The 72,089-nt window shown below is 40.6% G+C and overlaps 1 protein-coding gene across 1 annotated transcript; it reads left to right on the top strand.

Moving 5' to 3' along the window:
- Positions 1-40,491: 40,491 nt before the first annotated feature.
- Positions 40,492-70,277, top strand: Rab18 (RAB18, member RAS oncogene family). The gene is made up of 7 exons (XM_027405479.2): positions 40,492-40,648; positions 46,793-46,848; positions 54,974-55,035; positions 61,186-61,258; positions 62,618-62,736; positions 65,207-65,273; positions 68,517-70,277. Exons 1-7 carry the CDS (start codon positions 40,581-40,583, stop codon positions 68,690-68,692), a joined length of 621 nt encoding a protein of 206 aa, XP_027261280.1. The 5' UTR covers positions 40,492-40,580; the 3' UTR covers positions 68,693-70,277.
- The last annotated feature ends 1,812 nt before the right edge of the window (positions 70,278-72,089 follow it).

The following is a 72,089-nucleotide window of genomic DNA, read 5'->3' as shown; positions in this document are numbered from 1 at the left end:
CTAGGGTGACCCTTGGTACAGTTAACTGCTAGACACCACCCTTGCTTCACATATGCTAAGACTTGTACAAAGAGCTTTGTTATAGGATCCTGCTGCCACATACAAAACCTTATGCATATTAGTGTTGGACCCCAGGCTTCCCAATCCTATATATTCCTTATACTCTGGAATAAAGTTGAGCTGATTCAATGACATCATCTCCTAGAGGGCTTCCTCCTGCATACCCACAGCTGTCCTAACCCTGATCCCTGCTTCTGCTCCCTCCACCCTTGTGGACCAATGCACCAACAATCCCAAGGAAGAAGAACTCCAGTGTTCCAGAGGCGTTGAACTCATTGCAAGTGAACATTTGTGGGTGGGGCTGGTTGGACAAAAGGCTGTCCCGCATGACATACTGCAGCCCCAAAGCCACTAGGACCAGTGAAGAAGTGTTGGAGAGATGGAGAAATAAGGTGGCTTTTTTGTTTATTTTGTTTTTAAAAATGAATTTGAGAGGATTTCTTTTGAGGAGGATGCTGCAGGGATGAGGGAATGATCTGGAGGGACTGGGGGGGGGGTGAGAGGGATTGGGGTACATGATTTAAAATTCCAAAGAATCAATAATTACAATATAAAAAGATATTTTCATAATGACATCATGCGTTTTGACCATATCCATCTCCATCACCCTCTCATGTCCTCCGCCCATTCCTCCAATTCTCTCCCCCCCGCCAAGTAGTCTCCTTTCTACTCTCATATTTTTTTTGAGTGATCTAGTAAGTCCAATTAGGGATGTTTACAGGAACAAGACAGAGGTTATTTACAGGAATGCAAGCTCCTTACCAGTGGCTACACTGCTGAAGAAAATGTCTCTCCCATCCCCAGAAATCGCTACGTTCCTATGATAAAATGTTGATGGGTTCAACAAAATGTTGGGTGGGTAATCACAGCTGCCATGGAGAGTTCTAGAGGGCGATGGGTAGTCTTCCACTCCTTCCTCTGACTATGTTCCTCCTGTCACCTCTTCCATAACGCTCCCTGAGCCGCAAAGGGGGTTGAAACAGAAGTACTATTTAGGGCAGAGCACTCCTCAACAGTCCCTCACTCTTGGCATTTTGATGCATTGTGGGTTTTTACAGTAGACATAGTCCACTGCAGATGGAGCTTCTCTGACCAATGTTGAAGGCAGCATTTACTTGTGAGAATAATCACACATTTTTAGAAGGGAATTTGACAGGCACATCATCTCCATGTAGCAAGACAACAGCAGTAGCTTCCCCACTAGGGCTTTTGAGCGTCTTAGTCACGGGCTTTTGGTGATGTCTGCAGCTGCTCTTTGAATTCACACCTGGGTGTCAAGCATCACTTCTCTAAGGCTTTGGGGCCATGAGTAAGTAAGATGATAAAGGAAACCTGGACACAGCTCTGTAACACAATCTGATAATTGAGGCGGCTGCTCAGGGAACAAGGGCAGCAAACACAGCAAGGATACCTGGACAGAGGCATGGTTCGCTCCCAGAGCAGGACGGAGTGCTACCATCAGCTTGTCTGGTCTTGGTTAAATTTCTTTAGCCACCACTTAATTGATAACCAGTTCTCAGAACTACACATACCCTGTAAGGAGCCGTTACAAGCTGGTGCGCATGCGCACTAGGTAACTTTGCAACTTTCCAGCCCTTGGTCTCCGCCCCTCCCGTGACGTCATATGGTCCGATCAGCTGACGTCATATGGTCCGACGAGCTTCAGCCCGTCAGAGAGTAACACTTCTGAGGCAGCGGTTGCCAGCCTATATAAGGGAGGGGTTTTTGGGTGTTCGGTGTCTCCGCTCTGTAAGCTTATGCTCTCTCTCTCAAGACGCATTAAAGCTTTACTGCAGAAGGATCCTGAGCAGTGTGCCGTGTGGTTTTTGCTGGCGAGACGGTTAGCGCGGGACATCATACCCTTTGTCACTTTTCCCGTGATTGGCAGCCACACAGCGTCAGTGCTTTAGTGGTAATCATGTTTTCATGTGGGTAGATGTAGGATGTCCATGAAGTCTACACATTGTCAGAACAGCGAGACTAAGCATCTAGGGAAATACATTTAAGGGACATTAAAGATATTTATCCAAACAGAGGTTGTCAATTCGCCTCAAGGTGGCAGCAGCGTTCTACCTTTAATGTGATTAAACCAGCAAGCTGATTCTCTATGGCTCCAGTCCTGGCTGCTACTCCCCAGTTCATAGTTCCTGGTCCACTGGGCTTTGAAGTCTGAGGAAGGAGCTGTCGACCTGAGGACTCCATTTGCTGAACCGTTGGGATTTGCAGCAAAAAGTCAGGGCTGAGGGTCCAAATCACAGAACAGCAAATCCGACAGCGCCGGCACATGGGTTAATTGTTGCAATGCCAGTTCCTCCTCAAAACACAGCTGTGAAATAATGTACAACTGCTCACAACTCAGTGGTTGTAGAAAAAATGTGTGTTTCTTGATCTGGCTTTAGCTGGTCTCTTGATTCTAGACCAGTGGTTCTCAACCTTCCTAATGCTGTGTCCCTTTAATACAGTTCCTCATGTTCTGGTGACCCCAACCATAAAATTATTTTTGTTCCTATTTCATTACTTTAATTTTGCAACTGTTATGAATCATAATGCAAAATCTGTGTTTTCTGATGGTCTTAGGCAACCCCAAAGGGGTTGAGTCCCACAGGTTAAGAACTGTTGTTCTAGATGATATGACCTAGATCTTTTCATTTTAGCAATCTACACATACAAGGCTGGAGAGTTGGCTCAGCAGTTAAGAGTACTTGCTACTCTTGAAGAAGACCAGAGTGCAGTTCCCAGCACCCACTCTAGGTGGCTCACAATCACCTATAATCCAGCTTTAGGTGATCCAATGATCCCTGGTCCCCTCAGGCATCCCCAAGAACATGTGCATTTACACAGAAATACATAGTGTGTATACATCTACTCAGAAACATGTACACACATAGATACTTTTGAAAAGATAACTATCTTACTAATGCTGAGTGGCTCTTGGGTGTGAATAAAATTTTTTCCCCATTAATTGCTATCCTTGTGGCATTTTAAATCAGAATTTGTCTTTCTTACAATGTCTAGGAAATCGAATGAGGCCAAATGCTCCATGCTTCCCTTATTATGTTGGAGCTGTGAGAATCTCTCTCTCATGCTGGTTTCAGGGCTGAGACCCTACTGGATTAAATGCAATTATAACAAAACAGAAGTGATTTCCAATTAAGCCTCTCTTGGGGATTTTTCTTTCAGCTTTAGCCAATTCTTCTGGCTTTTAAACCAGAAAAAGCCACTTTTCAGAAGGGATCAGTTCCTAACACTTGACCATGAGCTACTCAGAAGCAGGAAATCTATTCATCTGAGCATCCCGAGCTCAGTAGGAGGGAAATCCTGCCTAGGAGGGAAACTCTACCTACCACTGTTAAGTACAGCTAATTACGCATTGCTGGTGAGGTCATGGAATCTACAGGAGACTCAAGTACAGCCACTTTCCTAAACCAGTATAATCTCTAACTGCATTCCAAATACTTATCCCTGTATCCCCACACAGAAGCCTAGCTCTCACCACCCATCACGGAAGCTTCTTATTGCAGTAGATAGAAACTGTTACAACAAACTACAGCTGGTCAAAATGCAGAGGATAACTGACCTGGTAATGCTCAACCCCAACTGATACATCTACAATGCAGCCCCCCCCCCCACCTAAGGCTCAGGAAGCATTGCAGAAGGGGTGGAGGTGGGGGCACCGCTGTAAAGAATCTGCTCCAAGGTGTGTCTGCTACACAGGGCACGGAAGTTGCACTCAAGAAATCTCAACAATATAGCTGCCTAAACAAGACTTGAGCAATGACACTACCAGTTGACATGCTAATATTGATGGAGGAAAGCTCACAAGACTCAGCTCTAGATGAAGACCTCTGGGCAATTAATGACTGCTGAGGGAGGGAGAGTCAGTCTTCCCAGGGTTATCCAATTCCAAGTGATTGGCCCTAACTACCTAGACCATGAGCAACACTAAATAGACCCAGTGTGTTGTATCTATATAACTGTATACAATGTAACAATAATAATTAAAGAAAAAAGAAAACAATAGAGGTAATGCATGAAAGTAGAAGGAAGGGCTTGTGGGCAAAGGAAGGAGAAACAGTGAGAGAAGAGAGCCAAATATGATAAAGGATTGAAGATGATCAAAGGATATTATATGAATGTCTAGAGGTCGTAACAAAACCCATTAGTTTTGTTTGTATAATTAGTCTGTATAATTAATAAACACTAATAAGAATGAGGAAAAGAATACTCCAGTGTAATTCAAAACAGGGAGAAAGCAAAGACCCAACATTTTCAGCCATGCATTTGTGTGTTCCTATATTCAAGTGCTCCTTCCTGTCTGCCCTACTTCTTAATTCATGTAATTAAGATATGGAGACATTGGGCTATATTGATGTGAGTGGCCTGTGCTGCCACCCGAGGCCATGTTGATGTCCAGTGCTGCTGCCAAGGGCCATGTCTGGGTCTGAGGTCCTACTGCAGCTGGGTCTGTGTTGATGTCTGTGGTCCATATTACCACAGCTTTGAAGTCCATGATGATGTCTGGTCTGTGCTGCAGACCAAAGCCATGTTGATGCCCTTAGTCTGTGCTGCTGCCAAGCTCTATGGTGGTGTCCTTGGTCCGTGCACTGGCAGAGGGTTGATGTCTATGGTCTATACTGCCACCGGGCTGAGGTCCATGGCACCTTTTGGCACTGAAAACCATGTGGGTATCTGTGGTCTGTGCTGTCGCCAAACACCATGTGTAAATTCATGATCCATACTACTGCTGACTGTGAAGGACAAGGAAGCTACTTTTACTATGGTATTGGTGACTGCAGACTCCCAGTTGAGAAAGGGGGACATAGAAGGCCTTGTGACAACCTCTATTCCCACTCCATTCTCAAAATAGCAGCCTAGAAGAAAGCCATTGAAGAGAACTCTTCACGATTATGATAAAGATGCTGAAATGTAACTCTCTACCTTTAATGGCTTCTGACAGGGTGTGGGTTGGGGAAGGATTTAGCTTTCTTTAAGGAGCTGGCCACCAAGAGTTTGACCATGCTCCAGTGTGTATATAGGCAACACAAATTGGACTTGTTTTTGTTGTGGCTGTTACTTGTTTTTCCTTTTTTCCTTTTTTCTTCTTTTTTGGGGTGGGATGGGGTGGACCTGGGAGGACTGGGAAGAGAGTATGCTTAGGGTTCATGATTGTGAATCCTGTGCTGAACTCAAACATGGAAGCTAAACAAGATGGTCTCCATGACCTTGTGAAGGGACCAAACCCTCACCCAGTCCCCTGCCTTAGCAGCCAGGACAGGCTGCAGAAAAGACACAGCAAAGACAAAGGCCCTTGACTCAGCACATGTGCTTCTGACCTTCTAGGAGCTACCCTAGGTCAGATACCCTTCACGTGGTAAGGAACCAATCAGAAGTTATCTGGTATGCTTTATGGTAAAAGTGGCATAACAGTGCCTAGCAGAGCATAGCAACTGCCCTGGGAGGAGCTATAGGCCATAACAACCAGTTGCCCAATCAACACAGGACAGGCTACCCAAGTCCAGAAGCACACCAATCCTGAGGCACTCCCCTTGCTCCTCCCCATAAGTTCCCTGCCTCTTGGTTTTTCAGCATCCTTCTTATGCCATGCACCGTGATGAATGGACAAAGCACCCCAGTTAAAGACAGTTAATAATAAGACTCTTTGCTTTTACATCGGAATGGGTCTCTTGGTGATTCTGGGGTTCAGAATTTGGGCAAAACACTTGGTTAAGGGATGTGAGCCTCAGGAAGTAGGTGTTACACAGGACTTAGACAATTTGCTTTTTCTCTTAGGGAATAAAGGAAGGAATGATTTGTCAGGGTTTCTAGCATGTGTAGCACTAACAATTAATTTTGCATCAATTTAATGTGGTTGTGTATTGCAAACATTGCCCCCCACAATCCCCCGAGTTTGCTTTTGAACTAGTTACAATGGTGGTGTGTTACGATAAATCTTTCCCTCCAAAAGCCATCTGAGCCCTACCGCACGTGGGTGCTTTCTGCCAGCCGCCTGAGTTCTGCCCACCGAGTTAGGGCCCCAAATAATACACAGAGACTTCCATTAGGTACAAATGCTGCTTGGCCAATGACTAGGATTCTCATCTGATTGCTCAGTTTTAATTATCATGAATCTACATATTTTATAAGACTTATCTTAGCGGACACCTTCCATTGGTGTCCTCATCTCGGGATCACATGGTGACTCTGGAGGAAGGGTCACTTCCACTTCCTTCTTCCCTTGTTTATGTATGAGTCTCCCTGCTATGTCATTTCCTGCCTGGATCATCACTTCTTTACTACATTTCCCAAAATCCTCCTTGACTCCTAGTCCTGCCTAACTTGCTGCTTCATTGGCCAAACAGTACTTTGTTCAGCAATCAATAAGATGAACATACACAGAAGTACATTCCCCATCAGTGGTGTATTACTTTACTTTAAGAAGTAATATAAGTAGAAATGGACTAATGTTCATCCCATATTAGAACTACATGCAAAAGCTCAGATTTTATATTTAAAAAAATTTTAATGTGGTGATTCTTCATGTTTGGATATGTAAGTATTTGATAAGAGCTACATGACTGCTCCTCAGGCAAATATCTCTGTGTCCCCCTGTTCAGTGTTTCACCAGTTGTCAGTACTACATGGACTGCTGGCCATATTTGTAGTAATAAACTTAGCTGTTTACACTTTGTCATTTAGAAAGTGGCATTGTAGGGCTGGAGAGATGGCTCAGTGGATGAGAGCATTTGCTATTATATGGATGGTCAGTTCTGATTGTTGCCTTGACAGTCTGGAATCACTTGGAGGATGGGACTCTGGGTGTGTTTATGCAGGATTGTTTTGATTATGTGAATTAATGCAAGAAGCTCCATCTTAATTAAGGGATTCCTTGGACACGGCACCCAGGACTGTAGAAAGTGGGGAGCAAGCTGACCTCTGCAGGCATGCATTCGTTTACTTCTGACTGTTCACTGAAAAATATTCTTCTGTCTTAAATTGGTTTTGTCAGAGTATTTAATCATAGCATCAGGAGAAGAAACTAAGGAGGGACACCATGACCCTGGCAGCTCTCATGGTGGGAAGCATGCAGCAGACACGGTGCTGGAGAAGTAGTTGAGAGTTATATACTGATCCATAGGCAGATAGATAGATAGATGGATGGATGGATGGATGGATGGATGGATGGAGGGAGGGAGGGAGGGAGGCGAGGTGGGGAGTGAGCCTGGCATGGGTTTTTGAAACCTCAAAGCCCACTCTCAGTGACACATTCCCTCCAACAAGGCCACACATTCTAATCCTTCTAACCCTATCAAAGAGTTCCACTCCCTGGTAACTAAGCAGTCAAATATACAAGCCTGGGAGTTTGGGGGTGGGGGGTGGTGGCATTCTTATTTAAAACACCACACATGAGGCAGAAGTTCTAATCCCAATACTCAGTGAAAAGCCAGGACGTCCCAGGTGTGCCTGTAGTACTGGAGCTGTCTCTGAGGAGGAGACAGGAAGACCGCTGGAGCTTGCTGGCTGCCAGTGCAGCCCCAGGTACAGCGGGGGACTAAGAGAATGAAGCTGAGAGTGATAGAGCAGGACACCTGTCACTGTCCTCCGCCTCGGTGTGTACATATCCCACAAACACGCACACATCTAAAATATTTTTTAAAAAGTAAAAGAACTGGTTTTGTGTGCTGGACAGAGCACAGGTTGTCTAGCCAGGTGCTGCGTTCGAATCTCACATCACCAGCATCTTTGGCAAATACGCCTGCGCACACTGACCAGGAGAGTTGAAGGCCCATCTCAGGACACTGATGGCACACTGTAAAAACTCCAAACACGACTCCTTGTTTTCTAAACTGTAAATCATGTCAGCATTTTTAACATGCAGAATAGTGGCTCCAGCTGTGGGAACCCTTTCTGATCTACACCCTCGTGCCCAGCTGGTCGCGCAGATTCATCTAGAGGAAGTTTCAGGGCTTCTCTGTTTTGTCCTGTTCCTCTAGTATTTTGGGGGGAAGAACAAAGAAGGGTGGGGACACAGGGAGCCATTCATACAGTAGGAACAGCTTTCAGCTCAGAGACAGTCTACGGTGCACTCACGATGTCCCCGATCCCACATTTCTTCTGCAGTGTGTGGTCTGCCTTTGTGGTCATTAGACACCTTCCTTGGTTTGGATAAGAGAACTTGTCTAGAAAGCAAAACGTTTCACAGAAGCTCCATTAAAACTAATTAAAGATGGAGACTTCAGAACTCCTAGCTTAATCTTAGAAATTAGATATTTAGAAGGATGCATTTAGCTGAGGCAGTAGTTTCAATTTCCCCGATGACAGTATGTTATGTATAAATAAATTAAAATAATTGCAGGCTTTGAAAAAACTTTCCAGAGTGAAACTTTGGAAGTGACACCACGCAGGCACTAATTGTGATAATGGACAGTGTGGACACATATGGTAGCTTTTACAGAGATGTATAAGCAAAGGGTCCAGATGAACTCGTTAGACATTCGCATTTCTGCCATGTTCATGAGGAGTTAGTTGCTGCCTTAGTCTGAGGAGCCAATGGTTCTTTTGGGGACAGACCATGTCACAGATGGAAAACATTATCCGTTATTTTCTGTTCTTGTTGAAAATGTTTTGCAATCATACCCATATACATTATGAAACCATAGCAAGGGAAATATTCATAATAAGACTAACTCTTGGTATGAAATGAGGTTGACATTAAAACAAAAATAAATAACTGCTGGATCTTGACCCGAATAGCAATTTTAAATTTAAAACTCTTCAGAAATAACTGATAGATTCCATCTGCCTTCTTGGATATTTACTAGATAATTCTATGTTCTTTTAGTCTCTAACAAGGAGAGGCTCTCTCTCATTCTAAGAAATCACCCTCGAGTGCTGGTAAGACATTTTTACAACACAGACTGGTTAACTAACCAACAATGAATATTCTGACCTGCTTGGTCTGGTTATGTTATGTTTTGTCAGTCCTAAGACCTCCATTTTTTTATTGTTTGAGAATTTCATATGTGCATGTAATGTATTTTAATCAAGTTCACCCCATCTTTTCCCCTTCAATCTCTCCCTTACCCTCCACTTTTCCCTCCTAACTGAAGTCATGTTTTGGGTTTTTGTTTTTGTTTTTTGTTTTAACCCACAGCACTTTGGGCTGCCTGAATGTGCATGAATGTGGGACCATCTGCCAAGCATGGGGAACCTCTCACAAGAGGCATTCCTGAAGAAAGTAGGTTCTCCACCTCCCCGCAGACATCCACTGCCAATAGCTCCTCAGCTAGAGATGGAGCTTCTTGACTCCTTCTCAACCCCGTGGGAATCTGGGCTGCTTGATCTCCTGCAGGTTAAGACTTCAGTTTCAGAAGTTAAATTCAATATGAAAATAACCTTTGTCTTACAGTTTTAGCATGTTACAAAATGTGAATTACAGTTTTTTGTTTTTCAGGAGGTTGTTTATTCCTGGCTTTGAGAACAAAGGTTAGGTATCCTTAAAGTGACAGGTTAAGTGTCCTTAAATGTTTTAAAATCACATTATTTATTTATTTATTTACTTTTATATGGATATATGTTTATGAACACTACAGAGAATATGTGGAGATCAGAGGACTTTCAGGGCAGTTGGTTCTCTCCTTCCACCACACCAGTTCCAGAGCTTGAACTTGGGTCATTAGGCTTGGTGGAAAGCACCTTGGCCTGCTGAGCCATCTCGCCAGTCCTAGATTAGGTATCTCGATGAACTATTGCAGGCTGAGTGATAGCAGCAGCTTTGATTCCTTCTTGTGCATCGAATCAACAGTGGAGCACTAACAAGCTGGACTCTGGACTCCCTTCTCTTTCGATGCTGAATATAGTTCCCTAATTTAGAAACCTATCTAAAAGGAGAAAAATCACCACACACCATACATTTTACAGCACATAGTATTTTATTTTCTGCAATCATACTTTAAAAATTCCAAAATAAAGTTTCCACATTTTATTTCTTGGCAAGGACTGTCCTGTGTTCCTTGGAGATCATAAACTTTCTGTTTAGGCAAAAGAAATGTCCTTCCTTCTTCTTAGGAAATTAGTTGAGAATGTTGTAAAATTTTGCAAAGAATTGTTATCTGTCTTAACAAGTTAAAATAGAGAGTTTCTAAATGCAGGGCAAATTCTAGAGAACAAAGGACAAATATGCTATCCAACACCACTAATAATAAATGCTGTGAAGAGGTGTGAATGAAGCTCAAAGGCCATGGGGCCCAGCCCCAATCTCATCATTTATTTATTTGGTATTCAACATTGCATCTACCTGGAACATACTGTGTACTAGGTGCCACCTGGGAAAATTCTGTGTTCCTGGAGGTGGAATAAAGTTTGGGATCTGTAATTTTAAGCATTTGGGGTGTGTCCAATAACCACTAGAGCTCAGAACCACTGGGTTAAAGAAATACTGGGAGCTATTTTGGTAGGCTGTGAGAGAAACCTTTTTTGAATAGGTAACACAGAGAGAAGCCTGGATGAAGAGAACTAGGCGAGAGCTTATGCAAATCACTTTCTAGGTAGATGGACAGTATAGGTGAGGTCCTGGGTTCACCCAAGGCCTGATTTGCTCTGGGAAAGGAATGGAAGGTAAGTTGGGGAGAGCACAGGAAGGAGGTAAGTTTTGGTGGAGAAGAATAAGTGCAAGGACAAAAAACAGCACCATGTTGGAAAGGTGATAAGCACAGGACAACTGAAAGGCATGGCAGGAAAGTGGGCTTTTCTACTGTACAAAATAACTGTGTTTTAAAATTGTTCTGCAGAAGTAAGAACTGTAGATTAGTAAGTACAGCTGCAGGAGCAAAAGTGGATGTCAGGTAGGAACTTGCTGCTGTCAATCCCGCTAGAAGGAATGGAGGTCTAAGATGCTGGCAATGCAGGTGATGAGGAGGGTTGCCTTGGAGATTGCTGGAGAAGGCAGAGCTAAAGATTAAATGTTAGATGTGAGAGAAAGAAATAAAGGGCTCAGATGTAATCCCCAAAACCCTGGCTTCAGTATGAGCTTTTGGGTGACTGGTCAGCCCATCTGTTAAGTTGATACCAGGCTTACACTGGCAGAAAGGGAGTGGGGACTGTTTTGGGGGCATGTTAAAATTTGGGGTGAAATTATGTTGAATAGTAAACAATATGTTTTTGGATTTTTGAATAGTCTCGTTTGAAAAAGTAGCATTGGTCTCTTGATTCACCTTGTTTATTTGGTGTTGTGGATGAACAAAGGATGTCATACATCCTACATTCACAGGCTAACCCTAAAAAGGTTGCTGTTATTGGTGGCCTTTTGTGATATTGGGGGTTGAATGCAGGGTTTTTTTACATGTTAGCCCAATACTTCACCCCATTGCCCTGTCAGCCTAGTTATTTTAATTTTCTTAAGATTTCCTGCTATTATTTATGTGTTTCTGTGTGGGTGCAGGTGCCCATGGGAGTCAGAAGCTGAAGTGACAGGCTTTTGTGAGCCATTCAGTGTGGATGCTGGCATTCAAACCCTGGTTCTCGGATACTGCAGCGAGTGCTCTTAACCACCGAGTCATCTTTCTCAAGCACCCCCACCCACCTACTTTGCTTCATTTATTTGTTTGTCTATTATAGTCCGAGGTAGAATACGTTGTCGGCGGGGCTGAACTAGAATTCACTCTGTCGCTCAGGGAAGTTTAAATGTGTACTCTTTTTCTTAGGCTCCTTGGTGTCTGGGATCAATGGCCTCCTCTACCAGGCTGGCCTCTTAGAGCTTTTGTTATGAACCCAGCCTGCTGTGCCTGCCATGCAGGCTGTCAATCACACAAAGAATGTTTTAAGGGGGAAAGTTCCAGAACTCTTTTAAGATGGTGACTTTGTGCTTTACAGTGTGGTTGGGAATGAGTTAGTGTATGTAAATGTCTTCTGGTAAAACATCTACAATAACTTGGAATACTGACAGCTTCAAGAAATCAATGGTTAGAGCCAGGAAATGCCATACAAGCCTGAGGCTCTGAGTTCAACCCTCCAGCCCATGTAAAAGATGGGTGTGGTGGTGATCCCAATGCTGGGGAAATGGAGACAACAGGGACCTAAGGGCTTGTTGTCCAGCCATCTTACCAAACCAGTGAGCTCTAGCTTCAGTGAGAGATCTTAGGTGCAGGGTGATATAGAGACACCAAATATCAACCACTGATCTCCACAGGGACTCACTTGCACATCAACACACACACACACACACACACACACACACACACACACACACACACACACACACACACACACACACACACACACAGACACACACACACGGAATAGCCACCTATATGCCAGCCTGGATCCTCAAGGCCTGGGCTGGCAGGAAGACATCCATGGACTCACAGGGTGCTGGGCAGGTGGCTCCCATTATGTTGAACAAATATGTGGTGGAGAAATGGGAGAGAAAGAGAAGCAGAATCGTCTATTTGCTGTGGAAAGAGGCAGAAAGGAAGAAATGAAATGAGATGAGGAATGGGTTGATGTGGGAGGCCCCACTGGCCATGGTAATGACCAGGCCCAGGCTGCTGTCAAGAGTCATGTCTGGGTCCGTGGACCTACAGCAGCCAGGGTCAGTGTTAACATGCATCGCCCATGTTGCCATCAAAGGCCACACAGAAGCCCGGGGTCTGGGCTGCAGCTTGTGGCCTTGTTGGTATCTGAGGTCTGTGTTGCTGTGGAACCATGCTGGTCGGGGTGGCCTGTGCTGCCACCCAGGGCCTTAGTGTCATCCAGGCCCAAGCTGCTGTTGAGGGCTATGTCTGGGTCTGTGGCCCAACTGTGGCTGGGGTCTGTGTTGGTGTCTGTGGCCTGTGTCACCTCAGGGGGCCATTGGAACCATGCAGAGGTGGCCTGTCCCACACTGACTGTGGGAAATCTGGCCCTGCCTCTCCCTGGACACTGTAGCAAGACAGCTGGCTCTGATCCTCATAGGAGAGGTGACGCCTGCACTCAAGAGAGATGACCCCACCCCTCAGCACAGGCAAGGGAGAATTGACCTTGATGGCCTTGGCATAGGGGAGCTGGCTCTGCCTCCTCATCTGAGGAGGGTGTGGCTCCAGATCAGCTAACAGCCAGGCCCACAGCTGGGCCTTGGTTGGCCCATCTACCCCATCTAGGACCTGCTGGAGCTCATGAAGGTACTGGTCCTATGGATTGGTACCTGCAGGATCTCCATGACTCGGGGCAGCCAGGGACTATCCCAGAGGAGTTTTGGTAAGGATGCATTGCTGATGGTGTACCAGAAACCAGAGGCCTTGAACAAGACCAATAACTCATGGCAATGAACATTTGCTAGTAAAGCCAATTGGACGAAAGGAAATACAGTGTGATACACTGCTCCCAATGCCACCAGGATGAATGAAGAGGTATTGGAGAGGCAGGAAAGATGGAGAAGTGAAGAAGTTTTTGTTTTGTTTTATGCTTGTGTTTGTTTATTTGCTTGCTTGCTATATTTTGTTTTGTTTTTGCTTGTCATGTTTCAGTGAAATTTATGCTCTAATCTTCGGTGCTTTTGTGATCAAAAGGCATTCAAGCCTCATGTTAAGTATGTAATTGTCATCATGCATGCAAAGCAACAAAATTGCCCAGTGAAGACCACATTTCGTAGCTTTCCTTATTGATAATTTACCTGAAACTAAATTATAGCTGAGTGTCATACAGAGAGTGGGCTATTAAAAGCATTTTCTTTTGTGTTGTTTTTGCTGTGTGAATTTCCATAGACACACATTAGTAGCCACAAGTCAGTGAAGTCCCTGTGGTATCTTCAGGCTCAGTATGTCTCTCTCTCTGGATCTGTTCCTAAACAGAGGTGGCTGTCTTTGTTAAGGAATGGTGTTACGTCATGAAAAGTCTGCTTTGGAGGCCTCCCAAGAGTACTTCCTCGTGGACTAACAAAGCAGCTTCTGATGGCCATGGCTCAGTGCTTATGGGAAAAATTCCAGGGATGTTCTGTTCTGTCTCAGTCTCAGCTATCAGATCTCTTCCCTGTGCTCATCTTCCTCTTCCTCCTCCATCTTTTCACAGTTAGGAGATTACCTTAGATAGTATGTTTCCAATGAACACAGACAGTGGAATCTTGCTGACACGGAGAAAAATCAACAGTGGCACAGTTACACATTGTCTTCCCCACATGACTGTGACTGCCACTGAGCTCAGCATCGACTTTCTTCTTTCTCCAGATGTACCCTTTAATTCTAAAAACAGCTTTACAGTGTAGACATTGCTACCGGTCCCATTTTACAAATGAAGAAATGGGCCTTTGAGGTGAACTAATTGTTCCTATCTCTCCCTGCAGAGGGGAACAAGAGCTGGAAGCTCCACCTGGGTCCTCTCTGAACCATCTACTTGAAGCTACCAAGAGCAGTCCATGTGTTCCCTGATGCTCAGATAAAGTGTGCATAACTCATCCTCAGCAGTGTGATGGGAGACCCAACACATTCCAGGCCCTCTGGAGACTGTGGTTAGTGTTCTGGGCAGTACCACAGAGGACTGAGAAGCAAAAGCACCAGAGCCAGAATGACTAAACCAGAACTGACCCAGCAAAATCTGGTCTGTGAGACAAAGAAAATAAGAGTAACTAACAAACAATACCACCTTCTGTGTCTTCCTGGTTCTGAAATGTGGCTTGCATAAGGATCTAATGTATAATCTCTCTAAACTTAACAACCTAGATTTGAAAGGTGTGTGTGTGTGTGTGTGTGTGTGTGTGTGTGTGTGTGTGTGTGTGTGTGTGTGTGTGAAGCAAACTATTGATTTTGCTTTAGCATTTTTATGTATGGTGAAGTTTCATAATAGCCAAATAGAGCTGGCCTTCAGGTCTTAAGCTTCTCCGGTAGGAACAGTTTTGTCTTGAAAGCATTTCTAGCTGAAAAGTGTCTACAAGCTCTGGCAAGCATTTGGACTCACGAACAACCTTGTTCTTTCTCAAACTATTCTGTTCAAAAGACATTTATTCCTTAGTACACCTTGCCAAAGCTTAGGTCCCCTGAACCCTGCTGCCTTCCATAATTCCTCTCCAGGACTATTCTCCTAGTCATCTCTCCCGATTAATCTTGGGTCTCTGCACCTGAGCAGGGGATACATTGGAGGCTATAATACACTCAGGCAGTACTTTTGCTTTGGACTGCCAATCCCTGGCAAGCCCAGGTGGCTAGTGATTGAAGTTGAAATGAACTCTGGCTCTGTTCAAACTTTTGGTTTGTATCTGCAGGAAAACTTCTTTGTAATGTGTGCCAGGGAAATACAATTTTAAAAAATAATCATATGTGGGGAATTGTGTAAGAGTCAGACTGCTCTGAGGTCCCTCCACTGGGATGTCTCAGATGCTATATTACAAGGGAAAGGTAAAGTGGAGGGACACGACTAACACGGCTTTCATATGAAACACGTGCTTATTGAGACTGGAATGTAAGCACTCCTTTAAAGGCCTTGAAATCATGCTCCCCAAGAAGCAGATGCACTTGGAATTACTGCTTCAGCTATTGCGACTTCCTCCTGGGTCATAAAAACACTGAAAATGATGCCGTGAAAGACAGAGTGGGGTCTTGTAGTTTCCATCATCCGGCATGAGATGACAGGTTATGTCATTTCTTTAAGACCTGTCTACAAGAGTACTGGGTGCTCAGCTCAGTTGTAGAGATTCTCTGTAGAATGTGTGTAGGGCTGGGGTTGATCCTTGGCACAGGGTCAGCAAGATGGTCAGCAAGATAGTCCAGCAAGTAAGAGCACTTGCTGTACAAGCCTGGCAAACTGAGCTCAATGCTGGAACTCACACAGAGAGCCTGCTATTGTGGGGGCTTCTGGAATCCAGGCACTGCAGTGACTAGGTGGGAACTTAAGATTGAAGAATTCCCCAGAAGTTTGCCGGCCAGCGAGCCTCGGCTACTCAGTGCAGCAGAAACAAAAAGGTAAAAGGAGAGAAGTGACTCTCAAAAATTGTCCTTTTATCTCCACAAGTGTGCAGTGGCACCGCACTCAACATCATACACACACACACAATAATATTATAATAACACCTGTAGAGTCTATGAAAGGTGGTCCTTTGAATTCTAAGAGTAAATACTATTTTGTCGAATTCAATACATTCCTAGTTAACACTCAGTTCACTTTCTTTCTTTTTACTTCATATGAGCAATTTTGTCTACAAAATAGAGTAATTTGAAAAAAAAAAACTATTCAACTGACTGTAGCAAACTATTAAAAAGAAAAATAACCAATACACATATTCCTGTTTTTATTTCTCTGGCTACTCTTATCATTACTATTTTAGAACACACATATAAACTATAAGGATGTCCATAACAGTTTACTTGAACTAAAGTGAAATATATAGTAATGAGTAATTAAAATTCAAATTTAGTATTAGTAAAATCAATACTTTGAAAAAATCTAGATGGTGAGTATATGGATAGATATTGCTTCCAAAATTCTTTGGATTTTCTTGTCTGGATGGAAATATAAGTAATAATATATTGGACAAAAATCATAAAGAATTTTAGGGTAGACATGACTGACACAACCCCTTCAACTAAACCTCATTAAACTACTAAAAAAGATACAAGACAAAACCCAAAACCAATCCCAGAAGCCAAAGGTGTAGGAGACTGCACAATTAACCCCAAGCCCACAGTTCTGGTGTGGGTGAAGGCCCATGTACACTTTGAATTCTGAACATGAGCAGCAGCAATAACTTCTGCAAAGAAGGCCGTGGCTCACCTCCATTGTCCATACAGAAAAGGTTACTCTCCTGGGCATAGCAGAAGGAGGCAGCCACCTCCAAAGCCTGAGCAATACTTCACAGAGATCACATGAGGTCCACTGAGTGGGGGATGTAACTGAAGAGTAAAAAGAACTTAGACCTGACCTAGAAAGGAAGCAGAGCACCTTGAAAGCAGAGAGGCACAGGCCAATGGTTGCAAGAATCTATCTTGAAACCAACTATCCCAGATAATAGGAATAAGAATATTAAGACGCACTGCAGTCTGTATAACTTCCTTATAGAAACTAAACAAGGATAATACAGGAAGGAAAAATCACAAACAAATCAAATCAAGTATTATGTAAATGGGATAATCTGTCATTTCTGAGGGTTGGGATGAAAAATACAACTCAAACATTGTAGGGAGCCGTTCCTGCATTCTCCATTACAATGATGGTGCCTGCAGGCACTGAATGTAAATTATTTCGCAGGCGCTGGGTAATTTCCATTTCTTTGATCTCTGCCTATCCCGTGGCTCATATGGCCTGAGGAGCTGAAGCCATTCATAGGGTGACACGTCCCAGGCGGCTGCTGCCAGCCTTTATTAAGGGACGGGATTCTTGGCCCGGGGTCTCCGCTCTGGTAAGCTTATGCTCTCCCACTCTCAAGACGCATTAAAGCTTTCCTGCAGAAGGATCCGAGTGTCCTGCGTGATTCTTGCCAGCGAGAACATATAGTGCGCGGGACATCTGGTGCCGAAACCCGGGAACTTGTTAACATCACCGGCACCTCGGAGACCCCTTGGCTACAAGGCGGATTCAGAACTGCAGGGTGGTAAATTCGGAGAGGTATGTCTTTTCTGGACTTTGGCTTGGGAATGTTGCCATTTTGGGAGGTTAGTGTAGAGGCTTCTGTGCTTTTACTAGGAGCTATTTTGACCTTTCTCACTGTTGTAGCAATCTTAAAGAAATCCAGAATTACATGTCAGAAACCGAATGTAGTGAGAGATGGGGCGCGCCCAACAATAAAATATAAGGAAAAAGGACCTCCTGGGATGTCTACTGACAAGTGAGTGTGTATAAAAAGAAAAACAACAACGAATAAGAAAAAAGGACCTCCCGGGATGTCTAATGACAAGGGAGTAAATAATTTGTTAGATGATTCTGTAAATAAGTTTAAAGCTTTAAATCTTGATAGCTCTGATGACTCTAAAAGCTCAAGAGATAAAGTTTTAGAGGAAACAGCTCAGCTAGGTGAAAAAGAAACAAAAAAGGAGGGAGAGAAAATAGGGGATAACCGGTCACAACCCGGTAAATTTAAGAGACCTGTTAATCCAGCGGGTGTACTTCCATCAACACCCCCATTATTTGGTACTAACTCCTTCTTACCATTAGAGGAGCGGAGGAAATTACAGATGGCTTTCCCAGTCTTTGATAGGGGAAAAGGCCATGCATGCTATTCAACACTTCTTAAAGGCCTGGAATGCCTGGGGCTTTAAAGCCTCATAAACATTGACGCTCAGGGCCATACTGAGGCCAAGCGTCTCACCTCAAAAACTAAAAGGCCAAAAGGAAATGGTAAAATGAAAAGATATCTTAACTGGTCTTTGGAGAGGCCCGGATCCTATTCTCATAAGATCCAGGGGAGCGATATGTGTTTTTCCACAGGATGAAGAAAATCCTCTGTGGATCCCAGAAAGACTCACCCGAAGAGCCCCTTCGGACCTTCAAAAGTCGGAACTCCACCCTCTCCCCGGGAGTTGAGAGCCGCTATTGTTATCCAGATTAACTCCTGTCCTTGACGGAGAGATTGTCATCATAGATCGCTTAAGGGGTGGAGGATGGGATTGTTTGGTGCAGCCGTTTGCTGCGGATTGGTGTTACTTCTCTGGCTGGTCTGTAAGCTCAAGGCTCAAACTAAGAGAGGCAAGATGGTTATCGCCCAAGCGCTTATTTGGCTAACTATGCTTAAGCAATAGGCCGCCGGCCAGACAGCTCTTGCACACCCGGAGCCTAGGCTCATTGCACAGGGTAGAGTGTCTGGTTTGAGCAGCCCATGAGGGATGTCGAACAAAGCTTCACACAGAGAAGTTGCCCAGTATGCAGGCTTCTCTGGGAGGCATGTTGTCCTGCATAAGGGTTGCCTGCCCGAGCCTCCCTTTCCCAGAAAAACGGCAGAGGACAGGTCGAGAGCGCTTCGGGTCAAGCTAACAGTCTAGTCGCGATTCTCGTACACAGTCTTATTGTTTGATTTGGGAAGGTACAACCTCTGCCTCTATCCCTCAACATATGGGTGACCTATTTGCTTGTAAAAATATAAAGCCTTATCATTAATTAATAAAAAAAGGGGATATGTAGGGAGCCATTCCTGCATTCTCCATTACAATGATGGTGCCTGCAGGCACTGAATGTAAATTATTTCGCAGGCGCTGGGTAATTTCCATTTCTTTGATCTCTGCCTATCCCGTGGCTCATATGGCCTGAGGAGCTGAAGCCATTCATAGGGTGACACGTCCCAGGCGGCTGCTGCCAGCCTTTATTAAGGGATGGGATTCTTGGCCCGGGGTCTCCGCTCTGGTAAGCTTATGCTCTCCCACTCTCAAGACGCATTAAAGCTTTCCTGCAGAAGGATCCGAGTGTCCTGCGTGATTCTTGCCGGCGAGAACATATAGCGCGCGGGACAAAACATGGACAAATCAATTCGAAAGATCTATTGACAAAGGATACAAGTTGTGACATAATTAAAACTTGGGAAAGATTCAGAAGATGGGATACATCAATTTTTGCTACCATTTACAATGGAAAACTCTTAAGCAATTGTTGAATGCAAGACAGATTATTTTTAGCCTCCCAAAAGCTTTCCATGCAGCTGACAATCCTTGCAGATTTCTCCGGGGATTCACTAAAAGATCACAGTGTTCAGCATGAGTTATCCCACTCCAGGTCGTCCTTGTAATCCCAGGCAGACCAACACAACAAGAAAGGCATTTTGTGGAAGGTTGTCTTCCGGGATTCTTGTAGGATTTGGCTTTGTTTGCAGGTAAATCGATATCTACATAAAATATAAGAGTTAGGAGAGTTTAGAAAGATAACAACAGACAATCAATGGATGAAGTTCACTTGTGTTTCTGAAAATCAGGAAAGAGCTAGAAAACAAAACTTTTAAAAATGTGACCTACAACATCATCAAAGTTAATTATCTACACATAATTTCTACTAAAGGCATATGAAATCTTTATGGGGAAAATTGCAAAGCTTAATTAGGGACCAAGAAGAAACTGAAATGAATTGCCACTATTCGTGGATCAAAAGACTCTAATGCAAAGATTAATTTTCTTAAAAACTAGTTTATGGGCTCCACGCCACCTCAAAACACATGTTCAGTGAAATCTCAAGAATAAATCTAATAGATGCACTTGTGGACCACAAATATTGGTTCCTAAAATTTGTGCAAAAAGACAAACTCTAAATTTAACACTTGTATGCAAAATGTAAACGCTATGGTTAGGCAAGCCATTCTGAGAGAATTCTAGGATGGGTACATTCCTCTGAGTGGATGGGAAGGTATTTCCCAAAGCTCTGGTGTAATTGTGGGAAGGCATGAGCAGAACTTATAGTTGATAGTGAGCGTGTTAGGGCAGAGATCTCATCAACATTTGCTTCTATATATGGATCTTATTGTATAACGTGTGAAGGATGGTGGGAAAGAGAAGCTTCTCAGTCAGGGTGTGGGAGTTACTGGATGCCCAGAGTGAGTCAAGTGAAACTGAGCCTCTATAATTTCACCTCATACACAGAAATGAAATCTAGTTAGATACAAGTAGAAATAGAAAGTTCAGAATGATTGAATTTTATATGATAATAGAGATCACCCCCCTTCATTGCTTTTGTGAAAGGAAGGGTTTCTTGTAAATTAAAGTCCCCAAAATCTCATAAAGGAAAATGTAGAAAAATTCAACTACATTGCAATTGAGTTTCACTAAAAGAATAAAAGCAATGAAAATATATGCAAAGTATGGAGTGGATGTTTTTCAAGTATAGGACTGACAGGTAACTAATATTCAGAATGTTTAGAATTTCTGACAAAAGAGACACCTAATGTTAAAAAACTGACATGGTGGCACAAGCCTTTGACACAGCACTTAGGAAGCAGAGGCATGCAGACCTCTGTGACTTCGAAGCCAGCCTAGTCTATATGTGAAGCTGTAGGACAGCCAGGAGATCCCATTTCCAAGGAAGAAGAAGGAAAAGGAGAAGAAAAGGGATAGTTTCTCTCAAGAGTTTGTTACATGAACTAAAACTGATTAACAGAATAATTTAAGGTCTCACCATCCCAAGAATTGGCAAAGAAGCAGACTTGCAAGAACCAGCGTGTGTATGGTATGAGATTTAAACTGGTGTGACGACTTTGGGAGCTGTCTGAACACTGAGGTAATGTTCAAGATAGGCTCACCCCATGACTCAGAAGTCTCAGTCTTTGGCACACACTAGACCACACACTGGAATCCTCTCAGCATATTCATTGATAAGACTGACCAAAACTAGAAACAAAAAGACAAAAAAAGATGAAGAAGATGATGAAGATGAAAGTTTGATTTCACACAGAAATGAAATGGGATGAATAAAAGTCACTTGCAATCTGGCTGCATCTTATGGACAAATTAAAAAAATAGCTGGGCGGTAGTGGTGCACACCCTTAGTCCTTGAAAGGCAGAGGCAAACAGATCTCTGAGTTCAAGGCTAGCCTGGTCTACACAGGACAGCCAGGGCTACACAGAGAAACAAAAACAAAAACAAAAAAGGAATGAAAATAGTATAGATAGTAAAACTATAAACAAAAGTCAGAAATTATTATCATAGAAGTTGGAACAGTAGTGACTTCTAATGGAGAGGTGGGGTGAGTTAGGACCACTGCTGGAGTGGGTGATGCTGCAGTGATCTCTAATGGAGAGGTGGGGTAGGTTAGGGCCACTGCTCAGGAGTGATGCTGAGCAAGTTTCTATCTTTTCACCTTCATGGTACATGGGTGTACATTTTTAGCCATTGACTATAAATGCACGTCCATTTTAATGCATGGATGACATTTGCAATTAAAATGTGTATTTCTGTGACTATGAGAGACAGAAAGACAGAGATTGATTGTCGGCTGGATTCACTTGGTACCAATAAACTTACTCACCAGAGCAAGGATTTGCTTAGAAAAATGGGTTGAAGAAGAGAAAATATGCACTCAGTTATAAGAAGATAAGTCTTTCTAAATAGTTCAAACTTAGACAAGGATTTCGATACTGCAGCACGATTGCACTGAAGCATGTTCACCCAGCAACTGCCTTGTACTGCTGCATTCTTGCTGAAGCCTCATGGGTCCATAGTGACTCTTAAAACAACAACCTTCCTGTTTTCTCTGAGAAGCAGGAGACTCCAGGATGAAATATTTCTGGAATTTTCTTCTTGCTGAATGTTCCTGCATTACAGAGAAGAGAATGGCTCTTATCTCCTCACTTGGCATCTTTCTATGTCTTTAACATAGAAAGTGAAAAGCACTAAAGTGAAAGGGAATGGTAGTCTAACTTTGCTTTGTGTTTGTAGATGTTAGAAATATGCACTTCCCTACACTGCTTCAGGCATATGATCTTGGCTTTGTCCTGCATAGTTACAAGACAAGCAGTAATTTTACAGCTATATATATTCTAACTGTAAATAGTACTGAGTTATTTGAGGAACTTTTAAACTCCTCCAAAGCAAGCAAAAATAAAACTTAAAATTACTGCTGAGAAAACGTGTGTGCGCGTGCACACACACACACACACACACACACACACACACACACAGAGAGAGAGAGAGAGAGAGAGAGAGAGAGAGAGAGAGAGAGAGAGAGAGAGAGAATTATTTCCTTTAACAGGAACAAACACAACTCTACAGTCCTAGTCAGGCAAAAAAGTTCTGTATGTTCTGGGAGCATCGTGACAGTGAATATTCAAGTAAAAGGAAGTTAAGGAACTTGAGGAGCCTTTCTGGGAAGAATCTGCAGCTGAGCCCATAAATAGAGTAAATGCATGCCTTCTGGTCATGACATGGCTAATTTAGAACAACTGTCTAATCCTCCTGAAGACAAACATATTCGATTGCAGCAATTGGGTTTAAATATGAGGAATAGGTGAAATTAGGCAAGAAGAAATAGAGACTGTGAAAAAATATACCTGAGATGATTATACGATAAAACAATATTTTAGGAAACGAATAATTTCATAAAGGCATTTTAAACTTTTGTTAAGTGTGTTCTTTGGCAATTTCATGAATATGGAATGTTCATTCTGATGGTTATGAATACCTCTAAGATTCTCAATGCCCTGCTGAAGCTTCCTCCTGCCCATACTATCTCTCTCCTCTGTACAAGTCCTCTTCCCACATCCATGACATTTTCCTTGTTGTTTTGTTGTTATTTTTGTTTTGAAGCCCACTGAGTTAAACCAAGATCACCCGTGTGACCATGGGCTTGCACTGTCCACAGAGGCCTGATCCGCTCCCCAGTGAGTATACAACTGAAGACCATGACACTCCAGAATCACCAGGAGCCTGTAGTTCACCAGAAAGTGGGTAACTTTTGGTGCTGAGATGCTGAGCTCTGGTAAGGGCTGTGCCTTCACTGTGGGGTGTGGGTCACACGATGCCAGGTCAGTAGTTCAGTTCTCTAATTTATATTCCTGAGATGGAGTCAAGTGAATTAAACTCAAGAGGACAGGAGAGACACAGTAGCACATGCTGGGCCTGATTTTTCTGTACCATAGCATTGAGAACTCTTAAAAGTTCGGTGACACATCGTTGCACAATATAGAATGAGACTTTCAGACTTTATAGATTGGGGGTTGGGGTGTTCTTTTTCATCTGGAGACTAGGGTTGGTGAAATATATCTTCTTGCCATTGTTGTTGGAAAGATCAAATAAGTAATGAGTTGTGAAAATACACAGTAAATCACAGACAAACTATGAGTCTGCTGTTGATTGCACCCTGTTTTCCCAGCATCCTTTGTTGTGGACACAGTTCTAACCTTGTTGTTGGAGCATGTGGCCCTATAATCATCAGTGGTAGGAGGCACAGTGGGAGATGAAGAAGCTAAATAGGAAAATACGAGTGGCCTGGTTCACACACTTTGCTAACCACACCCTCCGTTAGATTCATAACTGGGAAAGTGTTCTGAACATCATTGTGTGGGAACAGAAATGTTTCTAAGCAGTCTTTCCATCAGCTCTGAGTTCTCTCACTGTGGCTTTTAAAATTAAGATACAGGGCTAGTACGAAGGAGGACTCTTACTCTGAAACAATCACCTTTTTTATAGTATAGCACCGATGTGTATTGAGTCCCAGGTGAGTTGAGTACTGTGCAACTTGGTTTATTTAGTATTTCTAGAGACCAGCAGGACTGAATAGGTCTTCCAGATAGTAATATTTTGTAAAACATAATGTATCTTTGAATGGAGTGTGGATACGACTGTCTAGAGAGAGACACTCTCTAGGCCTTTCCAGGGCAGAAAACACATCTTCCGTTGCTGTAAAAGGCTGCTGATATGAACACATAAAAAGGTGAGCACAAGGTCACAGTTGAAGGGGATTTTTCATTTCCCTTTTTGAGACTTTCCAGGCTAAGGAGAGGAATCTTTGAAGCTGAGGAACATTAATATATGCATAGGCACTTTGCAGAACTGCAACCAAGGGTGACCAGACTAACTTGTCTTACCACCAAAGGGCTCCAAGGGAACACTTGAGTTGGGATACATCTTTGTTGTGGGGAAATTATCCTGCTCATTGTAGGATGCTTAGCAGAATCCTGGCCTCTACTCACAGATGCCAGAACTGTTCCACAAACAGTGATGACACAAACTGTCTGCAGACTTTGCTGAACAATCCTTGAAAGACAACTCTGCTTTGGGTTAAAAAGCACTGCACAAAAGTCACTCATTTAATTTACTGCTCCAAAATGTTCCATCTGCTTTTGAAAGGGCACGGATATGAAGGAATGTGGTAATATTTGATGGCCCTTGATAATTTATAAAATATTTCTGTATTCAATCCTGTGGAGGAGAAAGAAGAAAAGAAAAAATGGGTATTTACTACCTATTATCTGTAAATAGTATAGTATATAAATAGTATAGTATATAAACATTCTCACTTTGCCCCCAGTAGGTTTGTCCACGGAATCACCGTCCCTTCTTTTTACAGAAGAAACAAGTTCAGAGACATCAAATATTTTCCCCAGGGAGTTAGCTGTGCTCATCTGACTTAGGGATTTACTACTCTTCATCCCACACCCCTAGAGGTGAGAGCAACAGTCAACTACCTGTGTGTCAGAAGTAGGCATATTGTAAGATCCCAAATCATTTTTATGCCACAATTGTACTTTTCTATTTTACTAGTTAAGAGTCCATCCATATCCTCTTCAGCATAGACTGTCATTGGTATTTGAGAAGGGAGGAATACAGGAGGGCAAGAAAGGAGATGCCTTGATAGAGGGAGACAGTACTGGTATGGAGAGATGTCTGGCACAGGGGAAATATTAGGGGATCCACAAGGATGACCTCAACTAAAAATCCAAGCAGTGGTGGAGAAAATGCCATTGATGCCCTACCCCTATAATGAGATTGGTGTCTACTTTGGTTACCATTCCTAGAGCCTTCATCCAATAGCTGTTTGAAGCAGAAACAGGCACCCACAGCAGAGCACTGAACCATACCCCTGAAATCCAATTGTGGAGAGGGAGGAGGGATGAGCAAAGAAGCCAAGACGGTGCTGCAGAAGCCCGCAGAAACAGTTAACCTGACCTAGTGAGAGCATGGAAACCCTAGTTATAAAGGTGCAGAAACAGCATTGGACCAAACCAAGCCCTCTAAATGTGGGTGCCAGCTAGGAGGCCAAGACAGTCTGTGGGACCTCTAACAGTGGAGCCAGTCTTTAACCCTAGAGCACAAATGGACTTTGGGAGCCCATTCCCTATGGAGGGATACTATTGCAGCCCAGATACAGCAAGGAGGGTCTAGGCCCTCCCCCAAATGATATGACAGACTTTGAAGGTCCCTGGTGGAGGGCTTCACTATCCCTGGGGAGAAGTTTGGAGATGGGTTGGGGGGGGTTGGTGGGGAACATGGGAGGATGGGAGGGTGAGGGAATGGGGGGATGGATATGTAAATATGAATAGTAATTAAAGAATTTAAATAAAAAACAGCCCATCCATAAACTACCAAGTTGCAGCATATGCTATTATTGTTTGGGCGCCTCCTGAAGCTTCATGTGGAGCTAGGTCCTCAGTGTGACTGCATCAAAGTCTGGTGTCTGACTTTTAGAAGTGGGGTCTAGTGTGTATTACTGTTTGTCATTACAGATATGGCACTAGGAAGAAATTGATTTAGTTCTCATGGAACCCCAGTTAACTTCTGGAAGAAGTTGGCGGCTGCTGAATGGCAAGATTGTATTGTTCATTACAGCTGCATAAAACTGCACTAGAGATGCATTTTCTTAAAAGTCCCATGGTCAGGACATCTTCAGAATGTGTTCTCAGTTCTGAGCACCTTGCTCCTGGGCTCAAATTCACCACCATCAGTTTCATTCCCCCCCCACCCCACCACCACCCCCCGCCCCCTTGGTAACTCTTTCTCTTCCATGATCCCTGGGTCTTTTCCCCTTTAGGACTTACAGGATAGGGGAGTAGCTTGCCACGCTCTCTTCATGCTGGATGCACATTGGCACACTTGAAGGCCGGTTCAACCACTTTGCCAGATAGGAAGAAGCTATCTGCTCCCACTCTTGTGGCCCTGAAGAACTGCCAAAGACTCTCTCTCTCTCTCTCTCCCCCACCGTCTTCATGACTCTTTCAAGGTTCTGTAACTAGAATTCAGTATAGCGAGTTGTTTTTCCACTGATAAGATTCCATAACCAACTTTCATAAACATCTTAAAGAAATTGCAAAGCAAAATAAACTTTTAATTTTTCAAATACTGAAACATAAAATACACACCAAAAAAATGGACAATTTACAAGCGTGCATGGGTATTAACTTATATTAACTGGAAATACTTGTGTGACCAGCATCCAGAATGAGAAATAGAATCTTATGAGTGCGCCAGAAGCCTCTGTCCCTTTACCAGTCCGTGTAATATTTTTAATGATGAAGAGGTTTGTGCTGAGTAATATAGTTTTACAACCGTTGCATCTATTCTCAAGCTCCAGCCCACATAATGAGACCTCATGTCAAAATAAAAAGCTTATACACGAGGCACAATAGCTTATATGAATCTGTACTCAGGTCATTGAAAATGTAGCTGTTGTATTAATATTGTTGATTAGAAGTTTGAGAGGGGAAGAGAGAAGCCTTTGTTCTAGGGTTTCTTGGTGTCTGTCTGTCCTCTCCACCACCTATCAGTCTCGGGTGGGGTTCTTTCCCAGTAACTGAAGAACCTCTAATTGTTTGCTGGTTCTGTTAGTCAGCAGTCCATCACTGTGACAAAATACCCCAGAGATCAACCCAGGAGGGAAGGCCTATTTTGGCTTAAGGTTTCAGGAGTGTCATCTAGTACCATCTGGCTTGTAAGAGTTCATTTGAAGCTGTCCCTTGCTCCCCCTCCCTCCACATCCCTTTTACCTTGGCCTCTCCCTAATTATTTGTACTAAGAAAGAAACCCTTCCTAGGTTTTAGTTAACTAGCTACAGAAGGCCAAAGTCCATTGCAGTGTGCCTGCTAGGGAAGAGAGAGCGCATCCCTCTGAATGAGGAGCATCTCCTTGCCTAGTACACTGACCTCCTCCTTGCCACTTCTCTGCTCAACTGGTCCCTCCCAGCATGGCTCTTTCCACACTGAAAGCCCTGGAAGGTGGTTTTGATGAGAAAGTCTCTCCTGTTTTCTCCAAGGCAGCCTTTAATAAATCTATTTCCTCCCACCAGCTTCAGTCTGCTAAGTTTTTGGTTGAACAGGGAGCCATGCAACTCTTAAGCTCTAGTAACAAGCCTGTTACTTTGGGTGAGTGAGGCAGGGCTTCCTGGCTCATCTCATGGAAGCTAGGAATAGAGAGGAGGAAGAGGTCAAGGTCCCACTACCCATCCTCAAGTGTACTATCCAGGGTCCTAGTCACTGGAGCGTGGGTATTCCTCAACCAACCCTTTGGTATTTCTCATGCTAACCCTTGACAGTTCTTGCAAGAGGGTTGTTATGAAAGTAGCAACTCCAGCCCATTCTGGGGTCTCTCTCTGTCAGTCCCAGATATACTTGTTCTTGTCCACAGTCCCACTATTACCATCTATACCTCAAGATAATCCCAAAGCAAACAGTTCTCAAGTTTCCACAGTAACTCATGGAGCCCAGTGGTGGTGGTGGCGCATGTCTTTAATCTCAGCACTTGGGAGGCAGAAGTAGGTGGATATCTGTGAGCCCAGCCTGGTCTACAGAGTGAGTTCAGAGCTGTTACACAAAGAAACCCTGATTTGAAAAACCAAAAAAACCCAAAACAACAACAACAAAACCCATGGAGAATTGCCACATTGGTGGCAATCATGACTGGTGGGACTGACTACACTAGTAATAGCCATCACCTCCTGAGGCCTTGTCCACTGTGCATGCTTCTCATATCTTCTCACAGCCCATCAACCATGCTGAGGTAGCTATAACTCATTCCATGTGATAAATGAATAAATCGAGGCTCAAAAACCTGAATGGTTTGCCCCTGATCACAGTGAGTGAGTGGAGCTTTGAAGTCTGGTCTGTCTGATAACTACTGCTTCTATTAAGTTGTCATTTCATGTTTTATATTAAGGCAAAACTGCTAAAAGCTCTCAGGGCCCTGGTGTTTTTTATGCCAGCCTTTGATTCTCGACATCTCCCCCAGGCACATTCCAGCTGAAGTTTGCTTCTTCCCTTCAGCATCCACATAAAGACAGTCACTGACTATTCTCCTCCCAGGGCCATGCCTTCCTCTAGGAGACAGACACCCAAAGTAGCAACAATGCTGTGTTCTGTGCAGATTGATGAATTCATCTTTGGTTCTTCCTGGGTAAGTCACTTTATGAGAGCCTTCCAGACACCATTTCTGAGCTAAGAATGACTCTGATGCAGGGGTTTTACACAGCTTGAAGGAAGTGATATCTGGGGAATTTTCAGAGATTTCCTGGATGGATTGAACAAGAATCTTCAGTTGAAGAGTAAGGAGAACCCAGATGCAACATATTTCAAGTATAATTAACAAAGCATTAGAAATAGAGAGATGATAAAACCTTTCTTCCTTTATTTTCCTAGGCTAAGGACCTGTGTACTAGACTAATCAAAGGTATTACTAAGAGGGAAAGGGTTTATTAACACCTGTAGTGGATACACATGTGAGTAGCTCTCGGGGTAATTAGAAGTTGTTTTTATAACATCTTGACAAAGAACACTCAGTTTGTAGGAAGGTGAAGGATGAAGAGAGATCTCCAGGATTTGAGGGATGGGGTTATCAGAAGGTAAATGTGTAGAGGAAACAAATGGAATTTTGTTGTTGTCACATAGTTGTTTGGTTGGTTTCTGCAGCTCCATCTCTGACTATCCACTTCCTTCCTGGCCATAAGGCTTCTCCAGGAAAGAGTATTTATAGCAGTTTTCATTTCTCAAAAGTTTTGCCATCTAGTCATATAAGAGAAGCTGCCTCTGTTGATTTCGAATGCTTTCAGATCAAACTAATTCTCATGTCAAAGTAACATATATTAGGAAAGAATACTGTGATTGCCTACACAAAATACCAAAGAAAAGACTAAGTGAATATATAGATTTATGGAACACAAAATGTAGCACTGTAAATGAATAAAGAGCTAAATCTCTCAACTTAGTTAAAGTCCCAAAACCTAACCTTGGATGAAAAAAGAAAACTGCAGAAAAGATACATAATTTGACAACATGATGAAATTTAAGATTCTGCATGACAAATTTAAAGATACATCAGTAGGAAACAAATATATCACAGTGTATGGAAATAACAAACACTGAATATACTAGCAGTCACATATGGATGATAGGAAGAGAGTCAGAGGTGATTTCCAAGTGTCTCCAACCTGTCTTCAGCGTTAAATGACTTATAGTAAAATATCTAACATAAGATGTTTATTCCACTGATAAAACTAGGTGTTCATCATGTTCATCACATGCTTCTCAGATGTGTATTCTTAAATACTTCATGGATTGCTTGTAAAAGGGAATAATACACTGATTCCTCTTCTAGAAGGATCTGTGAGTATCTGAGTCTGGCTTTACCCCAAGGGCCATTAGGTGCTTGCTATCTTCACCTCTTAGATCTCCTTTCTTTTCTCTGGAGTCTTTGCTGACTTGGGTCCTTTCTATTGATAACACAAAGGTTCCTCATACCTCCAGGCCTGTCTTAATTTGCTGGCATACCTTGGAAAATGAACTCCCACCACCATCCCCTGCTGCTTCAGTAAGTATTTGAGAATTTTATTCCATGGAATTGAGTTGTATGCCCTTTCTTAGAGTAAACCATTATTTACCAGGGGAGTGAGTTATCAGCTAGGCCTTGGTGATATGTCAATGTCATTCCCAGATTGGTGAAATGGCAGATAAGCTTATCTCAGGTGACATTAAGGGAGAGGTTTTGAAATAAAAACAGAGTATTCTAGTTGCAAGAGAGAAGACATACTTTGGTTAATAAGAAACAACTGATATCTATTATAAAAAAGAACAAAAATGATTTATTATTATCATCACCATTATCTAACATATTGTTCCCAAATACTCTTTCATGCTAAAGGAGAGAGAACGAGCAGATATATACAAATATGAAACATGAGATAATTGTTCTACAACAAAACACACAACCGGAGTCAGTCCAGTTTATGCATAAGGAGAACCTGACCTAAAGTACAAGGACATGGGCATCTTTTGAACAAGGAAGTAGGTACACAAACAGGTCCTTCTAAGAATTATCTCAGAAGGAAGGAAGAACAGGACATAGCCCCAAGGCAGAAGGCTGGCAAGAATAGACCTGGAAGCAGGTTCCAGCCAGCTGGCTTTACCTACAGGGGACAGATACCTCAGTACACAGATGGAGGAAGTTCAGGCATCTGAATGGAAGAGGGGTACCATCCCAGATTTATTTTGATATGCCTATGCCGGTGCTTCCTGTTACACGTGTTCGTGGTAACACTCAGTAGAGAGCAGTGGGGCAAGAAATTTGATATGTATTGGGTTGGCTGGCTATTGGTTTGTGGAGAGAAAGGGCAAGCAGCCTATTTGTGAACAGCTAATTCTTTGACATTGTAACTGGGTTGAGACTAGCATAGGCCAGTCCTGACACTGTCCTCCCTGGGTATCAAAGAATATGAATAGAGGCTAGAGAGATGGCTCAGTGGTCAGTTCTATGTACCAGAAGCCCACTGATAAGAAATTTTTAAAATAACCATAATTCATATAGACACCAGAGCAGAAAACCCACCAAGAATAAAGAAGAATACTGCATAATGACAAAAGGGTCAGTTAATCAAGAATACAAATGATGTTCACCTGTGCTTAACAATGGAGCTTCAAAAACCTGAAGGAAACACTGACAGAATTCAAAGGAGAAATAGATACTCACACTTGGATATTTTAATATTCATTCTTTTTTTATAGCAGGCACAACACTAGCAAAGCTAGGAAAAGACTGAATAGTACCCACCAACTGGATCAGATAGATGTTTATAGAACTTCAAAATCAGGGTACCCACTGCTTTCAAAAGCACATGGAATGTTTTCCAACATTGGTGACACACTAACCCACAAAAGAGATCCAAATATGTTTAAGGTAGATACACTCATAGACGAGGAATCAAAGTAGAAACCAGCAACAAAAGAGAAGTCTCCAAATACTTAGGAGTTAAGATGTTTTATGTAATACAATTCACAGGTCAAAAATGAAGTCCTAGTAGAAATAAGAAAAGGTTTTGAAGTAAAGCACAGTGAAAATAAACCATTTTGAATTCCTGGGGTGTAGTTGCATTAGTGGTTAGTAAGAATTTTTCTGGCCTTCAATACTAATATTAGAAGAAAGCTGCCAAACTAGCACCAACAATTTCCTTACATGAAATCATAAAAATAAGAATAAAATAATCTCAAAGCAAATAGAAGCCAAGAAATAATAAGAGGTATCAATGTAACTGAAAATTGGAAAACCAAAGAAAATCAATAATGCAAAAGATAATTTTTGAAAAGATCAATAAATCTGATAAACCTGTAGCAAATAAAAAGAGAGGGAGGGGCAGAGGGACAAAAAGAGGGATGAAGGTAGGGATGGAGAGAGGGAAGGAGGAAAGGGGAAGGATCATGAGGGAATGGGGAGGACAGAGGGAGGGAGATCTGCAATTCTAGTAAGCAAGAAGCTAAGGCAGGAAGACAACAAGTTCTAGATCAAAGAGAAAAAGGTTAAATTCACAATTTACTAGTATCAGGAAAGATATAGAAGAAACCACGAAGTATGTTTTAAGCAATGAGATGATGATAATGAACTACTCTATTTACATAAACATGACAGGTTGAATGAACTGGACTAATTATGAAGAAAAACAAAACAAAACCCAGGAACCACCAAACTGACTCAAGTTGAAGTTGATAACTCCAACAGTCATATAACAATATTAAATAATTCACTGTTGGCAACTTGGAGTACATCCTTCCAGGAGTGCTTAGCTCTAGATAAGACATCTGTATCGCACCCTTCCCCCAAAGATCAAAGGTCATCATAGAAAGGGCAGAAAGATTGTAAGAGCCAGGGGTACTAGATGTCTTCAGTAAACATTTACAGGACATGACAGTGCATTGCATATATGAACTGACAGCATTTGAGCATGCATGCATGCATAAGACTTTCACAAGATGAAGCCAGCAAAACAACTTAGCATGTACAGGGGAGGCAATCATAAAGTCCATCCCTAGACAAGAAGCTATTGGCAACTGATGACTACTGGGAGGGGGAGAATAAGTTTTCTTTAGGGATGCAGTTCCTGAATGGCTACCTATGTTCCACTAGGTTGATGCACATACAAGCATTAAGTAGACTCAGTTTTTATTTGTTTGTTTTTTAAAGTGAGAGCACACAAAATTGGTAGGTAAAGGGGGAATGGGGAAAAGTTGGGGAAGAAATAAGGGCTCATTTGATCAAAACACATTGGGTATATGTATGGAATTCTCTATAAGGAATTTTTAGAAATTTCCAGGCCTAAATAGTTTTACTGATGAATTATATGAAGCCTAACAGGAAGGAATAACTTCAATTTAACTAAATTTCTAAAGAACAATGTGAACAACAACTTCACCAAAATTTATAGATACACTGATAAATTTAATAAATATTTAGGAAAAAATTAAGAGTAATTTGTGTAGGCCATTTTTATAGAGAACCTTTCAGAAAACAGAAGATACTCTATAATTTGGTTTATTAAGCCATCATTATCCTGATACTGAAACTAAAAAAAAAATACAGAGCAATTAGAATCAATATTCATTAAAATGTATATGAAATCATCAAGAAAATATTGGTAAACTGAATTTACTAAGAATAAACAAACAAATAAAAAATAGTAACTTGACGCTAACTGTGCTTTACCTAGGAATGTGAAAGTGGATCACTGGGGAAAATCAGCCTATGTAATCCACTGTAATAGCAGGAACATGTCATACCAACTGAAGCAGAAGCATTTGACAAGTTCAACAGCCAATCAAAGTGAAAAGTTACTTGGGAAATGTAGAAACATTCTAAGTTTTATCAAAAACATCTAAAACATATCCCCTTCAATCATGTATATCCTGTATGACAATGTGTGTGCTGTTTACTTGTATATTTGTCTGTCTTTAATCTCTTTATCTTCAATCTTTTATCATACAAATTAAAAGTTGAAGTTTACCAAAAACATTGTGTAATGCACAATTTATAGATATGATCAGTTCAGAGTACCTTCAGATTTCAGTGTATAAATAAAACATAAAATTAGATTTTTATTACAGAAATAGTGAAGTGTTTGTAGAAAAAGAATTTGAGAAGTAACCTTCAAGACTAAGGACTGATTTTCATCACTGAAATCCACTTGGTGGTTGAAGAGAACTAATTCTTTCAAGTTGTCCTTTGAACTCCACATGCTTGCACTGGTGAACACACGGACACACACACATACACACACAATAAATAAATACATTTAAAAGATAGAAGCATTGACATAATGGAAGCTCAGGGGATAAACACATCCAAAAATATATCATCATATTAGACTGTAGTGTAAAAATGTAAATTATTCACTCTGGATTTTAAGTGTTATAAAAATAGCCAAGTAGTTCAAGAATTTAAGAGATGTACAAATCTCTCTTAAAAGTCAAGTGGTGTACATTTCTTGTTCTGTTGTCTACAAACTACTTTTTACCAATGTTCCAGAGACTAAAATATGGAAGAATTACAATAGACAACAAAAAGTTGAAAAGTATTTATCTCTATAAATTGTCTGGGACTAATGCTTGCATACCACAATCTACAAAAGTTTGCCCTCATTGAGAGTGCCATTGCTTATCCACAAGAAAGGGCTGGTGATATACCCCGTTCCTTGTCATATTTCAAAACAACCTATAACATATAAATTAGTACTCCAAATTTCATGTTCTCTAGGACCTGTTTGTGGATTAGCAGAATTGTGTCCTTTCCCAAGAGTTTTCCACTGTTATTTCTTGTCCTTCCTTAATAGAGTATATTGCTGACCATTAAAAAATACATGTTATTTTTGGTGCACAGAAAAAAAAATAGAAAGGTACAGAGATTTTCTGTATCTCCTGCCTCTACACACACAAATAGATCTCTATTATCGATATCTGTTGCCCAAATGGTATATTTGTTATAATTGATGACCCTACATAGACAATCACTATCACTCAGAGTCCATAGCTTACTTTAGGGTATGAGAGATTAAGAGGCAGGTGTCACTGTTTGAGTAACATGCAAAAGAGTTTCACTGCCCTAACATCCTCTGTACTATACTTACTTGATTCCCTCCCTCCTCATGACACCTGATCTTTGAAAACAATTTTATTTATTTTTGTTTATGTGTGTGCATTATGTTTCTGAGAAGAGGGGGAAGAGAATATGAGGATGAGAATGTGCCAGCCCACAGAGGCCAGAAGAGGGCTTTGGATCACTTGGAGCTCTAGTTACAAGAAGTTTTGAGCCACTGGATATAGGTCAGGGATCTGAACTCTGGTCCTCGTGGTTGAACAGCAGGCATTCTTAACTGCTGAGCCCACTTTCCAGCCCCTCTCAATCTTTTTCCTGCCTTAATAGTTTGTCTTCTGTAGAATGTCATACATTACAGTTAGAATCATATGGTGTGAAGAGGAATTTTTATTGTAACAGTGCTGGGCTAGTATCCATGAGGTTCTGGGTTTGAGTCTCATCCCAAGAGGAGGATGAAGAAGGGAAGAGAGAGAAGAAAAGAGGAGAGGAGAAAGAGAAAGCGAGCAGGAAAAGGAGAAAAGGGAAGGAATATTGGTAGAGTTTTCACATTGTCAGCTGATAATAGATTGGGAATATAGTGGGGAACACTAATGCTAGGGTACAGATCAATCAATCATGTCCAAAGGACATAAATGAATCTGCCCCTTTTCCAGTTTTTCAAAGACAATGGAGCACCACAGAGAAGCAAACTATCAAGGACAAATTATCCCTCAGCTTTCCTTCCTTCCTTCCTTCCTTCCTTCCTTCCTTCCTTCCTTCCTTCCTTCCTTCCTTCCTCCCTTCCTTCTTTTTTGTGTGTTTTGTTGCCTACCATGAAAGGACAAAAAACCACAACTTTGTCTAAACTTTTAACTGGGCTTATTTTCAGTGTTGGAATAGGTAACTTTTGCTTTGGCGGAGTAAGTATGTGGATGGGCTAAGCATTAGGGTACGGTTTGGGCTGCAAAGAACAGAACAAAGAACAAGAGGCAACTACTGACTTCAGAGTTATCTGACCCATGAAGTGGGGACAGAGAGACAAGATAATGGAAAACAGCAGACATTGTGTCACTTTGGGCTAATATATATATATATATATATATATATATATATATATATATTTATTTACAATATATTATATATTGAATACTTACTTGTTTCTGCTTAGGGCACACAATTTCAGCAGGAGTGACTCCATCTTGATTCTTAGTTGGTCCACTGGGACCTAATACAGCATCTCAGTTCAGAACACTACCCTGTAATCTCAGGAGGAGCTATTGGCCTATTGGCTGCTGGGTGAGGAAAGGTCAGTTTTTTTCAGGGCTGTTACTGGCACATTGCCCCATGCCCCAGGGGAAGGCCCCATATCTGTGCACATATGAGCAGCATTGACTGGACTCAGTGGGTTATAAAAAAACACACTGTATTCATGTGTAACATTTTCAAAGGATATATACAATGTTATTAAAACAAAACAAGCAAAAAACAAAAGCAAAAAAAAAATGCTGCCCTGAATTTTAGAACCATAGCTCTAAAAATGTTCTGAAAAATTTGCCTCCAAGGTTAACTTTCACACAAAATTTAATGATATAAATCTAACACATTTCCTGTTGACTTCTTTCTTGGATTCTCTTTCTTATCAGTGGCACTGAGATGGGGAACATTGGAAAAACATTTGATATCTCAGTCTTCCTTTTAATTCTCTCTTCTTCACTGGTCATGGAACAATATTCCTATTGTTTTTTTGTAGGCATCCCTTTATTGCCAACAACCTCACCCCACCATCCCTACAACTTGGGGCTTCTAGATAATTCCTTATGAGGTCCCTAGACCTTTATTCCTCTATCTCCTTATTTTTTTGTGTGTGTACACGCTTTTTTCCATCAAAAGATCATATTTACTTCTTTCTCTGATGTCTAAAACTTTTGATACTAACACTATCCTTAACACAATCCACCAACCCCTTAGATCATGAGTCAATGCTGTACTCAGCCAACAACTGTTCCCTGTTGTTCTCATTTCTTGATTATATACTGTGCACATGTGGGTTTTTTCACACTGTGTGTTCCTGTCAATAGCAGGACAAGATCCTGTCCATCATGCTTATGTAAAATGGATTTTTTTCTCCTTTCTTTCATGAATCATTTTCTGGTTGCTGCAAGCTTCAGTGACCAAGTGTCAGTCTTCTGTTGTGTTCAGGTTTCAGGTCCTTAAATTCAAATACAGATTGAAAATGTAGTGTTTGTGTGTGTGTGTGTGTGTGTGTGTGTGTGTGTGTGTGTGTGTGTGTGTGTGCCTGCCCACGTTTATGAATGCAGAAGCCAGAGATCACTATGGATCAATTGATGTGCTCCATTTATGCATTTGTTTAGTTTTTATTTTTCTGAGGCAGGGTTTCCGCTGGAGCTCACTGAATGGCTAGTCTGGATGGCCAGTAAGCTCCAGGGCTCTAGCTGTATGTCTCCCTGGTCATGCTGAGGTTCCTGACTCAGTCCCACCATGTCTGGTTTTTACATGGATGCTGCTGAGCCAAGTTCAGGTCCTTATCCTTACACAAGGCTCTTTACCAACTGAGCCATCTCTGCAGTCCCTGAAGGAATATGTTTAAATGGCATCTGTGCTGAGCATGTACAGGCATTTTTCTTAGATTATTTTCTCAAAGGCTCAATTGACTTATTGGTGCACAACTGCTTATATATGTCCAGCAGTACCTGATAATGGGTGTGTGTGTGCCAGACAATATTGAGGATCCTTTTCCCAATTGAAATGTTCAGGATAGCAGGTTTGTTTTTTTTTTTTTTTTTTCCAGGCAGGGTTTCTCTGTGGCTTTGGAGGCTGTCCTGGAACTAGCTCTTGTAGACCAGGCTGGTCTTGAACTCACAGAGATCCACCTGCCTCTGCCTCCCGAGTGCTGGGATTAAAGGCATGTGCCACCAACGCCCGGCAGGATAGCAGTTTTTTCTGTTTGTTTGTTTGTTTGTTTTGTTTTTTTTGAGACAGGCTTTCTCTGTGTGTCCCTGGCTGTCCTGGAACTCCCTGTGTGGACCAGGCTGCCCTCAAACTCAGATACCTGCATCTGCCTACCGATAGTTGGGATTAAAGGCACGTGCCACCACCACCTGGCTCAGAATAGCTCTTTAAGAACTATTCAAATCTATTCTAATAACAGGTAAGGAAACTATATTGTTCCAAATCTCTTAAGTTGTTTAGAGTTTTTTTTTAAATCAAGAAATAGTTTTGAACAGAAATGAGGCCTGAGATCTCATCCCAAGAACTTTGAAAAGGAAGAAGGACGGGAGGGAGGAAGGAAGGAAACTTTTTAACGCAAGTTCTTCAGAGCAAAGATTGCATTAATTGCTGAAGTCAAAAATAATGAGCAGACATTATGTAACTCTGCTTTTAAGAAGCAAATGTTGTGGGGCTAGAGCCCTTGCTCCTTGCTCCTCCAGAGCATCCAAGTTCTGTTCCCAGTACCTATGCTCAACTGCTCTCTCTCTCTCTCTGTCTCTCTCTCTTCCTCTCCCTTCCCCCTCTCTCTCTCACACACAAAGAAAAGAAGCACAAACAGACAGTTTAACACAATTGCAATACTGTGGGATACATACTGCCATAAGAACACAGGACACTAGCAGAATTTCTCATTTAAGCAGGTAACACATGCCTGGGGGTGGAGGGAGTAATCAGGGAAAGAGACTGAAGAGGTGGAATGTGAAGGAGCTGTCTTGGCAAAGGTGTGTGACAATGTGGAGGGGAAAGAGGCCAGGACAAGCACTCCTCCAGGCAGAACTGTGTGCAAGGCTCCTGATTACTGAAAATTTGTTTTGTTTGACTGGAAGAGAAAACTCAAGGCATAGAAAGAATATCAAAGAGATGAAGCTGGAGTGATAACAACAGGATGTCTTAAGTCAGCATTTAAAATTCATTTGGCTGCAGTATTATAATGAAGTGAGAAGTAACTAGAGGAAGGATTCCTGTTGTGCAGGCGACATGGTATCAAGTTCACAGATAAACATTACATAAGTGATTTTAGGCATGCTTGAACTGTGAGAACTAAGAGGATGTGGGAGTGAGGGAAAGGAAATTGAATGGGTGTTAATGTTACTCATTATGAAGGAAGTCAAGATAAAAACATGCAATTGGGAGAAGATAATGAGTTCAGTGTCAACCTTGGTCCATGGCAGTTTTTCTTGGCACACACCCAGGAGATATGTTGGAGTTGTGTGTGTTGGCTTGAATTCGAGGAGAAATATCTAAGCCAGAAATATAACTGTAAGACTCATCAAAGTAAATGGAAGAAGCATTGTTGATCCAAGAGACATCAAGGGGCAGTACACACACACACACACACACACACACACACACACACACACACACACACACACACACAGAGAGAGAGAGAGAGAGAGAGAGAGAGAGAGAGAGAGAGAATAAAACTAGTGTAAGAGACAAGCAGCAAGAAAATCTCCAAATGATAAACAGAACTGCACAAAAAAACCCTAGAAATGGCCACAAGATAGGAACAAATGGAAAACAGCTCAATTCTCACACTGATTCTTCACTCTTTTGGCTATTAGATATTAAGAAACCTTGCTCTAATGAGACATGTCTGTAGAAGAGTAGAGAATAAGTGAAGTAACTAAGCATATAGTATTTTAGAAGACGGTGTTACATAGAAAAATTAAAAGGATGCATAGCAAATGCTGGAGATATCTGTAAATTTTAGAAGTACAGACAAGGACTTGACTTCACCAAAGGCATTTGTTATCTTAAGAACTCTACTAGGCATTTAACAAATTAATTTTGTTTTGTTTTATTTTTGAGATGCTCTCACTGTGTAGCTATGGCTGGAACTCAATATTGTAAACTAGGCTGGCCTCACCCTCACAGAAATCCACCTGCCTCTGTCTTCTAAGTGCTGGGATTAAAGACCCGTGCCACCATGCCTGGCTAAAAACTATTTCTTAACTGATTCGAAATTTTACTTATATGTTTTTTTAAGCAAATGTCTTTGACACATGACATTAGCCACAACCACAGGGAAGCAAGGCAGAATTAATGTTGAGTGCCCACCAGATATTTTGCTAGCTAACTGATAAGAGTTCAGGTAACCTCATCAAGAATAAACAGCTTAGTGGAGAGATGGGCATAGGCATGTTATTCTTGCAGGAGTGATGAATTAGTTGAAGTTGGACCAAAGATCTGCTGCACGTACAGGATCTATCTTTAGTTCCTCACAAGATAAATGCACATTCTTAAACCTAACAGAGGGAAGCCATGAAGTCACTGCCTGTTCACAACTATCCTTAAGCTCTTTCCTGGACTCAGTCTACCCAACAATTCTAAAGAGCTGTTCCTTTAAAAAGGTTGTCCCTGATGTGGAGAGACAGTTGAGGAGGTTCAGCAATGAAGATGTTTACACAGTACTGCTGTGTCTATATTTAAGACAGTTTACCTCAAACGACCAAGTTTTGCCCACCGCAACAGCTGTCATGAAGCTGCTGACGTAACATCCAGACATCCAAGTTTAAAACCGGAAGCGGGAGGAGTTAGAGCTGGGGTGGAGCCAGCGCCCGGAAGAAGGTAGGCGGATTTACACGCAGCCCTGCCCATCTGCCCCTGTGCAACTCAGGAGCCACCCGGAAAAACGCTTGCGTTCCGGGGAGTGCGCAGACGCACAGACGCCTCTGGGCGGAACCGGGCGGTCTGTGGCCTCCCTTGCCCAAACATCCTGTGAGAGAGGGAGGGCGTGGTCACGGCGGTGCGCATGCGCAGGCCGCCTTCTCCGGCACGGGGGATCGCTGACGGGGACGGGGGCTGGGTCCGAGGAGAGCGGGCGCAGGATGGACGAGGACGTGCTGACCACTCTGAAGATCCTCATCATCGGCGAGAGTGGGGTGGGCAAGTCCAGGTGAGGCGGTGCGCGGCGCGCCTCGGCCTCTGGGGCTGCGGGTTGCTCTCCCGGAACGGTCGCTGCGGCCCGATTGGCTCCGCCCCGGCCGGGCGCCGGGCTCAGGCCTCGCAGGCCGGGTTCCTCCCAGCTCCCGCCGGGGCAATCCGGACCCCTTTGGCTTCTTACACCCCTTGAGTCCAGCCTGCTTGTCACCCCTAGAGTCTGGTCAGCTTGTCACCCCTAGAGTCCGGTGGGCCTGTCATTCCTAGATTCTAGCTTGCCTGCCAGCCCTAGAGTCCAGTGGCCTTCAACCATAGAGCCCATTCGGCCTGTCACCCCTTGACTCCAGCCAGTCGTCACCCCCGGAGTTGAGATCAACAATAACTATCACTTTGCGATTTCAGTAGAACTGTCCTTCGAATACTTGATGTTCTACACAGAAACTTCGATGACGTCTTAGGTCACATTCCTGGCTCATTTTAGAGCAATCTTTTGTTGTATATTTTATCTATTCTTTTTATCTATCTATCTATCTATCTATCTACCTATCATGTTCGCAGTGAAAGAACTCTTTTGGTAACTTTTAAGCACAGGGTCCGTTAAGCAGTGAGCCACCTTTAAGTGGGATTATTCTTGGTTTGCCACATCATAAAGACATGAAAGGAAAAATACTGTACTGTCTTTTTTGCTTTGACTCTTTCTTGGGGAAGGATTATTGTTGACAGTAGAGTTGTGTATTAGGTCAGAGGTGGACCTAGGTGGGTGTTGCCAGAGGGTTATGATTTCATCCAGGTCTGAACAAAGTTCTCCAGATGAAGTCATCCTTGTTCTCTGGATTAAGAATAAATGTTATTTGAGTGCCTCTTGATCTTTAAACAGTATTTAAATCCCAGAAAGCTATTAACAATTTCATATTTGACTTTACCTTGCATGATCTTTCAAATGACTTTTTAAAGCATTTCATAAAGACTTAGATTTTTAGGTACTTAAGTATTTTCAAGCTTACTAAATAAACCCGAATCTTTCTGTATTTTTAAAAACTTGACAATCTATTTTCATAGTTTGTACCCCTTTACTGTGTACTTCTAGTGTCCCATAGTGACATACTTCTGAACACCAAGGAACGAATTAAAGGACTCTCCATAACAATAGAATGGCGTGTGCTAAAGTAACTAATACAATTTTTATGATTACTCTTTTGGTACATGAGTGTTAAAAGGTTTATGTAATGAACATAGTTTTACTAGGAATCATACACTTTCATGATCTTTCTTTTATTCATTTTTACTTGAGAAAGAACCTACATGAAGTTTGTTTTGTTTTCTGTCTTTTGAAGTAGAGTGTCTCTATGTGATCCAGGCTGTCCTGGAAAGTTTTATGTCACTGAGCTGGCCTCAGACTAGGAATCCTCCTCTTCCAGCCTCCAGAGCACAAAGATTACAGGCATGTATCACCATGCTTAGAGCTTGTTTTTGAAATCAAGAATAACAGGTTGTCATCTCAACCCAGTGTGTGGTTGGCTGAGACAGTGATGGGTGAAATCGAGTATTTTAGGATTTTCTAGAAGATTAACTGGTGTTCCCCTTGTATTATTGTTTTTATTTTATTTAGTTTTTTTTTAATATTTCTTTTCTTTCTTTTTTTTTTTTTTTTTTGGTTTTTCGAGACAGGGTTTCTCTGTGACTTTGGAGGCTGTCCTGGAACTAGCTCTTGTAGACCAGGCTGGTCTCGAACTCACAGAGATCTGCCTGCCTCTGCCTCCCAAGTGCTGGGATTAAAGGCGTGCCACCATCTCCCAGTTTATTTAGTTTCTTGAAACTAAAGTTCTGGTTGATAGACTGTCTGACTTGGGACTTGCTATGTATGTCAACAACAGTTGGCCTGGTATTTACAACCCTACCTCAGTCCTTCAAGTGCTAGGATTATAGGCATGTTATATCAGGCCTGGTTCTGATTATACCTTTAAAGTGTGTTGAGTGGATTTCTTTCCTTATTCACTCCTCTAGACAATCTTATTTGGGTCAAATGTACTTTAGTACTTAATGATGAATAATGAATTGCTCACTGAAAAACTTTTAACATTTTAGCTCATTTAAAACAGTATTGGGCCAGCATAGTGGCGAATGCCTTTAATTCTAGCATTAGGGAGGCAGAGGCAGGCGGATCTTTGAGTTCAAGGCCACTCTGGTCTACAGGGCAAGTTCCAGGACCACCAGGACTATACAGAGAAACCTTTTCTTTAAAAACCAAAACAATAATAAACCAGTATTAGAGTTAGGGAACTAGAATATTGCTTTGCAAAATTGTGGGAAATAGCCTTGACCACTTATCTTTGTGGATATGACAAGAATAAATGACTCTATTATGATAGAAGCCTCTGCCCTTTAAGGCAAATTGGTACAGAAACATTTGTCATAGACATGACCTTGAAGGGGTTGTTCTAACCAGTAGTTGTTTATCTTTTTTTCACAGAGCTAGACCAAGTGAGGTAGCAGTGGGTTGTTGAGAAATTGTTGTACAGCAGAGGATAATAATCTGATCAAGTGGATTTTTTCTAGTTGATTTCAGGCTGTTAGAAAGTTGCAGTAGACATGAGGTGGGGATTGGTTTGTAGCCTTCTGTATGATACTTGAACAGTGTAGTACTCCATCTGAGAACCACACTGGTACACAAACTCTCCCAAACACTTAAATGTACCATTAAAGGCTATGATTCGGTGGTTCAGCTTGGCAAAGTATAAATGTGGCCAAGTGTATCAAGTGCTGGAATGAATATTATGTAAATTGCTATCCATTCTACATTTCTTTCCTTCCAATTTCTAAGTGGATTTTATTTGTACAGTAAGAATTATAGATGAGTTATAATCATAGTGTTTCTGTATTGTTCTTAAATTTTTTGTTTTTTATTTTTATTTGTGGGTTTGTGAGTGTAGGCCCCCTGAGAGGCCAGAAGAGGGCATCTGTTCCCCTGGAGCTGGAATAGGAGGGTAAACTACTGGATGTGGGTGCTGGGAATGGGATGGGTGCTAAGAACAAGTGCTAACTGCTGAACTATCTCCCCAGTCCTTCTGCTTTTATTTTTTAATGTTTTATATAACCACTCTTAGCTCAGGATAGCCTGGAACTCACTGTGTAACCCAGGCTGGCCCCAAGAATCAAACTTGGAGCAGTCCCATACCACCCCCTTTCTCTTTTTGCTTCAGCCTTCCAATTTCTGACATTTTAGGCATGCACTCCCCCACCCCCTAAAAAAAAGCCCTGACTTCTTCACACTATTATAAATTTAGTATTGTTTACACGGCATACTCTTCCATCTGTAGTTCCACATGCAAAATATTTTTCTCTTTTAACTTTGAAAGTAGAAATGTTTGTGTTAGGTTTTTTTTTTTTTTTCTTTCTTTCTCCACCCCTCCCCCCAGACGGGGTTTCTCTGTATTGTTTTGGAGGCTCCCTCTGGAATGGCACTCCCTCTGGAGACCAGGCTGGCCTTGAACTCACAGAGATCCGCCTGCCTCTGCCTCCCAAGTGCTGGGATTAAAGACGTGTGCCACAAACGCCCGGCCACAATGTGAATTCTTAATCACTTTTGTGTTGGGTATATGGATTCCTTTCATAATCTAATAGAGAAAAAGGCTGTACCTACATAGAGTTCAGAATATATTTGGTGCTGCTGGTGTGCCTCTGGCTGTACTCAGAGTTTATATTAAAGTGTTTTGCTTCACATGGTATCAGTTTCCTGTCTTTGCTAACAAAGTACCTCTAGTGACAAATTGCCTTGTATATGGACTGGCAGGTACAGAAGAAACAGTGTCTGGCATGTTGTCATTATGTTCAATTAAAATCCTCAATACCATTCTGATTGCTTGTATTTTTATAGTATTGCCATGGCTACTATTGTAAAACGTAATGTTAGCCCGGTTAGCCCACCTTTTCTTTTCTCTTCTTTTCTTTTCTTTTTGTTTTTTTTGAGACAGTTTCTCTGTGTAGCTTTGGAGCCTGTCCTGGTACTTGTTCTGTAGACCAGGCTAGCCTTGAACTCATAGAGATCCACCTGCCTCTGCCTCCAGAGTGCTGGGATTAAAGATGTGTGCCACCAACCCCCCCTTTTCTTTTTCTTTCTTTCTTTCTTTCTTTCTTTCTTTTTTTTTTTTTTTTTTTTTTTTTTTTTTTTTTTTGTAGCTTTGGAGCCTGTCCTGGCACTCGCTCCCCTTTTCTTCTTTTGAGAGAGGTTTTCTCTTACGTAGCCTTAGCTGTCCTAGAACTCCACTATGTAGATCAGGCTAGCCTGCATATATTTGTCTGCCTCTGTCTCCAGAGTGCTGGAACTAAAGGTATGAACCATCACACCTGGCTAGCCTGCATTTTTTGTGGCCATGTTTTCTGAGTATAGAAGTATGTCTTTTCTGTTCTTAAATTCTAGGTAGCTGGGTGCATTGGGACAGGATATTTTGTACAAATAGCTATTAAGAGTCATAAGTTTGTTACTTAACTTTTGATTTTGTCGTTTTTGTTTTTTGAGACAGGGTTTCTCTGTGTAGCCCAGACTGCCGTGGAACTAGCTCTGTAGACTAGGCTGTCCTGGAACTCACAGAATCCCATTTGCCTCTGCCTCCAAGTGCTGGGATTAAAGGTGTGTGCCACCATGCCCCACAATATTTTTTTTTATTGAAAATATTTTTTTTTTAACATATTCTTCTTGTGGTCTGTCCTTCCTTGTCTTCTCCCAGATCCTCCCCACCCATTCAACTCAGTACCTACTTTCTCTCTTTAGAAAACAAACAGGCCAAAAAACAAATCAGAGTTTAAAAAAAATAAAAGCACAAGAAACTTACACACACACACACACACACACACACACACACACCATGCAAAAGATCAGAAAGTTAAAAAAAAAATACACAAACAAAGCAATCTGGGACAGAAAATCTCCCAATATGCCTTTTGAGTTCATTTTGATTTGGCTATCTACTGTTGGCATGGGGCTTGACCTTAAGTGTGGTTCATATACTCAGTGTCATTTAACTTATGTTGGAAGTAAATAAAAGTTTATGTCCAGTTGTTAAGTAGAAACTGCTGAATTTTGACTGTTATTTGTTACTTTGACTATATTGTGTCCGTTTTTGTAAGAAATAAAACAGTGGAACCAGGAAAAAGCGAGTTTTTTTTTTTTTTTAACTACAATTGATAGTGCTGTGTTTGAGACTCTCAGGAAGCTGTTGTGGTCTGTGAACACATCACTAGCTGCAGTAATCACAGCCTGTAGAATATTTCTCAAGGCTCTCACGCAGACTCAGGCTGATGAAACCGTGTACTTTAGGAGGTAGTGTGCAGGAGGAGATGATTAGCTTTGTAAATATGGGGCTCTAATGAAAACCTACAGAGTTTATTCTCAAAGAGCCTCTAGGAGGGGACACTTGACAGTTAATAAACCGTGCTGGGACCTACAGAGCCACAGTGGACCTTTCTATCCATTCTTTGCTACTTTCTTTACCTTTATTTCCGAGGTTAGTCCTTCTCCCCTTACACTTTCACCGTGGAAGTTAGCTTCTGCTGATTTCCTTCCATTTTGGTTGAGGTTAACTTTTCAAACTGCAGACCAGTCCTTGTCATACTGTCCTTAAAAGCCCATGGTAGTTTTAATTTCCTATGTGGTTTCTGTGCCTTATCCAGCTTTTGCCTGGCTGTCACCCTCTTTTTCCTCGATGTTTGACTGCACACCTTTATGCTATTACTTGTTAGAGTTTGCTGTGCTTGTACATCTTCCTGTTTTTATTTAATCAGAGTGAAATAATGAGCTCTTATGATTCTAAGAGACTGTTGTTCCCCTGCCATCCCTATCAGCGTGAGATGTTGCTGTGTCTTTTTCTTAGAAGAGTTTACCAATACAGATTTGAACAAAAAGAAAAACTTTGACTCTTCAGGAACTGTGTAGAAGAGCAGAGGCATATATTTGTTATTGGATTCCTTTAGTCTTGGGAGTCTTAGAAATTTATAATTCAATTACTGCCTTTTCAATACCCTAATCCCCTGCAGACCTTCATCGGCTCTTCTGTCTGTATCTAAGTAGTTAGTCATTGTAATAAAATGTAGCAATTGCGGCTTATATGTCATATGATTAGAAATAGAAAGGTAAAGTACTAACCTGTCTTTAACTCTCTTTTAGCCTGCTCCTGAGGTTCACAGATGACACCTTTGATCCAGAACTTGCAGCAACAATAGGTGAGCTAAGTTTACAAGTCTAATAGAAATGCCATATATTTTTATGCCTTTGGGCTCTGTGTTTACCCCTTCTCTTCTCAGAACCTGCACCATCTGTGGAGACCTTGTCTGTGAGACTTAGCTTTGGTGTCCATAAGCCTTGTCTCTCATCTTGCGCCATTTCCTTAGCACTACTGACACGATGGTTTGCACACACATTTCATTCCCATACTATGGATTGTTTTTTTATTCTGAATCAGATAGTAGTAATTTAATATTTACTGCATTCCAGTGATCATAGTGATGAGTAATACAAATTTGGTCTTTGTTACCATGGACCTAGCAGCAAAGGCTGTTAATTTTATACTTTTAACATTTGCTACAGTATTTATTGTATATTTTTAATTTCTATCCTTGATAACAGTTATTAATTATTAGGAGCTATGATACCAAAATCAATTGTGTATCTATTCACATGCAAGTGTATTGATGCATAGAGACTTTTCTCCTCTATCACCTCCACCTTAATCTTTGAGTTAGGGCTTCTCACTGAACCTGAAGCTCTCCAATCTGGCATGACTGATGGGTTGACAAATCCTAGGATCCTCCTGTCTCTGATTCCCCAAAGCTGAGGTAACAGACACAAACCGTGCCCAGCTTTTACATGGGTGCTAGAGATGTGGACTGTCTTCATGCTTATGTGGCAAGCACTTTACTTAATGAGTCATTCCCCCAGAGTCCCAAAAGCATTTTAGAAATAAAATTTAGAGTGCTTGAAAGTGGCTTGTCGTCTAGACTATTAAAGATCTTAATGTCATTGTTAGTGAAAGTAGAAAGTTGCTGTTAACTGGCTTTATTTATTGTGGGATAATTTAATTTCAGGCTTAGAGGGAAATGGGGAATTCTATATATTCTACTCACATTCTCTGAATGCTAATGTTTATCACTTGCTTTATTCTTTGTGTATGAGCATGTGCACATGTGTATACATGTATGATTGTGAAGGTCAGAGTACAGTCATCATTCCTCGGGCACTCTTACTTTCTTTTTTTTTTTTTTTTTTTTTTTTTGAGACACAGTCCTCTCCCTGGCCAGGAATTCTCCAAGGAACCTGGGCAGGCTGGCCAGCAAGCACCTCTGTCTTAGTCAGGGTTACTCTTACTGTGGTAAAATGCCATGACCAAAGCAACTCAGGGAGGAAAGAGTTTATTTTGTTTTATGCTTCCACATCACAGCCGTGATCCAGGGAAGTTGGGACAGGAAGACAAATAGAACAGGAACTTGGAGTCAGGAGCTGATGCGGAGGCCATGGAGAAGTGTTGCTTACTGGTTTGCTCCTCATTGCTTGCTCAGCTTGCTTTCAGTGTCACCTACCCAGGGATGGCTCAGCTCACAGTGAGCTGAGCCCTCACACATCAACTGTAAATCAAGAAAATACCCACAGACTTGTCCACAGGTCATTCTGGCAGGGTATTTCCTCAGTCGAGCTTCCCCCTTTCCCAAGGACTCTAACTTGTGTCAAGTGCTAGGATGGTAGATGTGTGCTACTGTGCCTGGCTTTTCTTATCTGGGTTTTGGGGATGGAAATCAGGTCCTTATGTTTGCAGAGTAAGATCTTTACTGACTTAGCCATCTCTCTCTATCTACTGTGCCTTATCATTTCTTATGTTGCATCAAACATAGGATTATTTTTAATTGAATTGCTTAAGAATATGTTGCAGACTTTTGTCTTTAATATCTAAGCATTTTAATGTATGTTTCCTAAATGAACAAAGAGAATTTTGTCTGTTGACAGAATTCATCAACTGCCTATACAACAAAATTAAAGTTAGGCCTAAATTCTGTTTTGGGTCAAGAAAATTTAGTCATCTCCAGTTCCTGACCCCTCACTCTGCTTTAGGCAGGTTCTCACACTAGCTCAGATTGGCCTGAAAGTCACTCTATAGCATGGAGTGGTTTCAAACTGGTGGCAACCCTCCTGCCCCAGCCTCCCAGTTATTGGGATTATAGACTTCAGCCACTATGCCCACATCTCTTCAGTCTCGTTTAAATTTTAACAGTTCTTTGGTTGTCTGTCCATGATGTCTGACAGTTTTAAAGTGTACAGGCCAGTTGCTCTATAGACTATCTCTCTCTCATTTCATTTTCCCAGTGTCTTCCAAGATCTGTTCTAGCTATCCTATTTTTTTTTTTTCATCAGGGATAGGAACTCTACAAAAATCTTCCTAGAGTGTTGTAGCAAGAGGAGCCTGTGTGTATTGTTTTTTTGCTGTTGGGCACTCTTAGTACCACAAGGTGCCCAATTTCTTCATTGTAATGTTTGTAGCTTTCCTGTGGAAAGACACTTTTGAGATTGTATATGTGTCCTGTTTCTTCTCATGGTTTTGTGCTCTTGTTTTAGCCTGTAGCAGATAGAAAAGATAATATGTGGTTCTGTCATCCCAACTGTGGTCGTTAAATGACTTTTCAAATGCTTTCCTGCTGTCTACATTTAATACTTAGATTTCTATGAGGAAACATTCTTCTTTATTTGTTTCTATCAACACAGATTCAAAATGCCTCTAAATTTTTAATAGATCTTATTAGTCATTACTTAGCATTTGTGTGGCATAGGTGTTACGGATTTTTCCTTTGTGTGCCTTAAAAAAGGGAACCATTTAAGATACTAGCAAGTCAAACTCCATCTTGTTCTGGTTTTTATAGTATTTGCTCATTTTAAACTGTAATACAACTTGCTGTTCAGAGCATGGGTTGTTTTGTTCAGTAGTAGATAGTGAGACGTAGATGAGTAGCAACTGCCAGAAGGGATAACTTGACTGAAATGGAATTTTTCTGAGGAAGTAAATCACACCTAATATAAAAGTGTTATTTTAAACTGAATCGCATGAGGACTCAAATGACAGCCATCATGGGCTGCCTATGTTACTAAAAAGGCTTTGTCTTTTACCAAAACAAGTGCTAAAAAATATACTGATGAAAATATTTGTAATTTGTTCCCCAAGTAGGCCCTGAGGTTTTTAAAATCTTTACATTTGAGCATGAGATTATTTTCTGATTTCAGTTATAGCCATCACACACATGGGTTATAAGATAAAAACAGTTGGTTCTGCCATTTTTTTTTATCTTTTCCAGTTGTGAAAATTAGTTTTTTATACAAAATTAATATTTTACCTCACAATAGACTAGCTATGATCATGTCTTTATATTTCAGTAGTATAGTTAGAGATTAAAGTGTGTATCATGTATAAAGAAACTTTTTAAGAAGATTTTATTTATTAATTATGTATACAACATTCTGCTTCCATGTATATCTGCACACCAGAAGAGGGCACCAGGTCTCATAACGGATGGTTGTGAGCCACCATGTGGTTGCTGGGAATTGAACTCAAGACCTCTGGAAGAGCAGTCAGTGCTCTTAATCTCTGAGCTATTTCTCCAGCCCCATAAAGAAACTTTTAAGATAATTGTTGCATATAGTATTTCATAGTGGGACTTTAAGTTATATTTGCATTTTCATTTATTCATTGGTAATTAGCTGACATAACAGAGAGGGAAATACTAAAACACAATCCCAATATCCCATTAACATAGAAGACAGCTAAAATCTTCAAGCCACCAGGCAGGTGGACTCAATCCATAAAGTTGTAGTGAGTCTGTCCTGTCAGCCAGTTCCCAAAGAACAACATGAAGACTTATTAACTATGAAAGCTTGGCTGGTATCTTAGGCTTGTTTCTAACTAGCTCTTATAACTTAAATTAACCCATTTCTATTAATTTACTTTATGCCTTGTGGCTTTATTACCTCATCTCTATATTGCCCATTCTGCTTGCTCTTGGTGTCTCTGCCTTCTTCTTCCCAGTGTCCTGGCTGTCTGAACAGTCACCCCAAGGCTCCTCTGTAATGTTGGGACATCCTTCTTTGGCCTACTGACCTAAAATATCTGACAGACTTTTCTGTAAAGGAGGAATTTTGAAGGACTCGCCTACCTTGTCTTGGCAAAGTTCGGCAGTCACTTTGTTTTGTGTCCTGGTTGTCCAATTTGGACAGCATACTGTCAGCAGTCAAGGCAAGGGCCATTTCTTGCCTAGTGGCTAACTTTTGCCACAAAGGAAGCAAACTCTATGGAGGTTCTTTGATGTCCTTCATCTTCTCTGAAGTAGATTGGTGTTGCCAGGAGCAGATGTGTCTCATTGTCATGAAAAGCCTTATCTTTAAAACCTCTTAAATGCCATATCCTATAGATCTCTGAAATATTTGAAGACCACTTGTCTATCTAAAATATATCTCTGTTTGGCCTTGAAAACATACTTAACTACAAGTTTGTTATAGGTGACTAACTATCAACCTACATTTGTTTATTATCCTAAATAGTTTGTAACTTTATTTTTTTTTCTTTTTGGTTTTTCGAGACATGGTTTCTCTATGTAGCTTTGGAGCCTATCCTGGCACTCCCTCTGGAGATCAGACTGGCCTGGAACTCACAGATATCCTCCTGCCTCTGCCTCCCGAGTGCTGGGATTAAAGGCGTGAGCCACCAACGCCCAGCTAGTTTGTAACTTTCAAGGACTAGAAATTTACATTACATTGTTAAATGAGCTGCATAGGTACAATACCTTGTACAGGAGTAGAAACATATGTACAGTATAACAAAAATAACCTTAAATTTGTACCAATATACAGAAATCTACCATTGTAAAATATTTAAGACTAGTAATTGCTCTTTTTAGTTTTAAAGTAGATTCAATAATCTACCCTATTATCCTATCATTTCTGTATCCCCCTTTTTCTTTTCAGAACAAGACCCCTGAAGATAATCTCTTTTGTTCAGCTTTTTTCCTGACCATTACCAATCACAACTTGTAACCAATCCCCGCCTCCCCCCAAACAATTGCAAATATCTATAACCCAAAATGACCAAAAAATCCACCCCATCTCTTGGGAATGTGGGCATCATGTTCTCTAGACTTCTTCCTGATGTCTGGGGCAATGGCATCTTTGGGGGACACTGAGAAAATTAGGATAATGGTCAAATTCTGGGAGAGGTAGCTGTAACATTTGTTGTTCAGTCTCTGTGCAATGGGAAAGTGCAAAGAATTTCTGTAGTACTAACTAGAATAGTCTGTAAGGCTGCACCATCTCAGCCAGCAGCCTTGAAGTTGTTCTGGATATAGAACTCTGAGGAAACTGCAACAGAGGCACTCTGAGAGGCTGGATCACCTGGAGCACCCGTTTTTGTTGGTGTGTGGTTCACTTGCTCTGAAAACACCCATACATACATACATACATACATACATTCATTATCTGCATTAACACAAGTATGGCCTATGTGCTGTAAACAGGGCAGCCAAAGATGATTTTTTTGTTCTGTTTTGTTTTATGTTTGAGCAGGTAAAATATATGTCACCTGTTTTGTAGTTTTCTAGGTTTCTTTATGTCTGTAGCCAGGATTTTCAGGGTATATTCCCCGATCAAACCTGATCTCTATCAACCTTGAAGAAATCCACAGCCTTTTGTTTTCTGTAGAAACAAAAGCATAACCTCTTTCCCAAAGCAATACAGTTTTTTAAAAATTTCACTTAAAAATTAAGGCATTTTTAAAATATATAGGTTGGCTTAATTTAGCAGTCTCTTCCACAATCTAATGTCTCTCAGCAGCTGTTGTCCGTTCATTAGCATTCAAAAAATTCAAAGTTAACAAAGCACTGTATAAGGTCTAAACTCCCTGTGTTACAATATTTCCCATCCTCATGTGGCTTTTTTTTTTATTTTTTATTCTTTCTTTAAAGACTTTCTTATTTTTAAACTATTTTTATGACTGCATCCTTTTCCTTTTTTTTCCCCCTTAAACCTGCACACATTGTTAAAGACACTGTAGCCAATTAGAGTTTTTTTTTCCCCATCTGAACCTGCTTTACTGAGTATCTGTAACCTTTTCTCTCTGCATGAGCAAAACTTAAACCACCCTAACTAAGATATGACACGTGGTGACACTTGTAAATTCTAGGAGGTTTTTGTTTTATTGTTCTTGCTCTTTTAGGTTTTTCATTCTTCTTTCATAATCTGTGTCCTTTATCTTACTGTCCTGGCTAAAAATGTTCAGTGCTGTACAATACTGAGTATAGAGGTGGTGAGGATTGTCTTTATTTCATAACTGACAGCAAGGGAGAACTTAAGTGCGATGTTAATTGTGTGTGTTTTGCGGATTCCCTTTATCAGGTGAAGAAATCTCTTCTATCACAAGCTTATGGGGAAGGTTCCTCAGAAATGCATGTGTTTCTTGTACCCATTGATGAACAGATCTTCTTCAGTTTAACATAATAAAGTATACATTGCTTAATTTTCCATTTCTAAGATGAGCCCAGGTAGTTGCCATCTTTGTTGTTCTTTACCTACTTTTTTTTTCATTCATTTATTTAGTTCATAAATAAAGTCATGCACAATTATGATACATCTTTACCTACTTTTAAATTCATTAAGTAAGATTTTATTTGGGATTCCCATTTGTATTTGTGAAAGACAATAGTCATGGTTTTCTTTAGCTCATACCTTTTTCTGCTTCAGGAGTCAGTACAATATAGAACTTAGAAAAGAAAGAGTTAAGGAAGAGTCCACTTCAGTTTCCTCTAAGGTTTTGTTTAGAATCAATTTAGTTGAACTCACATGGGCTTTAGAGATTTTTCTCATGGGTAGACTTTTAACTACAGATTCAGTTTCTTTACTATATACAGGATCCCTCTAGGTCATTCATTTATTTAGCTGTTGTGTGATTATGGAGGTCAGTGTTCATACTCATGATGTGATGAAACATGCAGAACATGACCCATGCCATCTAAACTGTTTTTACATATATATCTCACTATCGTTCACTGTTTATTTCTAGAACTTTAAAATACTACTTTACTGCATCTTCTCTGCAGCTCTTGGTGACCTTTATTCTACTTTCTGTTTCTGTGAAGTTTGCCTATTCTGGGTACCTTGTACAAGTGGACTTGTGCAGCATTTGTCTTACTGTATCTGACTTATTTCACTTAGCAGAATATTTTCAAGGCCAATCCATGGCCAGTAGCTAATTCCATTCTTAAGTTCAAATAATATTTCATTGACTGTGTGTACCATTTTTTCTTGATCCATTGATTCACTGCTGAAAACTTGAATTGTTTCTACATTTTGGCAGTTGCTACATAGTGACAGATACCACTATGACTGTGTTGTCCAAGTAGATACTTAAGCCCCTGCTGTCCCTTCTTTTGGGTCTATACTTAAGTATGGTCCCATAGTGACAGATACCACTATGACTGTGTTGTCCAAGTAGATACTTAAGCCCCTGCTGTCCCTTCTTTTGGGTCTATACTTAAGTATGGTCCCGCTGCCTTTATCCATATGGTAGCTGTGCTTTTAATATCGGGGAATGCTGATCTGCTTTTCACAATAGCAGCTATGCACAGTTCTTGTTCTATCAGCAGTTCTCAACCTGTGGGTGGTGACCTCTCCTAAGACCATCCTGCATATCAGATATTTACATTACAATTCATAACAGTAGCAAAATTACAGTTACAAAGTAATAACAGAAGAATTTTATGGTTGGGGTTCATGACAACATGAGGAATTGTATTAAAGGGTTGCAGCATCAGGAGGGTTGAAAACCATCACTGTATATATTTGTCTGTACTTATTACTATCCATTTTTTAAAAAAAAATAGAGAATTTTACCCATTCCGTGTTGGTGTGTTGACTTATGTGGTCTTGTGCAGCAACCATATTACTGATAGTTCATGGGTGTAGTACCCAGACAGTACTTTGAACAAAGGTGTTGAAAACAGCCATGATCCACAAACAGCATTTTTCATTTTTTGGATCAGCACTTCAATTGTAGCTGCTGTTTTTCAGTATGCACAATGATCATCTCAAATGAACTTGAGATTTCCTTTTTCCAAAGTACAGGTAGGTATCTTGAATCCTAAAACCCCCTTTTCCATTTATACTATTAGTCTCAAGCTGTCCTTATCGATACCTTCAACTTTCAGGTCTAGAATTTTCAGAATTTAGGCATTTAATAAAGTATTTTTCTTTTTTTCTGATTTTCTTTATAATAAATTTAAAAATGATATTTTACTGATGACTTACCAAAATTTTCATTTCTTCAAGGTGTTGACTTTAAGGTGAAAACCATTTCAGTGGATGGAAATAAGGCTAAACTTGCAATATGGGTAAGAATTTTTAAAATGTACTTTTTAAAATTTATTTTTATTTTACTTCCGTGTATATCTACATGTCATGTTGTGCAGGGGTTATAGGAGGTTATGAGTCACCAGCTATGGATGTTGGCAGCCCAATATGGGTCCTCTAGAAGAACTGTGTTTTAGTTAGGGTTTTATTGCTGTGAAGAGAGGCCATGACCATTGCAACTCTTATAAAGGAAAACATTTAATGGGGGCTGGATTACAGTTCAGAGGTTTAGTCTGTTGTCATCATGGCAGGAAACTTGGCAGCACATAGGCAGACATGGTACTGGAGAAGGAGGGGAGAAGTCTATATCTCCCCTCAGCAGGCAGCAGGAAAAGAGACACACTGGGTCTGGTTTGAGCATGTGAAACTTCAGAGCCCATTTCCAGGACACACTTCCTCCAACAAGGCCACACCTCCTAATAGTGCCACTCTCTATGAGCCTGTGGGGGCCATTTTCATTCAGACTACTACAAAGCAGCGAATACTCTTAAAAGCTGAGCCATCTCTCTAGCCCATTAACATGTATTTTATTTATTTAATTTTTATTTCAATTGTATGTGCATGGTGTTTTGCCTGCATATATGTCCGTGTGCCACATATGTGCCTGGAGTCAGGAGTCCAGAAGGTGTTAGGTCCCCTGGAACTGGAGTTAGATAGTTGTGAAGCATGGTATCTTCAGCTATTACTTTGTAACAAAGCAGAATCTGATTTTGTTTAGTGTTCTAGAGATGAATGGACAATTTGTATTAAATAACATTTTTGGAGGGAATTTGATACTACTTAAAGGATGTACAATAATGATAATTGCATCTTATAACTGTGTAATTTGACAGGCTTTTAAATTTTTTTGAAATGTATGGTGCCTTCAGAATATATTCTGATTTTGTTTTTTAATTTTTGAAATGTGTAACACCATCAGAAATAGAACAGAGTATTAAAACTTCTCTGTAGTGTGCCAGGAAGGTGGTTGTTGTCAAACTTATCCCATCATAGTGTGAAGAGAGCTGCTGTCTCAGATTACAGTAACAGACTGGGCAGCAAGTGTTCCTGGTTGTGTGTGGTAACTCATCTTCCTGAGGTTTGTTAGTCTACTTTACTTTCCCCCAAGTGTATTTAGTACCAATAAGAACAGTAATGTCTAACAGAAAATATTCTGAAAAATATCATAGGATATTTTGAAGAATTTACAAGTCCTGGCTTCCATATTAAGACTTGGCTTTCCGTGTTTTCATGGTTGGGTTGATACCTCTTTCTGGCCTTACTTCTTACTGCTTTGTGATGTGAACTCTGGAGGAAGTTCTGACTCATGGCTACAGGGAGGCTTTTTCTCCTGAGGAGGGTTGTTTTTATTTTGTTCTACATTATTTTCTAGTTGCTGCTTTATAGAAAGGCTAATGGTATTGTTGAAGAAGCATCATGTGCCATGAGCTTATCTATGTTTATAAAATATTGGTTTCCCTGTGACCAGAACAATAGTACAGGACCATTCTAAAGTGATTATTAACAGAATACGAAATTAGTGTAGAAAAAGTGTATCTTTAATTACCATGTTCTTATTACTAAACTAGGCATGTGATGTGTATATTATACATATGCATATATGCCATTTTGCAAAGGAAGGAGTATTTTATGTTGTTAACCTGTTTGCTTTCCTGTTTGACCTCCTCGCCCATTTGCATGTGAACATATTTCTGTATCAGTAAAAGCAGAGGTACATCAGCTTGAGTGGCCTCCTAATGCTCTAATCCATTTCTTTTATTTTAAATTCATCAGTTTTCAGTCAAAGGTCTTTGAATTGATAACAGTTGTCCACAAAGATAACCATTGTTTCTGTAAGCATCCCACTTTCTGCATCTGTGTGTGTTTATCTCGTTATTAGGGTTGTAGGCCCGCAGCAGAAATGGTGGCTGTAGAGTGTAAAGACCTGATACGAGTTTCACTCCTACTGACTGACCATATTGTCATATCTGCTCTTCCAGATTTCTCTTAAGCATTGCTGTCCTTTCTCATTTATGTCTCTAATAACTTTTTTACTTATGGTATTTCTGCATTTTTCTGATAGTGATCATATTTACAAACAAATTTATTTTTATTCATAGTTTATATTAGCATTTTTTTCCCATGATTTAAAGTCTTTGGGTAAAGAGTTATGTTATTGTAACCGTTTTCTGACATATGCTGGTTCTTTATCTTCATAATGTAAGCAGTCACATCAGATAGATAAATTAAGTTTTCTAGGCATAATAAAGTAGTTTTAATGCTTAAACAATTTATTATCTGTCTGTTCTGTTTACTTTCAACTGAATTCTCACTGTATTAAAGGACTATTTCTGGAAAAATAAAATCTTTATGTAATAAAAATATTAGCTCTTTGTGATGTTTCTTACTCTGTCATTTATCTTTAAAGTATTGCTTTAGGTATATGTATGCTTATGTTCTTATGCATGTGTCTAGCCTTGACTCTCGTAATTACCCTGTAGGGTTTTGGTAGTTTGTCGCATTACTCAAAGCTTGATGAAGATAATGTGGAATGGGAAGGAAACTTACGGGGTACTCTTACCTTATCAAAGCTTTTTAGTATTTATTTGATCTGGTCATTTGTTTTCTTTATTGCATCTGAGTGTCATGTCACATTTGGAGGAGAGGGGCTTTTGGACAATATTAGAAATGTATGAGTCCATAATTTACCCTAGTTTTTGCTGGTTCACAGTAAGTGAGTTCCTCTCCTTGTTAGATGCATACCTCCAAAATGCACACTCACCATGACTCACATGGCCTCTGGAAACATGTTTTCTTTTCCTTTCTACATGCTTGCCTCACTTGAATGCTCTGAATTCTCTTATGTAGCCTTTCTAGGGCTTGCTCAGCCCTTGGGTTTAATCCATATTTGTCTTTAGTAATCTCTAATTCCCTTGCTTTTCCCTATTAGAAAATAAAACCATAGGATTGGCCTCTTTCATCTGAACAAAGGTGTCAATATGCTTTACATTAATTTCTGGTTTAGAAGACAAACACAAGTAAAAGTGTAATGTCTGACTATTAAGTTCACAGTTATTTTAAATTCTTGTCTAATGCTATGGTGCAAGAAATTGTCATACTAAAACATTTGTATAAATGAATCAAAAAATGCCAAGGTTTTAACTTCTGGTCTTAATTAAATTTTCACATACAAATTGTCAAAATTACTTTCACATTCAAATTACCAAAATTACATGGTGTGTGTGTGTGTGTGTGTGTGTGTGTGTGTGTGTGTGTGTGTGTGTGTGTGTGTGTGTGTGTCTGTCTGTCTGTCTGTCTGTCTGTCTGTCTGTCTGTCTGTCTGTCTGTCTGTCTGTCTGTGTGTCTGTGAATGAGTGAGGGCACATAAGTGCTACAGCATTCTTGTGGGTCAGGAAATAACTTCCCAGAATCTGTAATCTCCTTCCACCATGGAATCCCAGGATTAAACCAGGCAGTGTTTACCTCCTTAGCTATCTCAGCCTAAGGCAGTTTTTGAAGTTGTTCTCAGTGTTCATACTAGATTGCTCTGAGCTAGGTCTAGAAATTAATTTATTGGAATTTTCTGTTTCACAACTAAGCTTGTGAAACAATTTTTGAATTGTGAAACAGTTTTGCTATTGGTAGCTTTTTCTTCTGTTCACTTTCTCTCTTTCAAAACAAAGACAACAATAAAAATTTTTAAAAAAGCCAACTGGAGTATTTAAATGCTTCTTATGGTGGAATTCTGAGAATTCCAGTATTGTCGATATTGAATATTTGAATGGTGTTCTTTGTATGTAAGTAAATTGCTAGAGTGTTTCTGGTAATAACTTGTGTTTTTACTGTATAATTATTATTTTATGTGTATGAATGTTTGCCTGCATATATTTCTGTGTACCAGGTCCATACTTGATGTTTCCAGAGGCCATAAAAGGGTGTTGTGTTCCCCTGGAACTGGAGTTCCAGACTATTGTGATTGACTATGTGGGTACTAAGAAACAAAACCCTGGTCCTGTGCAAGAGCAGCAAGGGCTCTTAACTGCTGAGCCATCTCTCCAGCTCTATTTCATTTTCCTGAGTTGGATTGTCTCAAATAGATGCAGATTTAAGTCTCTGAGCATTGATAATATATATTTTTCTGGCTTTCAATGAAGTAGATTTCATGTGTGATTAAAAGCCTAAGTCCAATATGGCAGAAAATCTTTATAGTTGCATTCTGTATGGTTGTATTGAAGCCAGTTGCATTCTATTGTGGTGACAGAATTAGACACTTAATTGTTCTATCACTTAAAAGTTGTTGCATGGTTCCCAGTTGACTCCTTTTACAAATTTGAGTCCTGATCACTCATTGATAGCCATGTCATGATTATTAAAATAGTTACCTCTATCTTCAATTATAATTTGCTTTAGATAGTATGTCTGCTTGATGAAACTTTAGTTTAAAAATTGTTTTTTAAATTTAATCATGTATGCAAATTGAGTGATTGTAGGTGAAAGGGAGGTTTTGCAAGAAACTTTGAAGCCTGAGGAATTTTGAAGAGATTAATTGGTTTTTCACTACAGTTTTCTGATCAGAAAGTTTAACTGCGTTATGTCTTTATCTGAATTGTAACAGAGCTAGGGGTAGTGTCTTTGCTGCTGTCAATCTGGGAGCAAAGATGGTACATTTCAAAGCTCTTTATGCTGGAAGTGATTTTCCTCTTAAGTGTCTCCTGTGAGACTATGAATTTCCTCAGGTACTCTGTTGTTGTTTTACATTCTCTTTGGCCAAAGAAACTCCATATTGCTGGCACCTCTTGTCACCATTTGAAAATTCCTCAACAGACTTAACAAATTGCGTAGAGGTTATGTGTAGGGAGACACTAACCATGTCTCCTAAGGACCACTCTGACAGGCGTGGTCAAGGTGATGTCAGGGTGACATGGGAGAGGTTTAAAGGGACAGACAAGGCACATGGGTGCTCTCTTGCCTTGCTGCTTTTAGCACGCTCTGGCTTGCTGTTGGCTGGTGTTTATCTATTAAAAGTTATCCTAACCTTATGGAGTTCGTATCAGTTATTCTCCTCAATAGTTATGGACACTTTTTATGTCTGCAGGAGCTTGTGCTTGTCCCATAGCAACACTTGCTTTTTCACAGTGATCCTGGCAGCTAAGCTGAGGTTTGATGTGTATCTTTCCTTCCATTCAGGGTACTTACACCACAGGCCCAGATAGTAAATATTCGATCCAACCTTAAACTGGGCCATGTAGTGATATGTAGGTAAATTGTCCTGGCTGTTATTAAGACTTTGTTTAGTATACCTTTCATTATAATAAAATAGGTTATATAGGCTGAAACATCAGTTTGCCAGATGCAGCTCTGTAAGATCCTAGATGCCTTGAAACACAATCCAGGGGTGCTTCAAAGACTAGGAAGAAGGCCTGGGAGAAGATGCAATTAGACTCTTCCACCTCCCCTTCTTCCTCCTCTTCCTTTCTCTCCCTCCTTCCCTGCTTTTTCCCTTCTCCCACTGTAATCGTTTTGTTTTATATATATTTTCCTAAAAGAAAATATGACCTTTTTTAAAGCATATCTTTAAAACCCTTCCCTGTATCTAAGTCAGTGGTACTCAGCTTCACTTCATCATAATAACCTAGGAAGGTTGAGTTTTTCCTGTCTTCAACCTAGATTGCCGAGATGGATTCAGTCAGAATCTTCAGGGATTAGACATAAGTGTTCCCAGATAATTTGATTATGTAGCTGAAGTTAAGAATCATGACTTTCAAAGAAATGTATATCATGTGTGATAAAAATCTTAAGACTGGCCGGGCATTGGTGGCGCATGCCTTTAATTCCAGCACTCGGGAGGCAGAGGCAGGCGGATCTCTGTGAGTTCGAGGCCAGCCTGGTCTCCAGAGCGAGTGCCAGGATAGGCTCCAAAGCTACACAGAGAAACCCTGTCTCGAAAAACCAAAAAAAAAACCCCCAAAAAAACAAAAACAAAAAGCAAAAAACAAAATCTTAAGACTGTAATGGCAGAAAACCATAGTAAATGTACATCATATTTAAGTTCTAAGTGTTTTTAATACATTTTGACTTGCTTAAATATGTTCAATAACATTGAAGATATGCTATTTATACTTTACTTAGTAATAATTGGTTGTCATTTCCAGGATACGGCTGGTCAAGAGAGATTCAGAACATTAACTCCCAGCTATTACAGAGGTGCACAGGGAGTTATATTAGGTAAGTGTTTTACTTTAATAAACTGTTTAAAATACAATCCATTGAAATTTCTACTCTAGGAAGATCAGTATTTTAATTTTCTTTAGGGCTACTTTTTTATGTGTATATGTTCATAAAGATGTACTTGTAAATTATAGAGACTTATTTAGTATTATTGAACATGAAATGTAGCTTTTTTCAACTCTGTGTGGAAATTTAAAAAAACAGAAGATCATTTTAAAAAACATGTTGATGAAGACATAAATTGAAAATTAACCCACATCTGTCCTAAAGTGCTACTGAAACTTGTCTTCATTTATCAGTAAATTAGCATTTGTTTTGATCTGTAATCAGAGTATTTGTTATTAAGTAGAATATGTTTTATCAAAAGTAGCACTAAACACTCAATATTAAGGGTTTATAATCACTCAAAACTTAAAGCCAGAATATTTGGTTTTTGGATAATAGGCTGAGAAGTTCATAGCTATCCTCCATATAGTTATATTATTTTTTAAGAGTAGCAGACAATTTGAAAACTGAGCTCTTTATGATGTAAGATGACACAAGACAAAAGTAACAACAGAGAAGCCACACAGGATGACTTTCACTCAATTTCTGTTCTAGTTAGGGTTTCTGTTGCTGTGATGAAACACCTTGACCAAAAGCCAGTTGGGGAGGAAAGGTTTATTTGGCTTACACTTCCACATTATAGGTCATCATTGAAGAAAGTCAAGGCAGGAGTTCAAACTGGGCAGGAACCTGGAGGCAGGAGCTGACACAGTGGCCATTGGAGGCGTGCTGCTTACTGGCTTGCTCCCTATCGCTTGCCAGTCTGCTCTCGTATAGAACCCATGACTGTCTGCCCAGGTTTGGCACTATCCACAATGGCTAGGGCTCTCCTCCATCAATCACTAGGAAAATACCCTACAGCTAAATCTTATGGAGGCATTTTCTTAATTCCTCTCAGATAAATGTAGCTTGTGCCAAGTTGATATAAAATGAGCCCGCATAATAACTACACTGACATTTTTTTAAAAGTTGCAAATTCTGGTCCTTGTTAAAAAAATTAAGAGGTTCATAGATATTTAAAGTTGTATAATTATTTGATATCTTATTAAGATTTAGATTAAGATGTTGTGCTTAGATAGACTTCAACATTATCAAGCTGCAGTTTTGTTGTAACTGATTATCAGTTGCCACATAGGGTATAATGTTACTATGTGTGTTAATGATTTAAATTTAAGTGTTCATTAGTCAGCAGTGAAGAATTAACAAAAACCAGACTTGGTAATACACTGTTAGCTTTTATTGAGTATCAAAAATAAGTCATTGCTCTTATTTTGTATGATTTTTAAATTAGTGGCTTTGCTTTTATTTCAGTTTATGATGTCACAAGAAGAGACACCTTTGTTAAACTGGATAATTGGTTAAATGAATTGGAAACATACTGTACAAGAAATGACATAGTAAACATGCTAGTTGGAAATAAAATTGATAAGGTAAAAAGCAGACACTTGACATTTGGGTAGCTCTTTTTGGGGAGGGGAGAGGAGGAGAAATGAGATTTCAACATAGCACTTCCTGCATGTTAAATACATGTTCTATCATGGAGCTGCATTCCAACTCTTTTTAATTTTGTCCTACTAACTTGCCCAGGCTGGTACCAAAATTAAAATCCCTTTGGCCTTTGCCTTTGTTTGGGTTTCTAAGAGACACCATATTATCAGCAACTGTTGTAAAGGAAAACATTTGATTGGGGCTGGTTTACAGTTTAGAGGTTTAGTCCATTATCATGGTGGGGAGCATGGCAGCATTCAGCATTCATGGTGCTGGAGAAGTAGCTCAGAGTTCTACATCTTGATCCACAGGCAACAGGAAGTGAACTGTCTACCACACTGGGCATAGCTGAGCATATGAAGCCTCCAAGACTACCTCCACAATGATACACTTCCTTCAACAAGGCCACACCTAATAGTGCCATTCATTTTGAGCCAAGCATTCAAACATATGACTCTATGGTGGACATAACCATTCAAGCCACCACATTCCTCTTCCTGGCCCCCATAGGCTTGTAGCCATTACATAAAACAAGATGCATTTAGTTCTATTTCAAGTCCCCATAGTCTATCATAGTCTCAACAATGTTTAAAAAGTCCAAAGTTCAAAGGCTCTTCTGAGATTCATGTAATCTCTTTAACTGTAATCCCCTGTAAAATAAAAATAAAAACAAACAGATCATATACTTGTAACATATAATGGCACAGGAGATACATTACCATTCCCAAAGGGAGGATAATGAGGAAATACTAGGCCAAAGCAAGAACAAAAACCAGCTGGGCAAACTCTAAACTGTATCTCCATGTCTGATGTAGAAATGTTCTTCAGATCTCCAACTTCTTCCAATGTTGTTGACTGCAACACACTTCTTTCTCTTGGGCTGGTTCTACTCCATTAGCAGCTCTCCTCAGCAGGTATCTTATGGCTCTGGCACCCCTAACATTTTGGGATCTTGAAGGTAATCCAGGCTTCAGCTTCACACTATGGCCTCTCTGGGCCTCCATGCAGGGACACCCCTGTCATATGCCTGGACTCAGCAGCTTTCCTTAGTTGCAGAGGAAGGCTCCATAGCCCCTTTCTTCTGTCCTTGACTCTAAAGTCAGAACCATGTGGCTAAAGCTACCAAGTTCTGCTGCTTCCTGGGGCTGGAACATGGCCCCCTCATTTCAATTACATTTTTGTCAGCTTTCTGTTTTTTGATAGTTTCCTTCACTGCCTAAGCTTGGCTGTCTTGGAACTTGCTCTGTAGACCAGGCTGGCCTTGCCTTTGTCTAAGTGCTGGGATGAAAGGCATGTGCTATCACTCTTGGACCTAAGCTGTTCTTTAATTCCTTTTCACAATTTGGAATCTTAGCTGGATGAGGTCTTGCCCTGAGGTCTCCACTCCCTTTCCTTTGATCTGTTTATCTCCTTGAACACAGGATTTAGCTCCATTCTACTTCCTGATACCCCTTTTCTTCTCAAGTTGTATATTTCGTACTTTCCTTTTCTCAGCTTGTTCCTTTTCATTATAGATCTTCACAAGAGTGAACACGAATACCCACATGACAGAGTCAATACTAGGCTGTTTTAAGATTTCCTCTGCCAATGGAATTAATCCAAAACTCTTCTCTTTAGCCTCAGGCTTTCTTTTCAGACAAGGGCAAAAACCAGCCACATTCTTCACCAAAGTATCATAAGAACACAACATACTACCATTCATCTCTGAAACCTCTTGAGTCAAACCCCCATAGTTCAAATCACCCTCAGCATCACTCATTGTCTTCCATTTTCCTCCTGGGATGGCCCATTAAGCCCCACTTAAACTGTTAACTGCTCTTCTAATCTATAGTTCCAAAGTCCACATTCCTCCAAACAAAAACATGGTCTGGCCTATAACAATAATACTTCAGTCCTTAGTGCCAATTCTGTCTGTCTTAAGGTTTCTATTGCTGAGAAGAGACACTATGACCATGGCAACTGTCATAAAGGAAAACACTTAGTTGGGACTGGCTTACAGTTTAGAGATTTAGTCAATTATCAGCATGGCAGGAAGTGTGGCAGCATGCAGGCAGACGTGTGCTGGAGAGGTAGATCAAGAGTTCTACATCTTGATCTGCTGGCAGCAGGAAATGAACTATCACACTGGGCATAGCTTGAGCATATGAGACCTCCAAGCCTGCCCCCACAGGGACACACTTCCTTCAACAAGGCCGTGCCTGAATAGTGTGACTCCTTATGGGCCAAGCATTCAAACACACGAGTCTGTGGGTGTCATTCCTGTTCAAACTACCGCAGCCTTTTAAGCCGTTGGGAATACAGTCACACCCCACCACCTATACAGATGATTCTAAGCAGTTGGGAATACAGTAATGCCCCACCATCCATACAGATGACTGGCAGCTTTTAAAATTTGCTGCTTTTATCTTTTAGGAAAATCGTGAAGTTGATAGAAATGAAGGCCTCAAATTTGCACGTAAACATTCTATGTTGTTCATAGGTAAGTGTGTAAGTGAACCTTTCTGATCTTCAGGAAAAGTTCTTAAATAGTGGTTTTGTTGAATTATTTTAAAGAACCACAAAATGTATGCAGTTCATTGTTGTTTAATGATACAAAAACTAACTTTAGAATGAGATTCCTTTTTTTTTTTTTTTTTTGGTTGAAATCATAGAATATAGTTGAATTGTTCCCACTGGTACACAGGGCATCAGCACCATCTGGGAGTTTGGTACTAATAGAAATGTGTCATTTGAGACCCTAACCCAGTTTTTGAATTGGAATCTAAATTTTAGTGATACTTTGTATGGTTTCTATGCATATTAATATTTGAGGCATAAGGTTGGCAAGGTAAAAATTGGACTACTCCCCCATTTTATTAAGTACAGGCATGCTTATTAATTTACTTACTGCCCTTGGCTGCTTTTGTGATAAGTGAATGTTTGTAGTTCCCATCAAACTATATGGCTCACAAAGCTAAAAATACTAAGTCTCTGGTCGTTTGTAGAAGTTTCTCAACTCCCCTCTCTAGAAGAGTAGTCTGAGTGTAACTGAATTACCTGCTGAATTGTCAGCCTGGTCTGCTGACATGGGATTAAAAGTTTCTTAAAAGTACCCACGCTCAGGCTGGAGAGTTGACTCAGCAGTTTAGAGTGCTTACTACTCTCGCAAAGGACTCATGTTCGATTCCTAGCACCTGTGTAGGTGACTCATAGATCCAGGCAGATCCTTTGGCTTCTGCAGGCACCAGCACAGGAGTTTGCATGAGTCAGCATGAAAACACACACACACACACACACACACACACACACACACACACACACACACAATCTTGTTTAAAAAAAAAATTACCCACACTGATTCTGATGTGGCAGCAACTTTAGGAATTAGTGTAGTTATCCTGTGTTATTCAAATACTAGGAAACTGCAGGTGGACTTGAACATTTATATAGACAGAAGTGGGATGGTGTTAAGTTAGCTGCTATTCTGAAGGGAATTGGATGCCACCTTTACTGTTGAATTGCTGTGTGTCCTACATCTCCACATAGCTTTGTCCACTTTTCCTGGACATGGAGGATATAGTACTGAACAGATAAATGCTCTGTCCTGGAGTTTGCATTCTAGTCTAGAGAAGCAGTGTTTTGAAGGAAAGAAAGGAGGAGAGAATACTGGCATGGTAACCACATAGGGAAAGCTGTTGACATAGCTGAGCAGAAATGTCAGTGTACACATCTAGATGCTGAGACAGTAGCAAGTATTTCTAGAGGTAGGGGACAGCAGAGTGTGTTTAAGAACAGGAAGGAAGCTTGTGGGTTGGAGCTTAGCATGCATTTGGGAGAAAGAAGCTGGAAGGACATGAGATGTCTTAGAGTATGGTAACAAGATGAAATATGTTCTGTGTGTGGCAGAAAGCCATGGAATAGTTGGTACTCTTCTAGGATTCCTTACATGTAGAGTATGGTCTATGATGTGAAAGCAGGAATCTGATTCTTGTTAAAGACAACTGCAGAGTTTTAACTTGACCAAGTGGTAGGTGGTTTGTGTTTCTGTTACTCGAGTGTGGGGGGCTGAGGTAAAGCAGATTTAGTTTGGGGATGTGGGAATCAAGAATTTTACTTAGATGCAGGATGAGACAGTGTTCACATATCCAGTAGATGTGCTAGGTGTTTAGGTGGCATTTAAAATGCTGTGTAGTGAAATTGTTCCAAGAATGTGTGTCCAAAAGGGCTGGGGATTGACCTCTAGGATACTCTAATGAAGGGCCAGCAGATAGGCCTTGAGTGACATGCCATTGAGACAGGAGGATTCCTAGGCATGTTGACTGTGCTGGGAGTCACAGGAGTGAGAGTATTAAAGGAGGGAAGTGATTAGTAACACCAGATGCCAAGGATATCAGGTGAGGTTAGTGTACTCAACTTGACCAGTGGAACCAGTGCTGATGGCTGTGAAAGGAATGCCCTTAATGGAGTCGTGGGAACAAAAGTCAGAGTAGACTGAGCTTGCCCCCACACGCAGCACACCTTCTCATAGTTTCAGTTACATGGTCAGTCTTGTTCTGCAAGCATGAAGAATGAGATTTAATTATACTATTCTAATTGCTTAATTTTATGATTAGTTTTTGTTGATAATTTATTACTGTGTCCGATTTAAAAGTTGAAGTTCATCATGGGCATGTATGTGTAGGCATATATAGGTAGATGTAGAAATACCCTGGTACATGTGCCCCTTGGATGGGATTGGCTTGCTGCCAGGTGAGGAAAGCTTGTGAGGTGAGAGGGTGAAAGCAGCATATGCAAACAACACTCTTGGGATGATTTCCATGGAGAATAGAGACACTGGGTGGCTCCCTGAAAGGTATATGGACTCTAGAACAAGTCTGTCTTGTGAATAAGATGGAAAATATTAGCAGACATTTAGATTGAATGAGAATGTTAGAAAAGAGTGCATGAGCCGTCAGTAAATAAGGAGTGGGTCATGGGAGCTGGAGAAGGGCTGGTTTGGGCAGCGGCATGGGCAGCTCATCTTTCCACAGAGTGACAGGACAGGCAGGAAGCTTGTAAACTTCATAGTTTCTGTTGCCCCCCCCCAACATCTTTTTCATACTAGATGAGCTGCTGGGGGTTTAGCAGCTCACATGCCCAACATGCAGAAAGCCATAGACTCAATCCTCAGTATTACAAAACTGAAACAGACTCCAGAGCATTTGCTGAGATAGAGCAGTAAAGAAGGAATTCAAGGAATCCTTAGATATTGAGAAAGACAGATAGCACTCAGTTTAGAGGGCCCAGTGTGCTAGCACACGTGAAATGCGCCAGTCTGCTTGACTATTGGCATTTCATCTATCGGCGTGTCACTACATAGCTACACATCCAGAAAAATCAAGTTATTCATTTATGTTGGAGTATGGGTTTCCTTATTTTAAAATAGGAATGCTATCTGCTTTGGGGGCTCATTTGAAGAATTAACTGGAAACCTAAGAAAAAACTTAGACCATTGTTTGAGTAGTGCCTTACAAGTTGCACTTGCTTTACAAATCTTAGGCCTAAGCTGATACTCTGGTAGGTAGAGTTTAAGTTAGCTCATTGTGTGGAGTGGAGGAAATTTACTAATTCTAAACCTGTGTCAAGAAATTGCTGATTTGATTGTCAGTATCTTGTAGGCTTCTATTTATGCCATAATAATTCTCCAGAAATACATAAGAATATGTCCAACAAAATTACTGCAATCTTTTTCCTTCAATTTTAGAGGCAAGTGCAAAAACCTGTGACGGTGTTCAGTGTGCCTTTGAGGAGCTTGTTGAGAAGATCATTCAGACACCTGGACTATGGGAAAGTGAAAACCAGAACAAAGGAGTCAAGCTGTCACACAGGGAAGAGAGCCATGGAGGAGGAGCCTGTGGTGGTTACTGTTCTGTGCTATAAACTCTGGGGAGTCCATCTCTTGCATATTTGATCAGATAATAACATCTTTCTGTAGATAAACTCTTAACTGCTATTAGGGACCTTGCAGTTTGCACATAATTGTTTTTATCATGGCAGTGAGTACTTGCAAGAAACCCCCTCATTGGCTTTCCCAGGCAAAATGTTATATATAGTACGCATGCCCAGTTTGCAGTCTATAGTTGTTTTTTTATGTAACATAAAATAGGTGTACCTTCATGAGTACATTTGATTTTATGATTTACATTTATCATGTCTTTTTAAAAAAATATCATCTGTCTAGTATGTGTTGCTGCAAGTCTGCTTTTGTTCTCCTTTTTGCTTAAATACTCTGATCAATTACTGAATTACTTGGTATGTAGAACTAGAACCATGGGGAGGTATGCAGGTATCATCAAGCCTATGCAGTTTCCCTTGAGGAATAACAAAGCATGATTCACAGCTTTTCTAGGATGTTTGAGAGTCTTAGTATTAAGTAGAATTCTCAGTTCAGAATGTAGCCCATGCCAAGTCATAATTAAATTTCTATTTGTTCTGATGATGCTTCCAAAATAGTATTGATAAGTTAAAGCAGTTTGGCATTTTAATTTACTCCAGTGATTAGCTCAGTTTACCTGGAGCTTTAATCCATTGCACACATTGGATTCCTGATCCTTGGTGCGATGTTTTAGTTACATGGAGTCTGGCAGGATGACCGTAAGGCTTTCCCTCATTTGGGATTCAGGACATGAACAGTATATTATAACTCTTTAATACTTCCACTTTTAAAACCCAACATCTTTTTTTCAAAAGTGTTGGTAGTGTTTGTCCAGGTGCCTCAACTGTAGCTTGTGTAATGACTATCTGTATCTTACGGCTTCCATAAATGACTAATTGCTATTCAAAAACCTATTTCTGTGTTTTGAAGGTGGGGGAGAAAACACTAAATGATAATTTGAGAAAGGCGTATTGCTTCCAGATTCTGAGTGGTGGGGAAGTGCTATTGCAATGAATTGTTGATAATTTACTGTAACAAGTAGCCAATAGTTTATTAAAAAAAATCAACCTGTACAGAATAATAAACCTTTTCCACAGTATTCAGTTTTCTAACTCCTTGTTATAGTACATTGTATGTTTTTTTCACTCATATATTATTTAATTTACGTTGACCTTTGCTATTTATGCTCCATAAGTAATATGTACTTAGGCTGGTCACTGTACTATTCCTCATTAAGATTCTGATATTAATTTTTGCAGTTTATTCTCTATGTACAATGGTAAATGATAAACATTTTTGTGTACCTTTGCAATATGTGTATTAGTGGGTTTGCTTCAGATTGGCTTCTTTCTGAACAGGATATCTTCATATTTGGAAACCTTACATTCTACTTCATTTATACTTGGTAGTCTACATGTGATTAGAGCTTTTATACATTCTGTATATTTTTATTAAATATAAGACTTTTGCTTCTATAATGTTAGAGAAAGGTAGCTCACAATACACTTATAATTTGGTCATGTTACATTAAATTTTAGATTTATGTACATTTTGAGTCTGTCTTGAAAAGACTTCTGCTTATTCTTGCTCCATGAGTTACGTTGTCTTTATTACCATTGGATTGTCATCTTCATTTGATCTGAACTTGAGTGTGAGTCACTTGAATGTAACTTTTAAAAGCTGATTGTGGTGTATGGAGAGGTGTTTCAATGAACAAGTTACTTGCTGCACAAGCCTGAGGACTGGAGTTTGCATTGCAGAAATCATCTCAGATGCCAGGTGAATAGCAGCAACTGTAGCTCCAGCTACAGAAGGTGGAGACAGAGCGAGAGTATTCATATTGGTAAGCTTTGGGTTCAACTGAGAGAGAATTTGCTTCAAAGAAGAAAGTGGAGAGCAATTGAGGGAGCCTCAGCATCAACTTCAGGCCTCTGTCTACATATGGACACACATGTACAACCTCAGACATAATTTTGATTTAAGTTTATTTTACATCCTTATATTGTTTGCTATGTTTTCCCTTGCTATCATCAGCAAGAGGACATGTGAATATAGTACTCAGATTTTTTAATGTGGCTTTCATTTTACTGTGTGATTGAAAGATTAGTGTTTCATAGTGGAGGTTTTGAAAGTGACCACTTTAACACCTAAAGTCAGGCACCTATGTAACAATTTTGCTGATTCTTTTCAGAGTTATTTGAAGAAATTTTGCTCTTTGCAGATGCTGTTAGAACATGATATTTTGAGTTTTAGGAGAACCAGCATAGACTTAAACTACTGAATTATCTTTTAGTTAGTGAGTAGTAGTGAACAGTTATTGAAGTTTTCTGGGTGCTTGGTGTCCTACACACTTAACTATCTTTTAAGGCCTTATAGTAACTTTATGATATTTGTGCTCCTATTGTGCCCATTTTATCATTTTTTTAAAGTTTGTTGTGTTATAGTTTGTTTTTTTTTTTGAGATCATCTTACTGTGTGTCCCAGACAGGCTTCAAACTCTCAATCCCCTTGCATCCTCTAGAGGTGTGGATTGTGTGTGTGTCCACCATGTCAGGCTGTGTCCACTTTAATTAGGAAGGTGATCAAACAGGTATGTGATGTAACTTCTCTAAGGTCACATGATGCTGAGTGATGCAGCTGGATTCCTGTCAAGGAGGTTTCACTGCTGCACCTGAGCGCTCCGTCTCCTCATTGGGTAGTTACTAGCAGCTTAACACAGCTGAGCTTAGTGTGCCCATATTTCTTCTCATTCCACTTGGCTATATGTAGTAGAAGTATTTCAGATCTGTTGCTTGTAGAAACCTATCCCTGTAGTTATTGAGCTAAAGATACAGGCAGCAAAGCAAGTGAAATAAAGATCAATAGAGTCACTCTAGTTAACTGCAGCAGAGTTAAATTTGATTGTGGACTGTATACTCAAGAGTCATAGTTGTCTCCTCAGTGTGACACTGAAGTGTTCCTTTGCACCAGTGGTTGACTGGCTGGTGCTAGCACAGACTCATTCAGATCCACAATATGTTAGAAATACGGTTTGGGTGCATGTTTTTCCTGAGTGTTTTCTAAGGGTCTTAAGAAAAAGATAGATATTATGGTTTAGAAGTTTTCGTAGTATTCAGATGTTAGGCTTCTATTACTATTTCTTGAGTCTACTATTAATACTTAGCAAAGTGTTTTGTTTCGTTTTTGTCCACACAGTTCTCCTGTCTTACTGTTCCATTGCTATGATGAGGAACTATGATGAAGGACGCTCTTAACAAAAGAGAGCATTTAATTGTTTTGTACAGTTTTAGAGGGCTAATTTACAATTATTGTGCCAGAAAGCAGTCAGGCATGGCACTGGAGCCGTAGCTGAGAGCTTTACATCCTGATCTGCAGACAGCAGGCAGAGAAAATGTAGGCTTT

Source organism: Cricetulus griseus, chromosome 3 (assembly GCF_003668045.3).
Source record: "Cricetulus griseus strain 17A/GY chromosome 3, alternate assembly CriGri-PICRH-1.0, whole genome shotgun sequence".
NCBI classification, from domain to species: Eukaryota; Metazoa; Chordata; class Mammalia; order Rodentia; family Cricetidae; genus Cricetulus; species Cricetulus griseus.
The sequence above is the reverse complement of the archived record's forward strand: the minus strand, read 5'-3'. Positions and strand labels throughout refer to the sequence as shown.

Bases quoted from the DNA above. Each gene is read 5' to 3' on its own strand.
- Rab18 (XM_027405479.2), top strand. From the start codon at position 40,581: ATGGACGAGGACGTGCTGACCACTCTGAAGATCCTCATCATCGGCGAG. The intron at 61,259-62,617 runs GTAAGTGTTTTA...CTTTTATTTCAG, and splicing joins TGCACAGGGAGTTATATTAG to TTTATGATGTCACAAGAAGA. The intron at 65,274-68,516 runs GTAAGTGTGTAA...CTTCAATTTTAG, and splicing joins ACATTCTATGTTGTTCATAG to AGGCAAGTGCAAAAACCTGT.